The sequence below is a fragment of the Lactuca saligna genome, chromosome 4, assembly GCF_052625555.1.
Source record: "Lactuca saligna cultivar CGN05327 chromosome 4, ASM5262555v1, whole genome shotgun sequence".
NCBI lineage: Eukaryota > Viridiplantae > Streptophyta > Magnoliopsida > Asterales > Asteraceae > Lactuca > Lactuca saligna.
The window spans coordinates 63,529,970-63,602,058 of record NC_136420.1 but is presented as its reverse complement, the minus strand read 5'-3'; the positions used below and the strand labels follow the sequence as shown (position 1 = coordinate 63,602,058).

The 72,089-nt window shown below is 36.2% G+C and overlaps 1 protein-coding gene and 1 long non-coding RNA gene across 2 annotated transcripts; one reads left to right on the top strand and one right to left on the bottom strand.

Annotated features, from left to right (window-relative positions):
- The first annotated feature begins 44,846 nt into the window (after positions 1–44,846).
- LOC145038567 (uncharacterized) lies at positions 44,847–46,477 on the top strand. Its single transcript, XR_013679435.1, has 4 exons — positions 44,847–45,042; positions 45,120–45,274; positions 45,691–45,871; positions 46,304–46,477. It is a non-coding gene; the product is annotated as an uncharacterized LOC145038567 (long non-coding RNA).
- A 4,117-nt stretch (positions 46,478–50,594) lies between these two features.
- On the bottom strand, positions 50,595–53,079 carry LOC145038566 (secoisolariciresinol dehydrogenase-like). The gene is made up of 2 exons (XM_078986886.1): positions 52,993–53,079; positions 50,595–51,475 (listed from the first exon to the last, which is right to left on the bottom strand). Exons 1-2 carry the CDS (start codon positions 53,019–53,021, stop codon positions 50,689–50,691), a joined length of 816 nt encoding a protein of 271 aa, XP_078843012.1. The 5' UTR covers positions 53,022–53,079; the 3' UTR covers positions 50,595–50,688.
- Positions 53,080–72,089: the final 19,010 nt, after the last annotated feature.

The following is a 72,089-nucleotide window of genomic DNA, read 5'->3' as shown; positions in this document are numbered from 1 at the left end:
TTGGTTTAGATTCTCCTACACCACTTTACTAAACAAAATTGATGCTCCTATTTATTCACTTAACCAATTTCAATTTTCTATAAACGAACCATCCCAACCCAAATGAAAAGGAAAGTAAACTGTTAAACTATGGGCAATGGAGGGAGAAGTCGTGTTGGCTCGTTCGTGGATCAACATGTAGGAGGGCACGGAAGCCAATAATTCACAATCGTTACAGCACTTTTGGAGACACATTACATATTGTTTTCAAAACAAAACAGGTCATAACGAGTGTCGTACGAAATACCAATCGACGACCATGTAGCAAGAAATAAAAAAGGTAGTTATGACGTTCAATGGATTGTACAACAACTTAAAAAGTCAATGTAAAAACAATCAAAGCGACAAAAACAATTTTACGGTGATTAGTTATGAAGTTTAATGGATTGTGCAACAACTTAAAAAATCAACGTAAAACAGTCAAAGCGACGAAAACAATTCTACGGTGCTACTCATAACACACAAGAGAAAAATATAAGGAAGTAGTTCAACTTTGTTGAGTTGTGGAAGGTTGTAATAATTCCATGAAATTGAATTTGGTCGAAGAGGTGGAGGGATACGGTGGTGGTTCAAAAAGAACAAAAACATCAAACCAAAAGTATACAACTTCATTGGATGCTCATGTTAGATTAGGCCTCAACCCCCGATGACCTTGAAATTGAACAATAAACATTTAGGTAGGGATAAAACCAAAAAGAAAGCGTCTTCATGTAGTGTATCCAGACCCAACCAAAGTGAACAATTAGAAAAGATAGGAATGAAATCCAAAAGTATAATTTGAATTTTAACATAGGTTATGGAGTTCAAGAAAAATTGGCTAAGAAGGAAAAACATTTGAAGAAAAACCAAAAGCACTTAAAGAAAAACAACCGGTCAAAGACATGATAGTATTGATGAAAAATACACACCATATTTCAAAGAACTAGATATAGAGGAAATAATCGTACTGTCAAGAATGAATTAATTTGTTCATTGATGAATATCTCTTATATAGGCTATTTACAACAGATTATACAACTGGAATGGATCTATTCTGTAGGCACAAATATAGAATCTAATTGACTATACATTTGAATATACAGGTGAGTTATAAACGTGTTGTATCAGCTCCTTGGATCGGATCGTCAGATTGCTCATGGGCTGATGTATTGGGATGCTGTTGATGCTGTTTAATGGGCTGAGACTGGATATCCTTAATACGCCCCCGCAAGATGGAGGATCCATCAGAGACTCCAATCTTGGATCTGTTTCGCAAAAAAGGAGCACGAGAGAGTGGCTTAGTTAACATATCTGCAAGTTGATCTTGAGAGTTGACATGAAAAACCTTGAGAAGACCAGAAGAGATTTGTTCACGAACAAAATGGTAATCCAAAGCAATGTGTTTCATTCTGGAGTGATAAACAGGGTTTGCACACAAATAAGTAGCACCAGTGTTGTCACAAAATAATGTAGGAGTAGTTGTAGGTGTGATGCCCAATTCTTGTAGTAAATTCTTTAACCATATGAGTTCAGCAGTGGCATTAGCAAGAGCTTTGTACTCGGCCTCCGTTGATGAGCGAGATACAAATTTTTGTTTTGTTGACTTCCATGAAACAATGTTAGAACCCAAATAATGTAAGTAAGCAGTTGTTGATCTACCTGCACTGTGAACACCTCCCCAATCAGAATCAGAAAATACCGAGAGAGTGAGAGACGAGTTTCGATTGAGAACAAGACCATGATGAATGGTGCCTTTAAGATAACGTAGAAGACGCTTAAGTGCTTGCCAATGAGTGTGACGAGGATTGTGCATGAACTGGGAAAGTTTATTGATAGCAAAGGAGATGTCAGGACGTGTAAATGCAAGATATTGAAGAGAACCTACAAGTTTACGATACGGGGTAGCATCTACAGTGGGGGACTGATCGGTGATGGATAAAGGTTCAGTAGCACTAAGAGGAGTGGAGACTTCCTTTGCACCTTCCATGTGAAACTAAGTAAGGATGTCTTATATATGTCGGTGTTGAGAGAGAAACAAACCAGTTGGGGTAGGAATAACTTCGACACCAAGGAAGTGATGTAATGCACCAAGATCTTTTAGAGAAAACTTTGCACTTAGAGAAGTGATAAAATGATCGAGAAAGCGAGAATGGTTACCGGTGAGTACTATATCATCTACATAGACCATGAAGTAACAAGTGATTGATTTATGTTGATAGATGAACAGGGACGCATCAGCTAATAATTTTTTGAACCCAAACCGAATTAAGAAAGTAGTAAGTTCGATGTACCAATCCCGTGGGGCTTGTTTTAAGCCGTAGATAGATTTCTTGAGTTTGCAAATATGAGTAGGGTATTTAGGATCAGTGTAGCCAGGTGGTTGTGTCATAAATACTTCTTCATGAAGTGTTCCATGAAGAAACACATTGTTAACATCTAATTGTCTTAATGGCCAATTGTTGGAAAGAGCAATGGATAACACAGTGTGTATAGTAACAGGTTTGGTGACCGGGCTGAAAGTATCAAAATAGTCCTTGCCATATTGTTGTAAGAAACCTTTGGCTATGAGACGGGCTTTGTATTTTGAAATGGAGCCATCTGGATTTCGTTTTATTCGAAAAACCCATTTGCAGCCTATGGGTGTGTGAGTGGAAGCAGGAACTAGTTCCCAAGTATTGTTTTGAATGAGTGCATTAAACTCGGAGTCCATTGCAGATCTCCATTTAGGATCTTTAGAGGCTTGATTGTGGGTAGTAGGTTCAAGGGTTGTAGGTATTGGATGTAGAGTGGTAGTATTTATGAGGTTGTTGTTGAAGTATTTTGAGTTCCGTTTTCGGTTTCGTTGTGGATAAGGTGTGGCAGATACAATAGGCGGATCAATATTTGATGAGGATGTGGTTGGTTGCTGCGTAGGAGACTGAGGTGGTGTGTGTATGGGTGATGATGAGGGTTGTTGGGTTGGAGAAGTGTTTGGAATTATCTGAGGAGATGCAGCTGCTGGTTCAATATCTGGAAGAGTTCTAGTTGCGGATAACGGGAAGAGTGGCGGTGGGATAGCCAAGGCAGGGGTAGAAGTGACTGGGATTGTATGTGAGGGTGAGCAAAGGGAATCAGTTGTGGGTAGAGTTATTTGTGAATCAGCATGATAGGGATAAGTATGCTCAATGAACTCAACATGTCTTGAGTGATATAGTTTGTGAGTTGTAGGATCATAGCATTTGTAGGCCGACTTAGATGTGGAATAACCAAGAAAAATGCATTTTGTTGACCGTGGGTGTAGTTTAGAGGGTGAGTAAGGTCACAGCCATGTATAGCATAGACAGCCAAATGGTTTAAGTTTGGTATAAGCTGGGGATGCATTGTGAATTTTTTCATAGGGTGATTGGTAGTTGAGTACGAGAGTAGGCAAGCGATTGATGAGGTGAGCTGCTGTTTGAAACGCATGACTCCAAAAATGAAGTGGGAGATTGGCATGGTGTAAGAGAGAAAGTCCAGTTTCAACTATATGGCGATGGCGTCGTTCGACAATCCCATTTTGTTCAGGAGTGTGTGGTGGGGTGGTGAAGTGAGAAATACCATGTTGTTGCAGGTAAGAGGAGAGCTTGATAAACTCGCCCCCGTTGTCGGTAAATAAGGAAACAATGGGTGTTTGATAGTATTTTTCAGTTAAGGTTTTGAACTGAGGAAACAGGATGGAAACATCCGACTTCTTTTTCATTGGGTACAACCAAATATAGCGAGAAAAATAGTCAACAAAGGTAACATAATATGCATAGCCATCATTTGAAAGTTGAACAGGTCCCCACACATCTGAATAGATGAATTGAAGAGGTTTTGAATCTTTAAAGGAATTATCACCAAATGGCAATTTATGGCTTTTATTGATAGAACAAGAATGACAATGGAAAGAAACATTAGAAAATTTATTACAGCTGAACCCTAAACGACTAAGAAGATGCTTAAAAACTTTAGTAGATGGATGCCTAAACTTGTGATGCAAGGAGTTTATTGATTGGCTGGAAGTGGTGGTGGAGTTGACTCTTGGAAGACTACGAAGTGACTGGATAACTGTATAATAGACATCATGAATGTTCACTCCCCGCGTGAGTGTGATGCCCGTTTGAAGATCCTTAACAAGGAAGAAGTGTGGAAAGAATTCCACAGAAACATTGTTAGATTTGCACAATTTAGCAACAGAAATAAGATTATTGTGAAGTTTTGGAACGTATAGAACATTATGCAGGTTTAGATATTTAGAAGTAGTAGGGAGAGCAGATTGACCAATGTGAGAAATAGAGAGACTTTTACCATTGCCTAACACAATCTCATCAGGACCTCCGTATTCTAAGAGGGTGTGAAACGATGCAGGTGTAGATGCAACATGATGTGAAGCGCCAGTGTCAAACATCCACGGTGGGTTTGATCCAGCAGTAGTGGTATTCACAGTTGGACTTGCTGAATTGGAGATAATGATGTTGTTTTCCCTGAGAAAACGAGCTAGCTTCTTGCAGTCTTTGGTTTCATGACCTGGAATATTGCAATATTGACAATAGCTGGAATTTCGATTACCTTTTGAATAAGAATTACCACCAATGTATTGATTTGTTGGACGAGAGACACGAGCTCCTGTGGTTTGATTTTGATTATTGTTGAATTGTTGTGGGTAGCGATTATCATTCCTGGATTTGTTAGGATAGCAATTTGTGAACTTCTGTGTATTGTTGACAGTTGCGATAGCAGGAGAAGCAGTAGTGTCTTTTAGGGTACGCTCATGGTCAAGTAATTTTTCAAATAGATCTGGATAGGTAATACCAGTATCACGAAACTTGAGAGCAGCTGTGATATTGTTGTAATCTTCTCCTAATTGGCTTAGTATATGGACCACTAAATCTTCTTCATCGACTGGACTTTGGGCTAGGGCTAAGTCATCTGCTATGTTTTTCATATCATGGAGAACAACTGTGATAGATCTTGTGCCTTTAGGGTTATTAGCTAGCCGAGACTTCAGTGAGATAGTTCTTGAGCGGGAAACACTGGCGTAACTTTCAGTAAGGCGTTTGAAGGCTTGATGGGATGTGTGGGCAGAGGAGACAACTGATTGAATTGTTTCTGAGCAGCTTCCAAGTAAGGCACCAAGGATAATCTGATCTTGACGAAACCAGATTCTGTACTCTGGATTTGCTTTTGTTGCATCGGATTGACTTTCTTTTGTTGCATCAGTTGGTAGAACTTTTGATGGAGGTTCGATTGTGCCTGTGACATTGCCTTCCAAGCCTAACCCAGTTAGGGTAGCTATTACTTGTTTCCTCCAAACCGGAAAGTTATTTGGTGAGCTTGATTGGAAAGTGTGTATGAGTGTTGACTTCAATGATCGTCATGGAAGAATCGTTGGAATAGGATCGGAAAGAAAACTCAGAGGAGCTATTGGGGCTCTGATACCATATAGAGGAAATAATCGTACTGTCAAGAATGAATTAATTTGTTCATTGATGAATATCTCTTATATAGGCTATTTACAACAGATTATACAGCTGGAATGGAGCTATTCTGTAGGCACAAATATAGAATCTAATTGACTATACATTTGAATATACAGGTGAGTTATAAACGTGTTGTATCAGCTCCTTGGATCGGATCGTCAGATTGCTCATGGGCTGATGTATTCGGCTGCTGTTGATGTTGTTTAAGGGGCTGAGACTGGATATCCTTAATACTAGACACGTTCTAAAGATAAAAGCAAAAACAAAAAATTATATAGAATGTAGACTTGTTTTAATTATTGTTATGTTCGGTTTGTTTAATTATTATTATATAATTTTTCTTATTTTAGTTTGATTTAATGAATTTTTTTTGGCTTTTGTTAATTTTAAACTTATTTATAAATAAAATATATTTCTTATATATTCATTAGAAAAATCTAAAAAATTATAGGTAGTTAGCGAGGCTATTTCGTATATGAAATGAAAAATAAGGGAGTGTGACTTAAAATAATGTGACCCTAAGTTGGTAAAGAAAAATAAAAGATGTGGTGAAACCCCTTATTCTATGAAGTTTATTATGAAATATTTGTATGCTAGAAATTTAATATGAAGATATATGCATTTTGGAAGTTTATTTTAAAATATAATTGTAGTACACTTTTAATTAGTAATCCCCTCCCCTAATCTAATAAATAAAACCTTATTTGCCAATTGACAATTGCTAAGCCCCTCCCAGGTTAATTTTCCCGCTCAAAGTTTCCAAGTGAAATTTTGACAATGCCCTTTGTGCCTCTTACTGCCCCATTTGCCTTCATTTTCGCTCTTGCACTGGAAACAATTAGGAGTATCCAAATTTTGTGCAATAAATCAGCTCCTAAATCCCGTAGATTGTTGAAGATAATTGTTTCCAAAATTATTTATCAATCTCTTTATTTATACGAGAGCAGTTTTATACCCATTCATTTTAAACCTAATTTTGTGTTAGAAATTGAGCAGAGCCGCGAATCAATATCTTAATTGATAACAAGCTAGGGATCTCATTCAATTCGCAATCGCATTGCTGCCGTCGCTCCTATACCCTGCGAGATTTAAAGTAACAGGTGCAAATTTTTTTTATTTGCAGTGGGGGTTGTGGTTCAAGGCATATCATCTACATCTTTACTATAAAGATTCCATTCACATAGATGTAGTGTGTATCTCTTTGTTGGAAATTAAAAAAAGAAAAACGTTTGATTCGGCCTAAATAGATGTGATACTGTGTAAACTTAGGTCATGATGGTACCAATGGTTTTCCAGTGATCCAACTTCTGCAAAGGGGATGTAGATTTGTATGGATTTGGGCTTCAAAAATACTTGCACTAGGTCAAATGTGGTGCTTCATAGCAGTATGTTGAATTTTTTTCTTCAACTATATATAAATTATAACCAATGATTTGTGTTATTCTACATATAATCACACTTTCTTTTATTTTTCAGCCGGGGCTATTGTAAAATGTGAAAGTTTATAAACGGAGAAAGTCTTCATTATTCCCTATAGATTTAGATTTGAGGTTTGAATTCTAATTGTCTAAGTGGGTAGATAGATCGATGGGGGAGTATGAGGTGATGTGCACAAAATATACCTATCAACTTTTAAATTCATAACCTAACAAACTTATACTAACTATGCACCTATAGGCAGCGTACCTAGTTAGATTATAGTATAGCTTGGGTAAGTCGGGTGTCGATCACAGGGAACGGTATTTAATTAATAAACTAACTACTAAAAGCTAAACTAAGAAAAATAACTAAAATGGGGGGTTTTATTTGATATCTACAAGTTCAAAAAACCTTAAACACTCAAATAAAAACGATTGTAATCAATATACTAAAACACTTTCGTTTCGTTTCGAATCCACATTTTTCCTATGGTTAGTTCTTATTTATGGATTAAGAAAGTTGGTTGTCAAGTTATTGTAATTAGCAATTCAAGTCCAAATTTACTAATATTTTCACCAATTCATGAACTACCTTGTATGGTCATACACAATCAAAACACAAAATTAGTTATTCATTATAGATGAGCTATGTAAGGTTTATCTAAACAAACACTATTATGGTCACAATTATGTTCTCCAACACAGCTAAATTTTTTACTTTTATTACTTATCTAAGATTTGGTCGATCCTAGCTCTAGTCATTTAATGGTCACTAGTTCATGTAATTTAATGGCCACTAAACTACACTACACTTGAAATTAAGCAACAAAGTTACAAACTTTAACATGCTAGGTAATGATAATCAAACATATGCATAAACCAAATTCATATAATCCATAAAGTAAGCAACTAACTCATAGCTTTAGGTTTCATCTAACTAAACAAAAGCAAGGGTTTTTAGCTTATAATCACAGCTAGAAAACACATAAACATAAGGGAAGCTAGACTAATCATGATTAAACTAAGAAAATCGAATGTGTAAATGCAAATCCTTGCTCCAATCTCTTTATCCTTTGATCTCTAGTTGAAACTTGCCCTCAAAGGGGTCTTGGAAGGGTATTTTTTTCGTTGATAGTCGCAACCTTCAACCCTCTCTCCCATGGAATCGACCTAATGACCGAGATATATATAGTTACCAAAAATCTCGATACCATGATGTGGTCCTCAAGTTTATCCCATATTCTCTAAGCCAGTGGTAAGAATCGTGAAGATTCCATTCACCATGTCATGGTGGAATCACCACGTCGTGGTGATTGGAAATCTGACTTTTCTCAAAACACGGAAGTCGTCCGAAATTGTGTTTAATTTTTAGATCATTTTAAATCACCTTAATCGGAGTTACGTGCCAGGAGATATGGTCAAAATACTGACAAGAGGTCAAGCTGTCCAACAACATCCTTTATGTATCTTCTTCTTGCTTAAGTTCACATTTTCCTACTTACATCTTCCATATTGCTTTCGAGCATGTCTTTTACTCTACATAATAGATATTAAACATAATAAGTACCTTTTGTTCTATAATAAGCATAATTATAACTAAAAGTATTAAGATATGATGTAAAATATATATGTAGATATGCACATATCATGAGGAAATGCACTTTATATGTGGTAACCATTATATTATGCTCCCTGTTTTTACTAATTTTTAACGGAGTATGAAAGGAGATCTGATGTTCTTATGCTTTTGTGTATGTATCTAATTTTGGATGAAGCTCCCTTTTTTTCTTCAATTATGATCCACCAATAAGCTAAATCGAATGCTACCATGAAGAAAACTAGTAGGTGTCATATATTTGCTAGAGGTTTCACATGGTTAGATGTCTTGGACTTTTCTCCCGTAATTATGTTTTTGTGTTCTTGGTTTCACATAAATAGCCTTTGTTTAAAATTTAGTTTTTTTCATTATTATTTCAATGTCAAAATGAAACCGTATATTTGATCTGTTCATATATTTATATCATATTTGCAAAATTCTTGTGACTAAATGTGTATATACAATGTAATTTGCTTGGATTATCTGATAGAATTAAGTTGTAATTGTAAGGAGGAAATGGGTTCATAAGGTTGAGAGATAATAATTATTGATTTTGTTTGTATCAGATATAGCTATGTGCCTATTGTCACCCCCTTACACTCTGAATGCTCTATCTGACTTACTATTTCAATGTTTTAAGAATCTACCAGTTGCATCATTCTACACCAAAGACTCCATTACCTAAGGTGCATCTTATTTCTTTTATCTTCCTTCTTTGACTCGACCATGAATATCTACTTGCCACTGCCAAAGAAGAAACACAAATGATTGCATCCTAAATGTTGGTCTAATTACTAAACTGAGTTATCAACTCGATACCTAAATCACAGTTTAGGTCATTTGCTACAAACCCCCTCATTTTGGTCATTTGACGAATTTTATCTTTATTAAACAATGAAAAAAAGAGCATAATAGTTTAACCGCTAAAAGACATAACAAACTGACTAAATCAATCAAATGGAGAAAATATTTTGTGCTTTCTCTATATTTTTCCCTTTTTAGAACCTGAAAAAGTTGTTTTCTTAAACCATAAAAAAAGAGTATAATGGTTTAATTAGTTGACACTTTTAATAATAAGACATCCAAAATATTAAAACATAGAAAATATATTCCGCTTTCTCTATATAATATAACCTCTTATTATATACAAAGGTATATCATATGTACTAGGTTTTAATATTTTGGATGTCCTGTTTTTCTTTTGTGTTTAGTTTGAATTTGTCAATTGTAGTTCTTTATAATTTAATCTTGAGGTCATAGAGTGAAGAAAAACATACGAAAGAAAAAAAAGAAAGCAACAGGGAAAGAAGGTAATTTGATAATTTTTGGGCTAAGAACCTCGAAGTGTATTTTCTTTTGTTTAGCTAATAGTTTACGAGAAAATCTTCAAAATATAATGTTCGAATAAGATAGAACTGAAAGTATAGTACTAAAACAGAAAAATTAAAATAGTTTATAAATCACAACCATAAAGAAAAGCTAACACAAAACCACAAACTCCACTTGAACCTTCTTCTAACTGCTTTTGATAGGTTAAAGCAGTTAGAAGAAGGTTTAAGTGGAGTATGTGGTTTTGTGTTAGCTTTTCTTTATGGTTGTGATTTATAAACTATTTTAATTTTTCTGTATTAGTGTTGTACTTTAACTTCTATGTTATTCGAACATTATATTTTGAATATTCCTCTTAATTATAGTTTTGAACATTTGCTTTGTATTTTGATGACACTTATATTATTTTTTAGTAAAGTTGTATTAGTAAGAAGAATTGAAAGAACTGAAATTACGCTACTACTTATTGTATTTAACCTAAAAAAAATTGTAGTGCATTTTTTGTAACATCTGAATCATGAGGTATTAAATGTTAGCTTTTACACTTGGGAGAGGCTCACAACGTGGGCCATAGTGGTCACCTCATGGGTAGGGCAATGGACTCTTTGACATGCGTCCTCGAACCTCACGACGAGAGGCATTATTTCTCACGACGTAAGCCATGCCTGATGCTCCCAAACCCTAAAAATTGGGTATAATAACGCAAACCCTAAAAATTGGGTATAATAACATAATGAGGAGGCTAGGGTCGCCCATCCTCAACCTTTTTCACTCTCAAGTCATTGGAAACCCTAAATTTGATCCTTTTGAGCCCTTGAGCCTTTGTTAGGGGTGTTGGTGTTAAATGTGTTTTGTTTTCTTTGAAGGGGAAGAAGGAGAAGCTCTTGTGGTGACTCATTTTGGCAGTACCGACTCATCTTTGTGGACTAGCTGAACTTGTGCGCTCCATTAAGGTATAAAGATCCTACCTTTTTCACTTAAGGTGCTAGATCTAGGTTTTTGGCTACCTTCCTTGCATGAGATCATGGATTACCAAGCATGAGGTTCATAAAGTTAGCAACTTTATGAACCATTGAGTCATTTGCTGTATTAGAACCCCTGGATCTGGACTTTGGTGCAAGTTATGACCCCAAGCTTGAATCTTTATGATTATATCAACTTTCAACGTATCTAGTGATTAAGTCATGCATTGGCTATGCATGGCTGAAAAGATATGATATTTATGGTCTTTTAGACTAAATAAGGTATTCTAGAAAGTCTCAATGCCCATCTTAAAAGATTAAGAGCTTAATGCTCACAGAACAGTTCTCACGACGTGAGGGGTATAGCCTCACAACGTGAGCACGATGATTTCCCCAGTCTGAGACACTGAGACGAGTGAACTGGGTTGAATCGTTGTGTCGACCCAAGACAAGTTGACTCTGACAACGTGAGAGTTTGAAGCTCACGACGTGAGGACAGAAGGATAAGGAAGGTTGGGCCATTTCCATGGACTATTGTAACGCCCGTTGATCCGGGCTAGTCAATTTAGAGATAATAGGGATCGAAAAGGAATTTTTGACAAAATATTATTTAGAATAAATAATCTTAACCAAGTTTTTGAATACGTCTCAGGGGTTTCGTACATATAAAAAATGTTGAATCCGAGTTATAACGAAGAAGTTATAGTCCGTCGAAGTTTTACGGCAAAACCGACACGACACCGGAAGACGTAAATAGTGAATTTACAATGGAGGAATTTTTAGCCTTATAAATCTAAACAAAAGTTGTAGTATACGTATGAGGAAGTTATGAATTTTCTAAGATTTGGCTTAGCAGTGCACAACCCGAAACTCGAATTTTAGATCGAGCGGTTTTTGGCCTACGCGACCTAAATGAGAATTGAAGATCTCATTAATAGGAACTCAACGGTAAAATGACAGACGAAAACAAAGTCTGTATGTAGAAGTTATGAATTTTACGCGGATATTTAACAGTATAATCTCCTTGTACTATTAAATTTAAGATCGGTCGAGAATTAGCTGACGGAGTCAAAATGATAGTTGTAGATCTTATTTTTACCTACACGTGGATATAAAGAACATAAAAAATGGAGGTCGTATGTGAAAGTTACATATTTTAGAAGTCGGAAGTGTGCTGTGCGAAAATGGGTGATGTGGCACAATCTTTGCCATTGCTTTCTCCCCAAGTCTTGCCACTAGATGGTGACATGTGGCAGCAAGTTCAGCCATTTTTCACCCTATAAATAGAACCTCTCCCACCCTCATATTCTACACAAATTTCCCATTCTTTCTTCTCTTTACTCTCTCTAGAATCTCTCTCTAGCCCCGACCCCCCCCCCCCCCGACGAAAAGCCTAGGGAACCTCCCTAGCATGAGGCGGAAGCCCCAGAGTGCTCGACGGCTCCGAGAAGAAGATATTTTTGGCTCGGGAATGCTGCTCCAAGCAAAGCCCTATTTTCTATAAAAACCCGCTGTTTCGTCAAAGGAAATTATTTTTTTAAGAAGCGAAGCGCTGTCTGAGTTCGGAATCACCACCTTACCAAGTGAGTGCATAGTTACTTTCAGCTTACACATAGATATGAAATATTTTATATAAATTACGTGCTGCGTGTGCATATTATCTGTTTACTTGCTATCTATACTGGATGAACAATTTTATACATGTTTTAAATGATTTAAATTGTATATGTATTTTATATCTACAAAATGTGTTGCGTAAAACATGGGTAGATGTAATAGTTGCCATGTGAAAAAATAAAATAATGAGAGGCCTCGTTATAGATGTTATTGATGATCCAGTCATCTAGCGGAGTATAGATGACGACCACAAACTATTCTAGACAGTCTAGTGGAATGCTAGTAGGCTGGCAACCTGTAGGTGTTTATTTGAATTGTGTGTTTATTTGAACTGTGTGCTCACCAATAGTATTCCATCCCCCACATGGTTGCCTTATTTGACATGAAATGCTAAGGAACCCCCGAAGCATGTGTTGTCACGCCGATGAAAGTCCCTTAGACTAGGTCCCTTGTGTTAGATGTTTTAGGGACGTAAAGTGAGGATAACGGGAACGGGTAATCAAGTTTGTTTGGTTTGATAAAGTTAATAAACATATTTATTGTGGGTTGAAAACCCTATGTACTCACCAGGTTTCCCAACCTGACACACTCAGTTTATTTATATCACAAGTGTTGATATGAAGTCACATTACACTGAGAGATTAAAAAGATATAAATCACTAGTGATAATGAATGTAAGTTCTGTTTATGCTTATGTTTATGTATTGACGATGACATACCAAATGTTTTAAAATGAATAAAAATACTTTTCTTCGTAAATGCTTTGATAATGTATTTATCATGTTTTATTGGGAACAAATTCTGCAAATTTTTTATTAAAAGAGGTACTATGATTTTTATAAAGCATAAACAAAATCGGTCTTTTCTGGCCGTGAAAATGGGGATGTCACAACTATGCTACTATGGGCCTACTGGATTACTCTTTTGAGGATGGTATTGGACTAAATCACTTGTTGGGCTTGAAGAAGGGTCCATTCTAGGAATTGGGCCCAGTTTAGAAAATTAATCCATAAAAAGGTCGTTAGTGGGTTTGAGCCAAGCCATAAAGAATTGGGCTTCATGTTATGGACTTGGGCCTAGCTCATGGACCAAACTAGATTAGGGGCGAAATGGCCATTTTAGCCTAAGAAGGATTATTTGATTTTGACTAAGTATTAATTGTGATACTGATATCCGAGGAGTCGTGGAAGCAGCCATTAGAGGTTCCTTACCGAGAGTCAGTTTTTATCCTTGTTAGGTGAGTTACCTTCCAGTAGAAGTGGGTCTAAGGCACCAAGGCCGACCCACTAGTAGGAGATTAAAGTTAAGATGATTGTCATTGTGATAGTTGTCTGGTATGCCACTATATGTTATGTTTTATGTTCTAGTATGTTATGTGATTATGAATAGTGGTAGGTAGGGGATTAGTCCATGGGTTTGGTTAAGATAAACCGACAGGGTAGGTCATGTACCCCAGAATTTCCTGAAGATATGTTATGCTATGATATTATATGGTAGTGGTAGGGGTGAAATAGTCCTCGTAGCCGGTTGAGACAAACCAGAAGGTAGGTTGGGCACCCCAGAATTGCCTGGCAGGGTAGGTCGGGCACCCCATAATTGCCCGGAGTATGTTGCTATATGTTATGTGGTATGATGGGGGAACTCAGTAAGTTTTTTGCTTATGATTTACAGTTTTTGTTTCAGGTCTATCTTCTACGAAGGGAAAGGAGCCGACACAGTAGCAGCGCATCACACCACTATTTTCCGCACTATGATACTCTTGGGAATGTACTTTGACATTGTTACTATATTATGACATGCTTTTGAGACATATGATCTTTGGCTTTAATGAAATGAAATAACTTGATGATGCTTTCTTTAAATTGTTTTTACGAGTTGTTATATCAAAAATGAAAATTTTGGTCATGATTTTTGGGATGTTACATTTTTTGGTCAAAAATGAAATAACTCGAATGTTGATTGATTTATGCTTTTAGGAGTTCTAGTTATCTTTAACTAACTAGTAAAAGAATGCGTTAAGTTACATGTTGCGAGGACTAAATAATTTCAGAAGGCTAGGTCTAGCCCTATTTCGCAACTCTTGTTTGAGTCCAACCGTTGTAGGGTAGGACCTCTCATTCGAAGAATTATTCGGTCTGAGTGATTTGTAATGGTATTCGCGAGCTTGTTAGGTATAGGTAACAAAATTTTCTTATGCAACTGATGGCGGAGAGTTACCCTAGGGTAAGCCTAGGATGGGAGTAGAGCAGTGAGCAGTAGTAGTAGAAGGGACTTGGTGAAGTCAAGGCAATCCTTGAGGAAAGTACGGATAGATGTGGAAGGTAGTATGGGCCCGTACTACTGAAAGCAGATGATACGTACTCGAGTCAAGGAGGGATGAGATAGAACCAGGGAACTTGTAGAGAGTGTCAGATCTCTCGAGATTATATATGACCTTGATGATTATATGTTTTGTTTCAATGATGGTGACACGTTACAGAGAAGGAGGTTCAGGGTCTGGTTCACGATCAGGTTTAGGTTTGGGTGCAGGTTCCGAGCCCGTCGATGACGGACTACGCGAGTTCATTGCATCTGGCATCACGCGAGGCATCCTTGAGGTGACCCCGGTTATTTTTGGGTCGATCAAGGAAGGGATCATCGAGCTGATAGAGGATCGCCTCAGGTCATTCAGGAGCAACATGGTAGCTGGCCAGTTAAGGACACACACGATCTCCTTCAAGTATTTTAGGGGATGTAGTGCGCCAGACATCCACGGGGTGAATGACCCCATTATGGCCAGGAGGTGGATTGCAGACATCGAGTCTACTTAGTTGACGAGCTTCTGCCCTGAGGGGTCAAAGGTCCGGTACGCTGCAGGTTGTTTGAGAGATCGAGCTTGAGATTGGTGGGAGGCAGTCAGTGATTCTTTGGGAGCCCTATCCATTGAGGCTATGACTTGGTCGGACTTTGTGACCAGGTTTGGGGTGGAGTTCATTCCAGCTATGGAGCAACAATAACTGGCCAGGGAGTTTCTAGATATGAGGCAGAATATTGAGTCGGTGGTGGAGATTACCACCAAGTTTCGAGAGAGGACCTTACTGGTGCTTTAGTATACAGGGGATGAGGAGATGAGGAAGACTTGGTATCACGACATGTTAAGGGCCGACATCTGAAAACATGTCAGCTACCCGACATGCCCGACTCTGGGGGACATGATAGCCTGGGTGAGGGAGAGGGAGATTGACATAAAGAACCTCAGGAAGGGGAAGGTAGAGAATGGGCTGGTGTCGGGGATTTCGAGGAAGAAACCCAGGGCAGTCGAATCGAAGTCGAAGGGCCAGCTGGACTGGAGCCGCTGCGGGAAATGCGGCAGACCACATGAGGGAGTTTGTAGAGCCGGGGGCCCGGGCTGCTTCAAGTGCGGCAAGACCCACTTTAGCAAGGATTGTATTGCCCCTACTCCCACCTTTCAGACACCAGACCTGATTTGCTTCCATTGCAATCAGAAGGGCCATAAAAAGGCCGACTGTCTAAGACTAGTATCAGCAGCGCCAGTGGCAGCGCCAACTCCAGCTACCCTGCGGATCACGGATGGTTGACAGGGCAAGATAAATGCTCCAGTGGTGAGGAGCTGAGCCTTCCAGCTTACCACTGAGGAGGCGTGTGCCGCATCGGATGTGGTGACTGGTATGTTTTCTTCTCCCTAACTCTTATTACATTTTGGTTGTGTTATTTATGTTATATGTGTTATGTTTTTGGTAGGATCGTTCCATGTGAACGACATTCCTGTATGTACTGAAATGTTCTGCCTGTGCTAGCTGTAATGTATGTTCTCTCTATCTAGCATGTATAGTAATGTACTGTGTGTACTAGCTGTAATGTATGTTCTCTCTATCTAGCATGTATAGTAATGTACTGTGTGTACTAGCTGTAATGTATGCTCTCTCTCTATCTAGCATGTATAATAATGTATTGTGTGTACTAGCTGTAATGTATGTTCTCTCTCTCTATCTAGAAATTATTGACTCATGAATGAACTGACTCATTGTATGATATCGTGTACTAGTAATAGTTCTAGTATTTTCCTAAACTACCCCTATGGTAGCTTACTAGTAATGTAACTGGTACGTATGAACATGGATGTATACCCTTGCTACCCAAGGGTATTGAATTCAATGGAAGAACCTTTATGACTATATATGTACACATGATATATAACTAATATTTAAACGACCTTCGGATGGGTACCCGATATCCCACCAGACCACATCTCAAGCACGAAAAGGAAATAGGGTGGATAGCCTTCCTAAGTCTTTTAAACATTTCTTATATAACTATACATATATATATGCATGCAATTTATATTATAAAAGCATAAAATAAGTTTTGTAAAACCTTTTGAACAGGATTACTATCTAAGAAAAGATCGACTTGATGTCAATCTATAAAATGGGTTGGAGGTATTTATCTAATAAAATAGTTTGAAATACAAAGAAACATTTGTTTGAAACACAATTGAAATTGAGTTTGAATTGAAACATACAATGTATAATGAACAATTAAATCAGGAGTTTTAAACATATAAAACGTATATGAAAATCCTTTGAATAACAACTGTTTGGTAAAACAGCTAATGTGTAGTAAATCATTTGAATGCTGCTTATTAATCACATGTGATTTGATATAATAACTAGCATGATTCTACTTGTATCCCCCACATAAAACATTTAAAAACATTTAAAACATTGATTAAGGAATATGAACTGACCTGCTGCGAGTGGATCGGAAGGAAGTGTCGGATAAGTGCTTAGTATCAAGTGAAGACTTAGACACGCACAAAGATCCTAATTACATATGAGGAGATATGTATATAAAAAATTAGTCTTTAAACAACTAATCAACAAGTCAAGACACTCTAGGACATGACAAACACTTTGTATAAGTGTTATAAGTGCTAAGGAGTGCATCTAAGTCTCGTAGGGAAAGGCTAGTGTGTTTGGGGTTCAAGGAACACTCCTAAAATGAGTTTACTCCCTAAAGATTAACACCCCTTGAGTTTACGGTCGTAAACTCTTGAGTTTATGGTCGTAAACTCCTAACCTTTTGACCATTTGTTGATTTGAAGTCTTCTAAGCTATTCCAAGCATTCGTACTTCATGATTTAGCCTTAGGAAGTGTTGTGTGGCATCAAAACACTCCTAAATGTAGTTTACGGTCTAAGGACCATTTTTCATGAGTTTAATACCTTAAACTCATGAGTTTACTACCTTAAACTCCTAAGTTTATGGTATTTGGGGTTTTCAAGTCCTTAGCTCAATCATGGCACTAGTCTAGGTTAGATTTAGGCTTAAGGAACAACTATGGGACATTTATAGGACATTTACACACCTTTTGGGGTGTTTACGGTTTTGGGACATCCCCAAACCGTAAACACATAAAAATGGAAGGTTTTGGTGCTTTTTGTGTGATAAACTCTTCAAGGATGAACCTAGACAAGTCTCTAAGGCATTGTGAAGCATCTAGGCACCTTAACACACCATTTTGGCCCTATACTTGGTGTTTACGGTTTTGGGACCTCCCAAAACCGTGAACACCTTTATCTTGGTGTTCTTAGGTCTTTTCTTTGGTATAAACATGAATAGCAAGCTTAAAATGACTCTAGGATAGAAGTACTTACATTGTGGAAGCTTGAAATGAACTTTAAGTCCAAGAACATTAGTGTGTGTTCTTGGTGTGTTGGAAAAACTAATCAAAACACAAAAATGGATGGATTAAAGGATGTACAATCACTAGATTAAGTGATATACTAACTTGAAAGGGCTAGAAACACTTACTAGATTGAAGATTTTGAATAAAAACGTGGATGATACTTGAGAGGATATTTTGGAGTTTAGTCTTTTGGTAAATGGGGAGTAAACACAAAATGACTAGTTTTTGGGGAGTAAACTCATGCTTAAGGCATGAGTTTACGTTTTTGGATGATTTTTCGACCCAAACCTAAAAGTTTGGTCGTGAACTTCTAAGACACAAGGTGTTTGCGGTTTTTAAATTTCAAAACCCGAGACGACACTTTCTTTCACTCGTTTGCTTAAAAATAATATTAAAATAATGCAACAAACTTTAAACTTCTTAAAAATAAGAAATAATGACATTAACTTATGACAAGAGGTGGTTGATGTTTAGGGTTTGACCGAATAAAAATTTCGAGTTGTCACACGAAAAGCGATAAAATGTATAATAACGAGAACAACACATACAAAGATAAACCAATGTAACTGAAAAACAACATTGCTCACAAGAAGTGGGCATTTGCATCATTATCTTATTAGGGATATGATGTACATCCATAATGTAACATCTGTATTTTAGGGCTGGATTTTTTTTTTTTTTTTTTTTTTGTGAAAATAAAATTTGAATTTTAGTAAATAATATATATATATATATATATATATATATATATATATAAAGAGTATAACTATCACATAATTATTTAATTAAAAACATAAAAAAGATTAATAAAAAACCTGAATATTATTTAGACTTAAATAATAAATTTGAGAGTAGGGTTAGAAACACTAAAATTGCGAAACTTTCCATTTCAAGCCTTAAACTAGTCAATAGACTACAATTTAATGAATATTTATATTATGTGAATTTAGTCATAATTTTGAAAGTTAAAACAAAAGGTTAATCAAGTTAGTGGTTTAAATGAGAGATTGAGAGTTTATGAACCATCCCAAAAAATTTTGTTTGAAAACTTTACTAAACCATAATATCACTCATCAAAAGATAAAAACCATGACTCATGTATCTCAAAATGTCATAATAAGTTTATCAAATCGAAACTAGTGTCAAAATCATACCAGAATATCAGAGTTTATCTCCCAGGCTAAGTTGTGGTGTGTGCCATGCCATCATCCCGAACCCTTCCTTTTGCTAGCTGTAGTACCTAAAATCAAAAACTGAAACTGTATGCACGAAGCTTAGTGAGCCCCCCCCCCCCCCCAAACTACCACACACCATATAATAACACATAAAGCAACTACTGGGCCTTGCCCACTGCATCAGACCAAAGTCCGGAAACTGCATCAGACCGAAGTCCGAAACTAACCAGGGCCTTGCCCTCTGCATCGAACCGATGTCCGGAAACTGCATCAGACCGAAATTCGGAACTATCCAGGGCCTTGCCCTCTGCATCAGACCGTAGTCCAGAAACTACATCAGACCAAAGCCCGAAACTAACTAGGGCCTTGCCCTCTACATCAGACCGAAGTCCGGAACTGAATGAACATAGCATCACATAATCATAACTACTAGCATAAACACATATACTGCATACTGCATCAGACCGAAGTCTGGAACGCATAACACAAGGACATGCTTGAATCACAAAGACATCAAGCACACTGAGCTACTGCTAACTAAACGGGTTGGCATTGTGGCCGTAGACCCGTTCCTACTGGAAGAAAAACTCACCTCGTAACGCTGGCTGCTGAGATGCTAAGTCTGAAACTGCCTGACTGCTGCTCCGGAACTCCCAACTACAATTCCCACAAATACTAAATTAAATACCGATAACTAACATCGAGTCTACCTTCATCCGACTCGCTGAGTTGTATGAACAACTAGTCGAGTTCTCCTTCATCATATGAACTGGTCCAGTCTGTGACTCACCGAGTTGTATGAACAACTCGTCGAGTCTGTTCTTGAGGCAAGAAGATTGCCTTGGACTCACTGAGTCTTAAGGACGACTCTTCAAGTCTCATGCATGCCATTACTATACAGTCGATTCTAGTCGATTCCAGTGCATCCAATCCATAGATCTGGGCTTCTAGGGCTGGTTTTACATGTAAGGTTTCCAACTTTACGTGCATGCACAAGAGAATGGGGCTAAAACACCAAAATCATCCAACAATAAGCACTCAGGGTTTGGAACAAGGCTATATTTGCATAAAGGTAGCTACATTGAGCTCCTAGAGTTCAATAACATCTAGATCTATGGTTTCCATCCTAAGGAGAGTTCAATTATGAAGTTTGAATCATATAATGTTCCAAGAGAAACATAAACAAGCATAAATGAGGGTTAAATGGAAGAATGGGCATGCTGATAACTTTATTACCATACTACGTAGCAAATAGAAGCTAGATTCTAGATCTCCTTTCTCTTCTATTGGTCTTCTTTCCTTCCTTATCTTCTACAACTTCCAAGCTAACACAAAACACTCAAGCTCAACAATGGGGACTAAGGTTTATAGAGAAATGTTCTAGAGGTGCTGGAGGCTGGAACGGGAGGCTATAATGAAGTTTAAATAAAGTACAAACCCTGATATTTATGGTTTCTTCCAGATAGGTGGACTCCTGAGTCCGGAATATGGACTCGTCAAGTTGCCCACTAAAAAACGCGTGCAATTCCCGCCTCTACTCGACAAGTTGGGCTACTGACTCATCTAGTTCCTCTTAAGAAAGGAAAATACTTTATTTAAATTGCATACCAGAAATGGGGCGTTACAGTTTAGAGGGTTCATTTTGTCAAGTTGCTCAAAGTATTAGAATAACTCGCTAGTTTCTCCCCCCTTTTGGTTTCAGATCGTGCTTTTGTCTTTTGAGATAGAGAAGAAGTAAATGGCGATTTTGAAGAGAATTTAGTGACCAGTGAGAGTTTTAGAAGGAGATTGAAGAATTGGAGTTTGGGATTCGTCAATTAGATGTGTGCCCTTTTTAGCAAAATCGTCCAAGATATGGAAGTCGACTTCGACATGACTGTCAAACAGAAAGCAGTCTTTGAGTGTCCGCGGGCACCCCATGCTCAGGATTTTCTGCTAACTATCCCTATTGATGGTCTTGGCCAGCATATGTCTCCTGTGGAGTACCAAACTATCCTTCGCTACCGCCTCATGATTCTCCTATTCCCAATTGATGAGATATGCCCAGTTTGCCGCAAGGCATGTTTGGATACCTTTGGGGAACACACGGTTCATTGTAAAGAGCTCCCTGGTTTCAATTACAGACATGATATGGTTCGGGATGTTCTCTTTGATGCTTATCGGCGTGCTGGTATTTCTGTGAAGAAAGAAGCGCCAATGAACTTTTTGACGGACCCGCATGATGGAAGGTCCACACTTAGACCGACTGACATTTTGGTCTTTGGATGGATAGGAGGGAAGTATGCGTGCATGGATCTTACTGGGGTTTCTCCTCTCATTGGTTTTGGGGAGCGGGGGTTTCACAGTAGGGTATGCCACTTTGAAAGCCGCTGCGTGAAAAGTGGTAAATCACGAGAATGCATGTATAGAAAATCAACATGTATTTGTACCTTTTGTATTTGATACATTTGGTTTTCTCGCACCAGAGGCGGTGGAGCTCCTCAATAGCGTGCAATGGGTCATGCATTCTAATGTCATATCTCCTAGATCCACAAATTTTGTTTTCAAAAGAATTGGTTTTATCATCCAAAAAGGGCTAGCGGCGAAACTTGTTACCCATTTGCCTTCAATCGATATGTATTAAACTATCTTATTTAAAATCGTAAAAAGATTAGGCCTTAAGATGTATAATTCTATTCAATCTATCTGTATAGATTAATCTAGGGTTTAGTTATTCAATCCAAATCCTAAAATATTTAGATTAATGATGTTAAAATAGAATTCCTATCTTGATTTATCTGTTAGTTCTTTAATCTAAACTTCAATCTCCATTATAATGGCTAATTTAAAGTGAAGAACTCGATGAAGTCATAAAGCCGGGTTTTATGATGGAAATCAAGTTTTATGATTTGATTTATACTTTAGGTGTGTCTTTAAGCTAGAAAATTGTAACAAAACATTAATGTATTAACACTTAACCATTGAAGTGTTTGATTCCATTTCTAGTAATAAAATTAAGGAATTTGAACCTTGATTGATGATGATGTGTACTCTAGAAATGATAACTTGTACTTAAGCTTTAATACTTGTTAATATTAAAATATTGGTTTTAGGGTTAGAGTATGCTATTCTTTTATGGTGATTTCATTTAATTATTTGGTGTTATGAGCTTTAGTAATGATTTCAATGGTTAATCACCATTGGAATGAAAAGAAATGCTTTCCAAGTAAAAATGTGCTTATCTAATCAAATGGAAGTAATGGAAATGGATTTATAATTATTATGAAGTTTTTGAGCTCATATACATTAATGATGAATCTATGTTTGTCAATTACATTTTTGAGATTGGAATAACATAAGAAGGAATGGAATCATGAGTTGAGGTCTAAATTTGGAATATAATACATGTATGATTTATGATTGGGAAGGATCTATGATGGTCATTAAGTTATAATGAAGCAAATATGATTGTTGGAGATTATCCAAGAATTGTGATAAGGCATAACACACTACAATTTCATGAAGTAATTTCATCAACTCGATTTGTACAACTATATACACCGTTTTGTATGTGTGTTTTCTTGTTGTGAATTTTGATAAAAAATATACTGTGTGACTTACAGATATGTGCAAAATAGGTGTACTCATGTAACATTGGGGCGTACAACTATGCACAATATTGTGAAGTTGTGTATTGTTTTTAGGGTATTTTGTTTAAAATGGTACAATTATGCGCAATAAGTGTACACTTTTACACCTAGAGTGTACAAATCTATAATTGTAATGTACGACTGTACGACTCGTGTTAATATTAAAAGCTTAGGAATGCTTTGAGAAGAGATTTTATAAGTCTTATATTTTATTATTATGACTTGTAGATTAACTAGTTGTTATGGGTAGAATTTTCACCTTACTAATTTTATCTTGAACTTATACTAACATCCCGAGCAATCCCAAGATCTTGGATTTAATCAATATCTTCGACTGCCATCGTGTTTCTTATAATATGTTATGCAAGAACTATAAACTTGAATAGAAAGAAACATACCGGGTCAAAAGAACGTGGTCAAAGTCTTGTGAACGTTGAAGACTATCGACAAAATTGGGGCTAAGCATGAATCAAGGAAGATCCCTAGAATGTCAGAATATTTGTTATATCACTATGTATAAAAGTCTAGTTGATCATCATTCACACACACGTTCTTACTTGCACTCTCCTTCTAATTTTCTCGACACCTGAGCACATTTACATCTACTAAAAGATCAACTAGGTTTTTTAATTTTATTTCGATTAATATAAGTTTGAAAGCAGATTATTTCATCTCCTCCCGAGGTTTTATGCCGGAGATCCAAAATGATTAAGGGATTTCCTCGTACATCGTTTTGTTATTGAACTAATTACTTTCATTTATTTATTGTTGTTTGATTGATAACAACATATACTCTAGTTCACTTGATTGTTAATCGGTTTTCATTATCAAAACTACTAAGATATTTTGTGGTATCTTGGTATCTTTTTTAGTATATTGAGATTTATTATACAACTTCATTTTTTAACTTACTTTAACACTATTTTTGTCCCGAACACTTCAATTATGCTTATTTACATAACCAAAATAATACACTTTGAATCAACAGTTTCCTGAATATCATTATTTTCTTCCCATGATCTTGGACACATCCAAGATCATTAGCACATTTGATGATCTTAAGCACTTCGATTTTATACATCTTATTTCAAACATCACACCACACTTACTAATTTGCTTATGAAATTAGTTTATTAATTTTTTATCAAAACATTAGTGATGTCGAAATGTATTAAAATATCACTTAAGTAAGATCTTTGAGGTGAGTTTATCGAAATTACAAGTCCTTATACTTATTTTGATGTTGATTTATTTTTTTAATTTCATATTTTGTTTGAAATCACTTAATATGATCTTCCTTCCTATTTATGTACCAATGGTATTTATCTACATTCATGAAATATGTTATGAGATATCTAATGTTTTGATCACATTTATGCATAGTTTTGAAAGTTATTGAGGAATCCTATTTGTGCATGCATCTAGTATTAGGTTGACTTGAGTGGCCACAAAACTTTATGATCCCTTGTTTTATTGAATAACCACGACGTGGGTTGTGAGTAGGATTCTAGAAATCCTCACGTGCACAAGCGAGGTTCGCTACCAATTATGTGGCTTTTTATGATGGTCCCCATTATATAGTTTGATATAATAGATAATAGATGAGAGGTGTGCTAACTGGTCACCATTCATGACTTTGTTTTTACAACAACAAATATAATAGAAACAACCACATTCCCCATGGATCCCATTGAAATGGGGTAAGGTGGTGGATGTCAAAAATATTATAACATCCCAAATTTCAAACAAAAATTTTAAATTTCTAGAATATAATATATTGTCAAACTGTATTTCCAAAAGTAATATAAAAATTAATTTTTGTAGTCATTGTAAACGTATTTTCCGAAATTGAGTAGTATCAGAAAATCAACAAAAATCTAAATCATAAGTCAACAGTGATATCCGTGTGGTACAGTCAAGCTAAGGCCTTCATTATAAAAGCATATTTACCTAGAAAAACATTTAATCAACAATTGTAAGTGTAAGGTCACACCTTATGATCATATGAGTCAAACACTACACGCTGGCCACCAGCACCAATGCCAACTCCAGAATGATCAGCGTCAACGTGAACTATATGATCTTGGTGATCATATGTATATTGGGTAGTTTGGGTTGTATATATAGGATAGATGTCTGATCTGTAATATTAGTCATTAGGATCAAACCTTTACATAGATTAGTATACATCCCCTAAATAGTGGGATCTTCATTATTGTAATCATATATAATGTACTATTATGGCCTAACCCTAATAGAGCTTTTGTACCATCTTTGTAACCTCTTTTTCTTTGTGAGAACCCTCTTTCTTAGTGAAAGTATCTTTGTGATCATACGTGCTCTTCCGTTTTCCATTTAATATTTGCTTTGTTTGTTTGTTCTTTGTTATTTATACTTTAGTGTATCCGATCAATACAATCCTTAAATTGGTATCAGAGCGAGTGTACGATACACTAAAGTTATCATGTCAAGCTCCTATAATCCCAAATCATATGCTGTTGGCAAGATCCCTCATTTCGATGATTTTAACTTTTCTGCATGGAAATCAAAGGCTATGGATGTTTTCGAGATCATGGATTATGACATGCCTGATGTCATTAACAAGGGTCCTATCGTCTCTATGCATCGATTCTCATCTCTATGCATCGATTCTCCAATGACAATGCATCCAATAATGGACTAAGGCAAAAGTATGTGTCGGGATACGCATCCGGTAGTTGACTAAGGCAGGAGTATGTGTCGGGATACAATAAGGAAGAGAATAGGGTTCTAAACCTCAATGTGAAGGCGATGATTGATATTGGAAACTCTATTCCATATCATGTCTATCATTTGGTTCAAAACTGCTCAACTTCACTAGAGATGATGAACACCTTATCAGCCACTTTTGACCGAGAAGGACTTTCTAATGATGAAGTTACAAAAGGTAAGTGTCTCATGGCTCAAATCATCAAGTTTCATGCTGAATTACCAAGGGACAACATCAACACTTTTGACGCTGACCTTTCTTAAGTCGCTACAGACTCTAAGTCTCAGGACTGGGACTTAGCCTTAATGTATTAGGTAAAGAATTTCATTAAGTCCTCATCTATTGAAAAACTAATATGCTTGATCATTTACGTTTTGATTTTTCTATCTGCAATAAAGAAAAATCTTATCTAAATATTGAGTTAAAAAATCTTAAAGAAAAACTCTCTTTTTATGAGAACTCCCTTTCTCTCTAATAAAAAATCTAGAATCTCACTCACCAATTGTTTTCTTCATGCTGAAAAAGAAAAAGTTGTCGACCGTGCAAGAAGCATTCAACTTACTTTAAATAATCGGGCTTCTTCTCACTGTAATGTCACAAGAATTATCAATGATCAAATTTGTAATCAACATGAGAAAATCCTTGGTGGTGATGTTGTAGATGATGTTTCCTTAATCAAAAAGGTTGAGCCTAAACAAACTTTTTATAACACTGATAGTCTCTACAAAGATTTTAAAACTAGATTTGTCATTACCTATTACATAAATTAGACTTTGATTAATACACATTGTACTACTCACTCTAATGGCAATACCAAATGTGTATCTCATTTATCTGCTTTTGATGCTTCTCATCAACCTCCTCACACGAGTATGTTTTTTTCCCTTTACTAAGATCTTGCTGAAATTTCCCATTTCTAGTGGAGAAGTTCATTCCATAAATGAAATTCTCAGCATGTTTCCTCATTGATCTATTAGCACTACTAGAAAAACAGCCTTTTACGACGCTCATTGCACGTCGTAAAAGGCTCAGACGACGCGCAAATGCGCGTCAAGGAAGGCCCTGTCATAAAGAGAGACGACGTGCTTTTGCACGTCGTCTATAGACGATGCGCATTTACGACGCGCAATTACGACGCACGTTTACGACACGCAATGCGTATCAAGGAAGACCCTGTCATAAAGAAAGACGACACGCATTCGCGTGTCGTAACCTTACGACGTGCGTGTTAATGACACGCAATGTGTATCAAGAAAGCCCCTGTCAAGAAACGCAATGTCATAAATGAAGATGACACACATTTTTGCGTATCATAATTTTAAATGTTAAAAAAAAATATTATTTATAGATTTACTTATTTTCAAATTAAATTTGTATTTAATGTTTCATAATAGAAAATAAAATATCATATACAAAAAATAGAATCACTTGCATAAATTTAATGTCATACAAATAATCGTTCCATGGAAACATAAAACAAATCAATAGAAGTTGTAACAAAAATTTACAAACAAATTAGATACAAAAAATACAATCATTGCCCCTTTGCTTATTCAAGATCAACCTACAAGTAGCTAACTAATGTGTACAAATTCACCCTTGTTTCTAATCATTATCTGAAATACTTTACAAACGTAATTCATCCATAGTACCTGAACTATAGTTAGTTGCAGCCTTGTTTCTTCTTCTTCTGAACTCATCTCTTGCAACCATCGCTCTAAGCCTACTCTGAATAGATACAACAACTCCTTGTCAAAACATGTACAACCGGTTTCAATCAAGACACTTAATCAATCAAAAACTTCAACAATTAATTTCTTTCCTTATTAAAGTTAGTTCTTTTACAACTATATGTTTGAAGATGTAAAGAAAAAAATGTTAAAGGAGAATAAGGAAATACTGAATGGTAGAACCTCATTACTGTTATGCACACAATTATTCAACCAAGACTGCCAAATTCTAACAACTTCTCCAACTGTTATGTTTTCAATCCTGTCAAGCACAATTTTTTCACAAGTAAGGCAGAAGCATGGAAATAAATATAAGTGGGCTTCTTGAATTATCCTTCATTTTGATAAATATACAAAGTTATATGATGTGTGTGTACCTAATGGGGCCATATCTTTGTCCACGACGAAGTACAACAATGAAACGTGATCCCTCTTCATAACCTCGAATTCCAGTCCTTCAAATTTCCGGAGTGTCATCTTCCTCCTTCAAAACAAGAAATATGGTGTCTTCCTTCTTAATTTGAACAGGAAATGACCATTTTGTGCCTTCATCATGGATCTATTAGATAAACAATATGTAAGGAAAATATCACTATAATAAATAGATAAAAATTGTATACTGAAAGAAATACACACACACACACGAAGGACCCCTAATCACCTGTAGCTTGCTAGGTTGGTCAGTCTCACGGTAAACAAAGAAGACTCATACATCAGATGCTCGCAACATTCTCGGTTCATCTTCGCTGCCTAGCTTCAAATATATATCTTGACCAAGTCTATTGGTGAATGTCATAAATGGACGCACACTGATTACCTAAAGTTGACAATGAAAAAGTTTAAGTTCTAGACAAAAATATAAACACATAGGAGACAAATGAAGATCATAAGTTCTGATTACCTAAATTGTTTTACAGTCTTGAAATCTTCTTAGAAAACACAATAAATTGTTTGTCCAAAAACATCTTAAGAATAAAGAATAGAGGAAACAAACAGCAGGGGTATTTTCATCCAACAATAGTGTAAAAATCTACTTAGAAAACACAAAATGAAGCAAAACCCGAAACTTTTTACACTTGGACAGGTAAATTCATGAAATAATCACAATATCACATAGATACAATAGGAAAATTCGTATGATCACATTCCATGGCTGTTGAGTTACTTTAATAATAAAAAGCAGTAATAGTTATTTCACCTCCAGGATAGCCAGATCCAAACTCCCTATGAATGTTTCCAGCAGTTTCATCAAAGACCCAATTTCTCAATGCTCGTTCCCTTATCACCTGTATCATCAAATGGGTGATAATGTAATAACAGTGAGATCTAATTTGAAACACAACAAGTCGTCATTGAGTAATTGGAAATAAAATTCATATACCTTCGTGGCTTATGGGTACAACAACAACCAAGTTCTAGAAATTTTTGCAATCTAAGTGGGAGACGTGATACCCAAATAAGGAATTGTCTCAAAGCCATGCACATGCAATCGCTTTTTCCAATACATTGCAAGCTAATCACATTATGTTTTTTTTGGTAATAATATCTTCAAGTTCCAAAATTTTTTGCCCAGGCCCCTTGTATGGTCATCACTTGGACATAATATTTTGATGTCCTTAATTAACAGCTTAAAATATTTTTAATTGATTTTGTGAAAATTAGAAAAACTCCGTATTGCAAAGATCATAATTAAACACCCTGCTCCATAGATGTTAGTATTGCAAAGTTCACAGTATCAGCAGCTACAAGATTCAGCCCAACACCCCTGCTCTGCTAGAAATCATGAAGACAAATGCAGAGTCGGAATCAGCTTCGGAATTGGAATTTCCAATTCCGGACTTTCGGCTAAAACTCCGTATTGCAGAAAACCGCTCTTCAGCTCTGATGGATCCATCAAGCCGCTCATAAGGGTATTTTCTCAACTCCATATAGTCCTTTATTTCAAAATTTTCCAAAAAAAATTTAACTTTAAATAATAACAGATGGATATACATAAGCACAGCTGACAGCTGGCAGTTTTTTTTATGAAAAGATAAGGAAGTAAACCCGTAAGACATCAAGTGTATGTGTCATCTATGCAAACAGAAGAACACGGTGTACAGACGTATGTAGCTTCTGAAGTAGCTGGTCTAAGACTACCAGTTTGCCACTTGCCTGAAAGAAATCATAAAGATTTCAAATTTATTACTAACATTTTGTATGATTTTATAAATAAATAGAGATGATATATTTTTTATACCTGAACCAAGTGTTCACCCTCTTCATATGGTTCTGGCTCTATACCAGCAAAGAGGTGAGGATGACTACCTGCTTTACGTAGTTGTATTACCTGCATTAACACAAGCAATCATATACTACTACTCAAGTAATTTATATTTTTGGTCCCTATACTATATTGTGTTCTTTGAATACGGTCCAAAAGGAATCTTTTTTTTCATTTTAAGTCCCTAATGCAATGATTTATAACACTGTTTGTCCAGTCATCAAATTTATGAAAAATAACTAATTTACCCTTGTTTAATTTTGGTAAAAAAAACTAACAAGCCATGACAAAATGTTTACCTGCTAAATGTTCAGGATAGTAAGCATAGAAGGAGAGATGTTGGCTTACAATATTCTCCAAGGATTGATGACTACAAGTTCCAGAAGACATTGCTAGAAGCTTAGGAAGCCCTCTTCTTAGCATTGACATATACACCTTCTTCTGCAAGGTCACCAATGGAGCCATCCTGATAAAACAAAATGGAATTTGTTAACAAATTTTTTATCTAAAGTAATAATAAGGGTATTTCGGTCTTTCAATAAAAAGGAGGAATGGAATTGACAACGAAACAAACACGCACCATAACCGAATTAAAATGTATATGAGAAAAGGTCGAACAATCCCATGCTGATGGTGGGCTGAACCTTTTTGCAGGTGCACCAAGTTTCCGATCAAATTCAGGCATGCCAGGGACAACAGTGTTCGGAAAATTTAGATTAGGGGTGTTATGGTCATTTACCGGTTTTCCATGTTCAACAACTAAGTCAGCTTCTTCATGGAGATTTCTATCCACCCCTGCAGCAGGCTTCTTTTCATGCCCCTGAACATGATCAAAATACTTTTATCCAATCAGTAGTTATCCATACAATCTTGACAAACCTACCTTAAATTTTTTTCCCAGATATACACTTTGGGTTTTTAACTCGGTTCATTACAAAGCAATGTTTTTTGTTCAATCAATAGAGAATTATATGTCCATTAATATAATCATGTAGAATGGATAAACTAATTACCCAAAGACGGTATTCCTTATCTACAGATGACAAACAAATCATCCAAAGATGGTATTTTTCCAGATTAATTATTCAATTTTCCGATAAATTCATAATCCGAGTATGGAACATAGCAAATTCCATCATAGTTGTTGCATAATTGAAGGAAAATTAGGATGAATACAAATCTGAACAAACAACCATATGAAATCTAACCTATTTACTCATCAAAATTGAATCAGTTATGAAACCGACCACATACCTTGGGCCACTACTTGCTTTAACAATCACTGTGATAAGAGAAACATAAAACCTGAGAAAGTAACAGCATGACAGATGTAACTTAGCATAATACAAAAATTTCATACCTTGGATAAGATAAACATACAAAAAATTCATCAGACCATAACATATTCTCGAATTTATGCTCAAAATATTAAATGTGAGTATATATGTGAGGTGCTATGTGTGACTGCTAACAATGTATCAGAATGGGATCAAGAATCAGAAAAGTAGGGGGAAGGATATCACACCTAAGAAATCAAACAAGAAAAATTAAAATAAGGGAGAAGGAACAAAGCATACCTGAGACACTTAGAGAGTAGAAGTGAGGATCGTGGAATGAGGAGGAAATCGCCATTGAAACCTGCATAGTTTTTCAATTAGGGTTTAACACAGGAGAAGATGAGAAGATCCAAAATCGAAATCAAAGCTATGAATAGAGGAGAAATTAAAGAAATAGAAGAACGAAAACATTAGGAAGAGAAAATAACCAAACCATATCTTAGTCGGCCTAGGGTGTGGAAATTTGAGCAGTCTCCGACGAGGTCACATGAGCCCGAGGTCGCCGGAGGAAAATAGCCCTAAGGTCGTTGGAGGAGAAGTGAGCAAAGCTATTGCGGGCGAGGTGAGGCGAGATGTCGATCGATTGTTGTAGAGGCCAGAGAGCACCAAGTGTTTCCGATCTTGAAAAAAAAGCCCTAGTCCCTGCGATTTTGTGGAATTTAGTAGTACTATCCTTGCTTGTCTTCTTCTTTGCTTCTTAAATCGTAATAACAATCTCTATGAAATCACAGGTTAGGTTTTAGGTTAGAGGGAGAGAGAGAGAGGAAGATGAAGACCCTAGGCTTCTTTCTTGCTAATTGGAAGAGGAGCAGGTTTTAATTTTTCACATGGAATAGGCGGGGTTTTAATTTTTGGGGATTTCATTTCCCACTTTCAAGAACACACATTTTTAGTAAAACATAAAGCGACATTCACAGAGGACGCACAATTTTAGATAAAGTGCCCTCCGTGTTTTTATTTTTTTATATGATACACTAATCTAAGGGCACGCAATAATGTGTGACATAAATCCTTAATTTTTTTGAAGAGACGACACTTTTTTAATATCACTCTCTTTTGCGTAACATAAATCAATGAGTGTCGTGGTTTGCGCGTCGTAAAAGGGTCTTTTTCTTGTAGTGTAGGAACATTGAATTTGGAGGTCAATTAAAGCTCATTATTTAAGATGATTCTTCCATTTCATCTATGTCCCATGAAAAAACATCATTTGAGCACACCATCGATGACACTCCTCGATCCAAAACTAAAGCAAGAGTTTTCAAATCTAATGACATCTATGTTCTGGACATGTTTTCTGCTAACAACTCTCTTTGATGTTGGTTCTTCCCTCATTCTCAATCTCATCTAAATTGGATGTGGCACAAGAGACTATCTCACTTGAACTTCAAGAACATATCAAATATTTCTGGGAATCAGCTTATGCAAGGAATTCCTAAGATGCAGTTTGTTAAAGATAAATTATGTTCAACGTGTGAAAAAGGAAAGAAAACCAAGTCATCATTCAAGCCAAAGTCCTGTTCCTCCATCACCAAATCCTTTCATTTCCACCATATGGACCGTTTTAGACTGATCCCAATTAAGTTAGAATTTAGGAAGAAGTTCACCCTTGTCATCATTGATGAATATTCAAGATTTACATGGGTGATCTTTTTGAGAAAGAAAAGTCATGTTGCCGATGAAATCATATCACTCACTAAGAAATGGGAAGTTCTTTATGATCATAAAGTTAGGAAATTACGTGGCGATCATTACACTGAATTCATAAAATCCTCCTTAGAGATTTTTTCTCAAATTCAAGAATCTCTCAAAACTTCTCTAATGTTAGCACCTCCCAACAAAACGACATTGCTGAAAGATGAAATTGAACTCTCTTTGAAGCTGAGCCAACTATGGTTGTTGAAGTTAGCCTTCCTTTATCCTTTTGAGATGAAGCTGTCAACACAACTTGTTACTCTAAAAATCGTTCCATTATTGTAAAGCGTCATTGGAAAGCTGCCTATGAGCTGCCTAAGGGGAGAAAACTTGACATTTCTTACTTTCATGTGTTTGGATATGTCTACTACATTTTGAATTAAAGTGATCAACTCTCAAAGATCAAAGCTAAATATGATGAAGGAGTGTTTCTGGGATACTCTAGTGTATCCAAGACTTTTAGGGTATTCAATCTTGTAAGGTAAACTATTGAGGAAATTGCTCATGTCACGTTCGATGAAGACTCATTCATCCATGATCAGATTGATCATCCATATTCCATTTTGAGTGAGCTTACCTTCAGTCCATCAAAATCTATTTCCGAGCTATTTCCAAATGTTATTGGGCCTTTTGTTCTTAATATTGATCAAATTGTCAATTCTCACTCTAACTTTGAAGATCAAGTTGTTATCTATGAATAAGCTGAGCCATCCAACTCCTCAATTAATCAGGAAGATTCAGTCCCAAATAATTTGAATGAAATTACTAATCTTAGAATTCTTCGAGATCATTCTGGATCTCAAATCATTGGAGATGTCAATTCTGGGATACTCACTCATAGCAAAGGCAGTAGAAACTGCTACATGTTTATGAATTTTGTCTCGATTATCGAATCAAATAATGTTGTTGATACCCTCGAGGAAGTTTACTGGATCAAAGCTATGCAAGATGAGCTGAATGAGGGTGCACTCTAGTTCCCAAGCCTCAAGGAAAAACCATTATTGGTACTCGCTGGGTGTTTAGGAACAAGATGGATGAAGATGGAATTGTTTTTAGAAACAAGTCAAGACTTGTGGCTCAAGGATTTTGTCAATTGGAAAAGGTTTAAATTATGAAGAAACCTTCACCCATGTTGCTAGACTTGAAGCAATCCGTTTGTTCCTTGCTTTTGCTTCATTCAAGAACTTCAAAGTCGACAACACTTTGATCATTAAGCATTCAGGATTATCGTTTTTCAAGTGTAAGTTGATGATATCATTTTTAGATCCACTGATGAGAAGTTGAGTTATGGGTTCGCTGAGGTTATGGCCAAGAAATTTGAAATAGGCATGATGGGTGAACTAACTTTCTTTCTAGGTTTGTATGTTAAACAACTAACTGATGGAATATTTTTCTACCAAGATAAATACATTGCATACATATTGAAGAAGTTTGACTTTTCTAAAAACAAACCAACGAAGACTCCAATGTCTTCATATATGTCTATCTTCGTTGATCTAATTGGTGCTGATGTGAATGCAACCATGTATCGAGGAATGATAGGACCGCTGCTCTATCTTACTACCAGTCACGCTGACATTATGTTCTCCACCATATTGTGTGCTCGATATCAAGTCTATCCCAAGGAATCTCATCTTTTCGCTGTAAAAAGGATATTTCATTACTTGAAACATACACCCAATCTTGGGTTATGGCAACCTCATGATTCTAAAATTAAGTTGGTGGGATACACTGACTCAGATCATGGTGGATGTGTTATTGATTGAAAAAGTACTTCAGGAGAGTCTCAAATGCTAGGAAATAGATTGGTGAGTTGGTCTAGCAAGAAGCATACATCAATGGCTTATTCTACAACTGAAGTTGAATATGTAGGTGCTGGAAGATGTTGTGCTCAGATTATTTGGATTCAGAATCAATGCTTAGACTATGATTTCAACTTCTCAAAGACTCCCATTTGTTGTGACAACACTAGTTCCATTCATATGATACAAAATCCGGTGCAACATTCTAAGACCAAGCACATTGACATTCGTCCTCACTTTATCAGGGACATAGTTAAAAAGGGAAAAATTGAAATGTTCTACATTCCATCCACTGATCAACTGGCTGGTATTTTGTCTAAGGCATTGGATGAGAAGACCCTGAATAAATTTATTGTTGATCTTAACATGCTTTCAGTGACTTAATTTTCTTCTAGCTTGCTTTGAAAAACTTTGCTTTTATTTGCTTTCTTAAAACACAAACACACAAACACAAGTGCTTTATTTATCCCGTTCTTATCCAAGAAGTTTACATAGTTTGATTAAGTTTTATATATAATGTTTACAAGTGCTTTCCTTTCTCTCTATTCTCTCTTTCAAGTTTATCAATCTTTTATCTATAGTTGATCTGTATATCTTCCCTATGGAGTTAGAAAGAGTTGGGGCCATGAAGAATGTTTTGAATGCTCCGATTGTTGAGGAGAATGTTCTCATCATCTCTTCTTCTTGTTAACAATACCTTCTTTCTCCTCCACTCACAATTATGGATGCAAAAAGTCACCATCAATACAATGAGTCTTACTTTCATCTACTGACTCATAATATGATAAAACCTAGAGTGCGCTCATGTTGATCCTTTCAAATCGATGGTTACATAGATTAAAGCCCATTAACTCGTTGGTTACAAAGATTGGTTCTTTTTCTTCTCTTATTCTTGGTGAACATGAAGCTTGGAATCTATCTGCAACACTTTAACGATTAAAGGTGTCTTCTCTCTTGGTTTGTTGTGAATTGTGTTTTATATTGATGTGTTTGTTCTTGCTTGTATACTCTTTTATAGACAGTATTGAGGGGGGGGGGGGGATATCTCGAAGAAAGGAAACAAATTCATGAGCTTTTAAATCAAAAGATTTTCTAGCATCCGTTTTATGATTCTCCTGAAAAAGGCTACGTACAGGTTCTCTAAAAAAGATGTAAATTCCTTTTTAAACTATTCATCCGTTGACCATATCTTATGCTATTATCTTCTTACCATTTTTTTCATGTACCATACTAAATGAATTGATGATGAATTATAAATCTAGAATGAAACTTAACTTAATAATATAGAAGATAAACCACTTCTCATTGATAAGTTTACACTGCTTATGATTCACGCTGATTCCGCCTCAACATGATTGAAACATTCCATTCTCTCCTTTAATGAATTATTCATAAAACTTAATGATTCACTATGATATACCACACACTGATAAAAGTTTCTATGTCGATGGTTAGTCTATGTACCATAGATTATCACACACACACATACACTAATCCTTTTTTTCCCTTAAATTATTCTTAAAAGCTTTATGATTCAACGTAAGAGACCATACGATGATGAGAGCTTGAAAAATCTATGCCAATGGTTAGGTTATGTACCATAGCTTATCACACGCACCAATCCATTCTCGCCATACATTCTTCTTTAGAATTCTATGATTCAGCATATGAAACCAGATGCTGATGAGAATTCAAAAACTCCATGCTGATGGGTATATCACGTCTCGTGATGTATTACACCCACCTACCCATTCACTCCTAACAAATCTTCTATTAAAGAAGTTAATGATTCATTGTATTTTCCATACACTGACAAAACTTTGACACTCTTTTCCGATAGGTACATTTCATACCGAAATGTATTACACGCATCATTCCATTCTTGCCTTTCATTAATCTAATAAAAGAAGTTGATGATTTAATGTATAAAACCATACGCTGGTGAAACCTCGCAATATTATGTTAGTGAATGATAGTTCAAACCGATGCTATCAAGAGACCTCACAATCTACTTGATTATCAGTTGCATCCTTGATCCGCTGATAGAGTAACTCTGATACGTTGATCGCTTCTGCTAGTACTACAATGTTGTTATGTCAAAAAGGGGGGAATATACTTTCATGACATATTCATATTCTCATAGGGAGGGAGATACCGATACCCTTCATTTTCTCAGGGGGGGAGATATTTTCTAGGAAAATATATCTAAGTGAAGAATAGACTTTGTCATCAAATACAACAAAGGAAGTTCTCATCTTCAAGGGGAGAAAATGCTAAAGAACTTGTTGAAGATTAATTTTGGTATTATAAAATAGGAGTGAGTGTAAGGTCACACCTTATGATCTGATGAGTCAAACACTACATGCTGACCACCAGCGCCAGTGCCAGCTCTAGAATGATCTACGCCAATGTGAACTACATGATCTTGGTGATCATATGTATATTAGGCAGTTATATATTGTATATATAGGATAGATGTCTGATCCATAATCTTAGTGATTAGGATCAAACCTTTACGTAGATTAGTATACATCCCCTAAGTAGTGGGATCTTTGTTATTGTAATTGTATATAATGTACTATTAGGGTTAAACCCTAATAGATCTTTTGTGTCGTCTTTGTGACCTCGTTCTCTTTGTGAGAACCCTCAATTTCTTAGTGAAATTACCTTTGTGATCATATGTGTTCTTCCATTTTTTGTTTAATCTTTGCTTTGTTTGTTTTTTCTTTCTTATTCATACTTGAGTGTATCTGATCTATACAAACCTTCAGTAAGCATAAATCTTAGTGAGTTCCCTAATACACTACATATCACATCACATATATAATGCATACATATGCATGCTCATAGTCAAAAGTGGGCCTATAGGCTTATAGCCATCATCTCAAAGGCCTGAAGAACTTTTAATCGTAATCGGTTCATAGTCAACACCTTAGAAGGACTATAGGCACAAGACCATCATCCAAAAGACCTGTTGAACTTTCAACCGTGATTTAGCTTATAATCAACAACTCAGAGGGGCTATAGGTATAAGTACATAATGCCAAAGACCTGTTGAACTTCTAGCTACCACTCTAGTGGACTTGTAGGCATGTACCCATCATCCCTTACAATCAATACATTCCAAGCAAATGGAATAACCAAACTAAACACAAAACTATACTCTAATAGTACTCAACCAACTTACCACATTATATATACATACAATGCCACAAATAACATAATGAGAGAACTTACTTGAATCAATTAGTAGAATCTCAAAAGTAACCTCTGGAATGAAATAGACGGCATGAAACACCTAATACCAATCCTAGACCAATCCTTAGTCAATTAATAAAATCCATCAAAGTTTGACCAAACGTCAAACTTGTTAAAAAGTTAATGGTCAAGTCAAAGTCAACGGTGAAACAGGTCGACGCATCGCCACCAACTCTTGGTCGTGCCACTACCACAAGGAGACAAAATAGTCATGAATCCTTCCATATGCATCTCACGACCATCCAAAAGGCCACTCTGTGATTCTCGGATGATCGAACTTAGTCGTTAAATCCTTAATCCCTTCAGCTAAGATCAATAATTCTTATATCTTAAACATATGAAGGTCTTAATGGATAAAGTTTACAACTTTATCCATGCCATTGCCTAAATCAAAACAAATATTAAACCCTAACTCAAAATGAGTTCCAAAAAGACTTTCTTTTTTACATGTCTCCAAAGCAACCCGAAACATCCACTCAAAAAGTCTTAGAAATGTCCAGAAGCCCAAAAATGAAAATTCTAATGCTATGGAGTTCTTCAAAACTCCAAAGCTTCTAGCATAAGGGACCTAAGAGACCAAAAGACACATCTACATCCTAAACCTTAACATGAACACAAATATAGAAATGATTCTGATTATTTACTAGATCTTGGATATTTGAGTCTTTAGTACTATACACTTTGGTTTATTAAAACCTATGGTATTTTGTTGGTTTTATATTGATTTTGGAAGTTTATTTCGAGTGTAATGATTGTCATCACTATATACATAAAATGAGTCAACCTCGTGTATTTCACTATGCATTCAATTGCCTAACTTATTTTGATTTGTGCCCAGATTAAAAACTTAGTGTTGCTTAGAAGGTAGCAAGGATATTCCGAAGGCCATGGTTACATTTGAACTATGTGATGCTATTAAATTGATTACTTACTTGCTCTTTTAAACAAATTACATAGTTTTGGGACTTTAGGGCCTAATTTCGCAACAATTTTTATTAAAGTATTTTGAACTACATTGGGATTGTATTTTCCACATATTTTGGTTTCTAAAACTTTTTAAAATAAAGCCACATGTTTTTATAATTATTTTTTAAAACTACCTTAACATTGGGTGTTACAATTGATCTCAGAGCATGTGCTTAAGTGAACTAGATAGTAGGAATTGTTCTTATACTTAAACTATAGTTGTCTATATGGATTTACAAGTTTGAGGTAATTGTTTGTTAAAAATTCCAAAGTGAGATTTTATGGTTGCGTTTAGTTACGGAAAAACAATTTTCATTTTCCATTTTCTGTTTTCCCTTTTCGATTTTCGTTTTCCGTTTTCATTTTTCATTGAAAATTTTAGAAAACACGTTTAGTAAAACTTATTCATTTTTCATTTTCAGTTTTAGAAAATTAGAAAATGTGTTTAGATGTGTATTTTTCTATCGGTTTTCAATATTAAAAAACGGTAGCGGTGGTAGGGTGTGGGTGGGGGCGGTGACGGTAGTGGGTCGGCGGTAATTGTGTCAGTGGTGATGGTGGCGGCAACGATGGTGGTGGTGCTAGTGACGGGTTAGTGGTGGTGGTGGTGATGATGGTAGGTCGGTGATTGTCGTGGTGGTGTTGGGTGGGTGGGGGTGCGAGTGTGTGTTTGTGGGGGTAGGTGTAGGTTTGTGTATGTGTGGGTGTGTGTGAGGTGAGGGTGGGGTAGGTGTGGGTTTGTGTGTGGGTGTTTGTGTGTGTGGGTAGGTATGTATGTGTGCGTGGGTTGGTGTGTGTGTGTGTGTGTGGGTATGTATGTGTGTGTGTTTGTGGGTTGGTGTTTGTGTGTGTGGGTGGGTGGGTGTGTGTGGGGGTGGGTATGTATGTGTGTGTGTGGGTGGGTGGGGGTAGGTAGAGGTGGATGGGGTGGAGTGGGTGTGTGTTTATAGAAAATTTTTTGAATTAGAAAAATATGGAAAAAAATTATTATCAGTTTTCCAAAATTTTCCAACTTTTTTGAAATTTTAGAAAACTGAAAATTTTCATTTTCTGTGAAAAATTTAGAAAAATAGACGAACTAAACGCGATTTCAAAGTTCTCATTTTTCTTGGAAAATTTTTCCGGAAAACGGCCCATATTTCCGCAACTAAACGCAGCCTATGTGTCTAGAATTCTAATTTTTTTAATTATCATATAAGAAATAACATATAGATATTTTAGAATGGTTAGAACTAAAAGTCAAGCTTCAATTGTAGAGGAGAACGAAGTTGAAGAGGCTGTGAAAGTACAATCTGAACCAACTATGTTGGATAAGATTCATGTTTTATTGATTAAAAACAAGAAGAAAATATGTTAGGAAAACTACAAGGTATAATTGTTTGTGAAGGAAAGGAGATGTAAGAAATATTTAAATAAATGCTAAATATGTAAGAAATAAAGATCGACGAAGAAATGGAGAGGATAATTAAGGAAAATTTAACTTTGAAGATGAATGAGACAAGTGAAAAGAATTTCGGGTTATCCTCTGAAAATACAAAGAATGAATAGCTACCCAAAGGATATTTCTAAAAAATTATGTGTCCATAAAGATTTCAACCATTGTCATGCACCGGCGTGTGATGAGGCCATTGATCCAATCGAAATACACAGATGGATTAGGGAAATGGAGATGCATTTTTGCGCATGTCATGGTAAGGATGACGAAAAAGTAAAGTTCGCAGTAACTAAACTTGAATATTCCAAGCATCAAAATGGTGGAGTGAACTAAAAAAAACCACAAATACCTACATCGCAGATAGCGTTAACATGAAACAACTTTTTGGAAAATTTGAAGGAAAAGTTTAGAGAGAGAAAATTTCAGATTAGAGGAAGATCTTCTCATACAAAAGGAAAAGGGATGGCGATTGTGGAATATAACCCAAAGTTACTCAAACTCACAAGTCTTGCGAAAAGACTAATTCCAAATGAAAAACAAAAGTAGATAAATTTATTGATGAGTTAGTTAGGGGTTTCCAATTAGCAAATGATGAATTGACTACTTCAACCAGAGCTAATGGAAAATTTAGGAGATATAAGAAGACCTTGGAAAATAAAGACAAAGATGAGCAAAGTAACCAATGCAACAAGAGAAATGATGGAAGTGACTTATGATAAAACAAAGACATGATTTGTTTCAAGTGTGGAGGGAAGGGATGTGACTTCAACTTGTGTACTAATGAGACAAAATGTTTATTTGTGAAGATTATGGTTATGTGGCTATATGTTGTCCCATAGAGAAGAGCTCCAAGGCATGAGAAATAACCGGAAGGTGCAAGCAAATACAACAAAAAGACTGCATGACAAAGTAGCAAGTGCAAGAAAGTGAATACGAGGGAAAAATAAGTATCATCATAAAAGGGAAGAGTACAAGAGAAAAGTAAACAGTCCGAAGAGGTCACTTGTCACAAATGTTTAGAAATAATGCACTATGGCAACATATGCGAAAGGGGATGAGGATGTTTCATATGTAAAATATATAGTCATAGTAAATTATATTGTCCATCATCAAAGGCCGAGAAGAGTGGAATAAGTATGAAGCAAGGTGTACAAAATACGAAGGAGTCACACATTTCAAACACTACTAGAAAACATGGGGTTTCCTACGGAAAATTTCCGTAGCTAATTAGCTACAAAATTGCTACGGATTAGCTACAGAATGGGATGCCCTAATTTAGTAACGGAATAGCTACGGAATAGCTATAGATGCTAATCCGTAGCTAATTAGCTACGGAATGGCTACGGGATACCTACAGATACTATTTACCTACGGATTAGCTACGGAGTATGCTTTCCGTTAGAATTCCGTAGCTAATTCGTAGCTAAGTAGTTACGATTAGCTACGGATTTTTCTTATTTTTTATTTTTCGGGCACCAAACGTCGTTTTTTTCGCTTCGTTTTTTCACATCTCTACTATAGATGATTATCTATATTTTCACCAACCTAGAGCGATTAATATCGTTCATAAAGTCGTGTGCTCTTTCGGGATCAAGTACTCGTTTCACAGTTTAACATTGTAATACCTATACTTTTTACCAACTTCTGATGGATTATGTTTGTATTTATATATTTATATACATGAATGAGTTGTGGTATATGTGTATGTGTATATGTGTATGTATACGTGTTTGTGAGATGTATATGAATGTATTCATAAGCATTATAGTGTTAAACCACTAAACGAACATTGATTCCCGTATGTGCACACGACTTTATAAATGATATTAATATCTATAAATTGGTGAAAATATAGATAATCATGTATAATAGAGGTGTGAAAAAAATGGAGCGAAAAAAACGACGTTTGGTGCCCGAAAAATCAAAAATTAGCTACGGAATATGCTTTCCGTTAGAATTCTTCCGTAGCTAATTAGCTACGGATTTTTCTTATTTTTGATTTTTCGGGCACCAAACGTCGTTTTTTTCGCTCCATTTTTTTCACACCTCTATTATACATGATTATCTATATTTTCACCAATTTATAGCTATTAATATCATTTATAAAGGCGTGTATACATACGACATCCATTGCTCGTTTAGTGGTTTAACACTATAATGCTTATGAATACGTTCACATACATCTCACAAACTCATATACATCGTCATAATCAACAACATCAACATCATCATCATTATCATCATCATCATCACCATCATCATCATCACCATCATCACCACCACCACCATCATCATCATCATCATCATCACCATCACCACCACAACCACCACCACCATCATCACCGTCATCACCATCACTATCACCATCACCATCATCACCATCACCACCACCATCATCACCATCACCATCACCATCACCATCATCATCATCACCACCACCACCACCACCATCACCTCTACCATCACCATCACCACCACCATCACCATCACCATTACCATCAACATCAATATAAACATCAACATCAACATCACCATCACCATCACCATCACTATCACCATCACCATCACCACCACCACCACCACCATCACCACCAACACCACCGCCACTACCATCACCACCACCACCATCACCTCTACCATCACCATCACCATCACCATCACCATCATCATCATCATCATCACCACCACCACCACCATCATCATCATAATCATCATCACCACCATCATCATCATCATCACCATCACCATCATCATCATCATCACCACCACCATTATAATCATCATCACCATCACACCACCATCATCAGCACCACCACCATCATCACACCACCATCACCATCACTACCACCACCATCACCACCACCACCATCATCATCTCCATCACCATCACCATCATCACCATCACCATCAATATCACCATCACCATCAATATCACCATCACCATCACCATCACCATCACCACCACCATCATCACACCACCATCACCATCACCACCATCACCATCACAATCACCACCATCATCACTATCACCATCACCACCACCACCATCACCATCACCATCACCACCACCACCATCATCACTATCACTGTCACCACACCACCGTCACCATCACCACCATCACCATCACCATCACTATCACCATCACCACCATCATCACTATTACCATCACCACCACCATCATCATCATCATCAACACCATCACCATCACCACCACCACCATCACCATCACCATCACTACCATCACCACCATCACCATCACCACCATCACCACCACCACCATCACCATCACCACCATCATCACCATCACCATCACCATCATCTGCATCATCATCACAATCACCAGCATCACCATCATCATTATCACCACCACCCATCATTATCATCATCACCAAACCATCATCATTATCATCATCATCATCATCATCACCATCACACTACCATTATCATCACCACCATCACCATCACCACCATCATCACCATCACACTACCATTATCATCACCACCATCACCATCACCACCATCATCATTATCATCACCATCAACACCACCACCATCACCATCACCATCACCACCATCACCATCACCACCATCACTATCACCATCACCATCACCATCACCATCACCACCACCACCACCACCATCACCATCACCATCACCATCACCATCACCATCACCATCACCATCATCACCATCACCATCACCATCACCATCACCACCACCACTACCACTACCATCACCATCACACTATCAATAGTGATCGTCATCATCATCATCATCATTTATGCATCAATTTGTTGTTGCTTATGTTTTGTTTTAAGTTTAATCAGGATTACACTTAAATTGAGGAGGTTTGTTGGTGATTTTATGTCATAAATATTATTTAAGTGTAATATGATTAAATTGTTGACCAATAATGATCTTGTTTAATATTGAACAAGTTATGATGGTGTAGAAGTGTACACATGTTCAAGTTTATCAATATTCAAAGTACATTGTTAATTAGGGGAGAAGCCCCTAAATGAACGGGGGTCCGGGAGCAGCGCCCCTAGGAGCGGGGTCCTAGGGGCGGCAGCCCCTGGCGGTGTCCAAGGAGCAGAGCCCTTGGCTGGGAAAAATGGTTTATTTGTTAGATGATATTTGGATTATGTTGCTATATTAAAAAATGCATCAAAAATCCAGTTTTAGAAAGTTGACACTTTTTAGAAAGTTAACTGTTCGTGTCTAAAATATGTAAGAAAATTTATCTAAAAAAAAATTAAGACTCGAATAATAATAATAATAATAATAATAATAATAATAATAATAATAATAATAATAATAATAATAATTAGCTGAATAATAATAATAATAATAATAATAATAATAATAATAATTAGCTGAATAATAATAATAATAATAATAATAATAATAATAATAATAATAATAATAATTAGCTGAATAATAATAATAATAATAATAATAATAATAATAATAATAATAATAATAATAATAATAATAATAATAATAACAACGGTAATGGAAGTGGTTAAAAGGTTTACCGGTCAAGATTAGTATGGATGTGGCATTTGCAGCCAAGTGGTGTTCTCGTTCGTGTTGTATGCAATTTACCCGAGTTCGAGTCCTGCACCCCTTTTTTTCATTTTTTTTGGGCTTCTTCAGTTTAGGGTTTCTTATTTTTTTATTGTCTGCCTCCACCTCCATGTATCGACTCCTACGCTTTCCTTCATATCGACTCCTCGCTTCTGTCTTCCCACCTTTTGTCTTCTGTGAACGCCAACCCCCTCACTTCTCGTCCCTTCTCCGACGCATTTACCCATTTTCCGACGTTCCTTCCCTCTCCGGCAGCATAGCTCATCCGTCATTACCCCTCTTTGCTCGATTTCTTCTCCCAAAAAGGTAAAACCTAGTTTTTTTTTTTTTTTTTTTTTTTTTTAATTTGAAGAATGTAATGGCGCATTCACTCCACATCGCAGCACACCCTCTGACCTCCCATCTTCGGCGTGCTCGTTCGTCATCATCTATGGCTATCGTTGGTGATGGCTGCGATTTCGGTGTTGTGGAGGCTGGAAAAACACGAAGAAACAGCCCAATCGTTATGATTTTCAGCTTGTGAACACAAGATGTGAAGGTAATTTCTATAAACCTAAGGTAACGTCGGTTTCGTTTGGAATTGTTGATTTCATGTTGAAATTGGTTGATAAATCCTAAAATTGCTTATGGATGGAAGCTTTTGAGGACATTAGAAACCTCAATACATGAATCAATTCTAGTTTCTTGAGGTTGAAGATGATGAACGATAGTAACATTGACTTTTCTGTTTTGGTCAAACCTGGATTTAGAGTAAAATAGCATCTAATGGTAATCATGAGCATGATTAGAAGCTTGAAATTTATGTAAAAACACAAATATGTTGCTATTATCTTCATGAACTTTATAACTTGTTATTTTTAGAAACTTTGTTGAAAGTAAATTGTCAAATTTTGTATAAGGTGACTAATTTCAAAGGTGTTTGACAACCTAAGCATTGGTTCTTCCTAAAAACAGGTTGGCATGAAAGATTCATGAAATTTCACTCTAGAACTTAAAGAAAACACATGCAGGCAAGTAGGATGCCCGAATGAGAAAAATATCAAAAGGGATCACATGTATTGCTTTTGGGGGAACCTTAATTTTGACAGAAGAGGAGCTACAATGGCTCTTGGTTTAGATAATAGCACATTACCAGGTCCGTTAATTTCTTTATGTGTATTCAAGTCTTTATTAATTCTAGTTTTTATAAAGTTAATATTTATGAATCAGAATGTTTCTTTATTAGGCATAGATGATTAGATGGATTGAAATGGTGTTTTTTTTTTTTATCATTTAACATTAGTAAAAATGGTTTGTAGATGCTATTTTTCACTATTATGAACACTAGGAAAAATGGTTTGTTTGTTAGATGATATTTTGTATCTGTTAGCATTCATGTGTTAAAATTAGTTTGAATGGTATGAATATTAGTTACCATGATAAATAATTCCCACATTATTATTAACATCGCTTGCATAATATGATTTCTTTTATATGCTAAAAGAAAATTATAACTAACTTATTGTAACTAAATAACAGTTGCACATTCTTTCAATTAGTAATTGATACTTGTTTTTACATTTTTCAGGCAAGCTTGTACATTGTTAGTTTGATACTTCCTTTGCGAAGTAATCCATCAAAAAAATTTCAATTTTATTTTGTAAGCACCTATTTAAACATTTGTAGTTGACACTTATTATGTTTATCATGTTTATCATTAGACAATGTTAATTAGTAACATGTATTTGTATTTGATACTTTTTTAGGTTTATTAGTTTTATTATAATGATATTTGTTTTGTAGTTGAATTTCAATATTATTTTAAGTTTAATGTAATGGGTTTTTTTTAATATTTTGGACAGAAAAAACTGGATTTCTTTATAATTTTTATTGTTTTTTTTAAATAAAAAGTAATTAGCTACGGATTACCTACAAAAAATCCGTAACTATTTACTTCCATAGCTATTCCGTAGCTATCCATTTCCGTAGCTATTCCGTAGCTATCAACTTTCGTAGCTATTCTGTAGCTATTCAATTTCGTAGCTATTGAGTAGGAAATCCGTAGCTATTTATTTCCGTAGCTACTCCGTAGCTATTCCGTAACTAATCTGTAGTTATAATTTTCCTACGGGCCATTATGCTACAGGCATTTTTCCGTAGCTATCCGCTTATAGCTACGGATGTGCTGTAGCTATTGCACCAGTTTTCTAATAGTGAAACTGTAGGCGGAACTTGTGACGAAGAGTATAGTTTTAGGTACTTGATTCTCAATAAATTCCATCTTCCGTATTACTCCTCTCGACTAGAAGCTATTTATTTTGAATAACAAGGATATCATTGCTTAATTAAGATTGAAATTTTCGTTTTTATGGTAAAAAATATTATTTTGAATGGGTATCAAATAACGAATAAAAAGAAAATAACTATCTTTAAATAAAGTATTAATATATTGAACATATGACACCAAGTGTTACAAAATACAAATTAAAAGCAATTTTGGTTAAAAAAACCCCTAAATACTTAGACATTGAACAGCTACACCAAATAAACGGAAGGCATGCACATAATTAATTTCCATAGAGAACATACTATACAAATATGTTCCATTTATTTAGAGCACCAGGTTAAAACCCATGTACTACACGGGTGATAAATTAACATAACTTAGATTTTAGAAATAAAAATTAAAGAATTAGCAACATAATTTCATTTGTCTAATGTTGAATGCATGATTTAATGAAAACTAAAAATCAAATAGAAATGTAGTGCATTGTTATTTCTGACTATATAAGAAACCTCATCATACCTATTACTTTGAAAAATTTACCCAACTTTAGCATTGAGCTTCTATTTTTTTTTCTTAAATAGGCATCACATTTTATCTCTCCAATTAATGTTTAACTGTTTATGCATACATTTAACTTGTTTATCAATTACATTTCATCATACACACAGTCAAACAAATGGTGATACAGTCATGCATTTATAACTGCAAATAAAAAAAATAAAATGACAGTTTGACGTTATAGAAAACAAACCAAGTAAAGTAAATTTTTAATCCTTGCATTAAACCATTTTCATCTAAATAAAAAAAAAATAATAATAATGAATCTATGTGGTATAGAATATTGATGCCATTGATTTATCCAAAAATTAGCTTATCTTAGTTATTTTACAAATAATCAAACTATATGTTAAAACGAAGTAACCAAAGTTTATGGTACATAACGATATTTATTATTATACTTTTTAATATTGATGTAAATTTTATGAGGTTGAAAATTGGTGCCATTGATATTTGAGAAAAATAATATATAAAGTTTAATGTATCTTGAAGAAAATGTTATAAATCTGTTATATAACCTGAGATTTTAAGGAAGCTGTTTGGGCCTCGGATCCCTATGCATTGCATTGCCTTGCTAGCTTTCAAATTCAAAAAAAATAAATAAATAAATAAAATAAAAAAATAAAAAATAAAAATAAAAATACTGTCTAAGGACCATAAGACAAAAAAACCAAGCGTTTTCAAAGATCGGTTATTGATCTAGTCAACTGATATGTTTTAAACAACTTCAGGCATAGCATATGTTTGACACATGTTGAATTCTTTTACATTGTTCAATACCAACATTCTTCTCATTGTCAACTGTGAAAAAAGAGATCTCACTTGTAACCAATGTGTGGTTAAACTTTGTTTAATGTGCATTGTAGATAGGAAAAAAGCTACAATCTTTTGTCAGTTACCACATTATCATATTTTTTGTAAAATACTAATGAAAATGTCCATATAAGTAAGAAAAATAAGGACGAACTAACCTCAGAGGAATTATCATGAGAACCTGCATACTTCATTGAAGCCTACAATAATCAAGAAAGAAATAAAAAATTTATTAAAAAAGAAAAAGTAAAAAAGAATCAAGAACAATAATAATTAACAAAAACCAAACTCCCCTTTTCTTGAAAGAAGCTCCACAAGGCTTGTATGAACAACAACAAATGGGTTTTTACCATTAATAGCTAAAGTATATGCATTAGGCACTGGACTTCGCCTCACATAAAAATCAAGAGCTTCAATTTCTAGTGCTTCTACTACTACCTGTACCATTAATCATTAATTGATGAAGTTTTAAAAGCTAAAAAAACATAAACAATTTTGACCTATTAATAATATTATTTCTAATTTCTTCTATAGTTTCATGCATCTGCAAGACAAGTCCTTTTAATTTATATATTATCCAAAAAAGTGGCAGTTTATAAGATATAGAGAGATCCTTACGAAGAACTATCCCTCTTTAGAAGTTACCAAACATTTAAAACACCTAATATAACCCAATACAAAAGAGGCTCTTATAATTTTTTTTAGAAAAATGTAACTAAAACATGACCAAGAACCAACTAAATTAAAAATATTACCTTCTCTTGGGCATTTCGACAAACACTTTATGTGCGCTTTCTTTGAGCATGTTAAGAGCTTCTAGAATCAAATTTTTAGAGTCCTTCCCATGAAATCCTCCCCTAGCAACCTCTATAACTCGATCGAAATACACCCATGTTGAAAAATAATTGATATAACATAAAATCATTTAAGAAGAAGAAATTTAGTAAATATTAAGCTTGAAAAGCTCCAACAACCAAATCAAATCAAACCAGTTAGAAAACAATGAGCAAACGTGTGTGTTGAAGGACATAGAGATAAAGATCGTTGATCTTGGGGGATGATTTTTAGAGATAAGGGAAGCCATACCGTGAGAATGTGGGAATCCGCAAAATGAAATGAAGAGATTGTGCAAGAACAAACAATTGCATAACTGATGTTGGTCACAATGTTGGTGTATGATGGTACTCTGCCTGCAAAAACTGAATCCAAAGAGAACAGTGGAAGAAGATGAGAATCGAGCTATATGTAAATACCCCCAAATCAATTACGTGTAATGTCGAATCTCAAAGAAGCAAAATCGTGAAGGGTAAATTGGTTTGCATATATTTATAGGAAAAAAGACATGAACATCATCACAGTGAAAGGAAAATTGAACAAACTACATGGGTGGGTGTCGTCCTTCTGTTTGGTCGATTCCTAGTCATCGTTGATCACAGAGATTACAATCAACCATTCATTTCCCATTGAATCTCTAAGGATGATCATCCTATAAATAGCTTCACATGGGTGCAGAGCTCCGATTCAATCAAATTACAATCAAATTAACGATTCAATCTACTATCATAGTTTCGAAACTATAATTCAAATGTAAAAATAAAAAAAAATAAAAAAAATAAAAAAATAAAAAAAAAACCTTAGAAATTTGTGAAAACATGAATTAAAACATACCTTGGATAGATTTCCTTTGAACGGAAAACGTTTTTAATTTATCTGTGGTCCATATTATCCTAGGCTTAAGCAATTGAAGCAAATGTTGAAACGACTTAAGCAATTAGAATGAAATCGAACTCTTATATAGAGAACCACCGGCAAGGGAAGTTACATAACTGTGGAAGAGAACCGTGCTTTGTGGAAGAAGAAAGAGGAACATGGGTAGAAGGAACTTAAAATGATTGAACCTCCGATTAACCGAAATTCTTGAGTTATTACGACTGAGATTGAAAGAAGAGGGAGTTTTAACGGCCGGGACGAAGGAGATGGTTTTTCCGCTCACCGATCATCAATATAATTTGATACCTTGATTATTGGGATTGTTGTTCAAATTCAAACTAAAAAAAAAGATAATCTTAAATCGGACCAAGAAGACAAAATGCATGAGGTATATAATAGATAAGGGTAACTTCGGAAATTCACTTTGATACGTAGAGTGCACGTAGGATAAATTATACTCTTTTATTAGGATAGACGATTTCCATAGGTAATTATTGTATTTTATATAGGAGGAATGCGCTACAGTAAAACAGGAGAAGCCTTACAAGTACAAACATGACGTCTTTAAACCAAATCAAAATAGAACAATTCTACAGATATCAAAATTACTCGATAGGGGAAGCTCGAGCAAATAGACCAAAAGCTGGATTAATAACAGTAAAACCTCCATCAAGTACTAGATTATGCCCGCTCATGTACCGGGCCTCATCGCTTGCTAGAAAAAGAGCAGCTTCTGCCACATCTTCTATACGCAGCAAGATCCCTTTGAGGTTTGTATAAACTTTGGAGTATTTATCAGGGTGATCTTGTACATAATTTGTAGCCATAGGTGAAGGGATAAAATGAGGTGATAAGCAATTAACACGAATCCCATATTGGCCAAGCTCGGCAGCTGTATTCTTAGTGAGACCCACAAGCGCATGTTTTGAACTCGAATAAGCATGAGAAATGATTCCTCCAATGCTCCCAGACACACTTCCCAACATAATAATGCTACCTCTACGAGCTGGGATCATGGCTCGAGCTGCTTGCTTGGTGCCTAGGAACACACCAGTAACGTTTACTCTCATAACCCTTTCAAAATCTAACATATCATTATCAAGAATACTGAGTTTTCCATCATCTACAATGGCTGCATTGTTGACCATTATGTCCAACCTACCATATTTGGCAAGTGTGATGTTAATGACATTTTCAACATCTGATTCAACAGTCACGTCACAATGGACAAACATAGCGCTGTCAAGACCAATATCTTTACAAACTGCTTGCCCTAAGTCGTCTTGGATATCAGCAATCACGACTTTGGCTCCATGTTTTATGAATAGTCTTGTCGTTGCCTCACCGATTCCTTGAGCTCCACCAGTGACAACTGCTACTTTCATTGACAACCTAAAGAAAAATTAAATAGCGTTACAAGAATGAATTGTTCATGGATTACTCAGAATCTTAGTTTAATTTCTTTAAATTGTGAAAAGAAAAATATAAATGAAGCATCCAGATATATGAGTACAACATAGTTTTGATGATCCTACATCGAAATTCTATCTAATGAAAAGCATAGTTTTTATCATCCTTGCGTCGACCATTATATCTTGAGAACCATCTAAACAACCGTTAGATCTAAGTTTATATGAGTGTTGATAATAAAATCGTTCTCATAGTGAATTGCTTACCATGAAAGTTGAATGATTCTACTCGTATTCTTATTTTACTTTTAAACTTAAAAAAGATTTAGAAAACCGATCGAACTTTATTCTACATTATTTTTATTGTGAAATGTAAAGATCTTGAAGTTCTATCTTTTATAAATTTTATAAATTTTGGGTTACTATATTTGTTTTTGGAATTTACTATATTTGTTTATTGTTTAATTATGATTAATTGCTTTGCGAAGAATCTCACTAATAAGTTTGTAATTTGTGATGAATATACATTTTATTGGTGGTCTTATCAGAATTCGAAAAATAACTAGAAATAATCACCTGTGACTTGCGAGCATTATTTAAACATTCCATGAATAAAACCGATCAAAATCATATGAGCTTAAAATTTTGGAACCGTTTTAAATTAAAATTTCGCAAACAAGATTTTATATTTATTTAAGAACAGTTTTTAATATAAAAACTTGCCGTAGAGGGACTGTATGTATCATCTTTCCAAATATTATTGAATGTCATACAACATCTAAGTAATTTTTGCAGAAATATCAATTACTAACTGTTTAGGGGGTACTAAATTTTGCACGCATTACTCATATTTATTTATGTATGTCTATTTATTATTTATATGAATGTGTACGTATTATGTATAAAACCAAATTAGTAGTAACTATTAATAATAATAATTGTTATTATTATTATAATAATTATAATAATGATGTATTGAGCTATATATATATATATATATATATATATATATATATATATATATATATATATATATATATGGAAAAGTGAATATACCTTTAAGGGTATATAAGATTAGGTACCCAAACCCACTATAATTAATTGGTTTATTTGTATAAAACTTCAACCCTAACTTGATTTACTTTAAGAATTTTGAAATTTCACTATTGTTTTCTTTTTATATCATTTTCTTTTACCGAACACCTACTAGGTTATATATATCGGAGTTGAAAATGAAAATTATGTAGGAGGAAGATAAATATGGAATTTATAAAAATTTTAGAAATAAATCAAGTTAGAAGTTGAATTGTAATAACATTAGACAATTACAATGTATACATATGATACCTTTAAGGGTATATACACTTCCCATATATATATATATATATATATATATATATATATATATATATATATATATATATATATATATATATATATATATATATATATATATATATATATATATCATGTTTTTATTATAAAAAACATAAGATTTACCTGGAGACAAATTCTGAAACGTTTGCCATGGTTTTTGATGGCCGGATAAGCAAAAAGTTCTTGCTAATTGCTATAGATTTGATGGGAAAGAAATGAGCGGTGGATGAGTATGCCGAGCAGATGCCTTTAAATATAAAATTTTCCCTTTGTTAGTTTATTCTTGAACACTATTTAATTGGTCTACCGGCCCTTGCATGAAGTTTCTTTCATAAAGAAAAAAAAACACATGTATGTACTATTAATATAATATATTCTAACTACTGTATTTTTTTTATTAAAAACAATATGTTTTAAAATTCTCTATTGGTATGTTGAAAAACATGGCAAAATTTTATTTTATGGAAATATATCGAAGGACACAACATAAAGAATATGGGGAATGAAATCTATTTTCTTTTTACACAACAAGAAATATAATCTTTAGGGACAACACCATTAGGGATGACACGAAGTTTTAGGGACGACACTCGACAATAAGCGTTCTTGTTGTCGCTAAAGCCTCGCGTCGTCGCTAATAAGGTTTGATTGGCGATCCACGTGAATGTTTCCTGATCAAATTTTGTCCCTACAATTGCATCCTGATCCAACGGATGGGGTTAGTTACTGTTCACACCAATAGTTGCGACACCATTTGTGACGACGCTGTCGCCACTAAAGGTGGCGAAAATATGAACGCGTGAATTTCCCTCCGATTTGTCGTCTCTAATGATTCATAGTCGTCCCTAAAGGTGTCGCCCCTACAGGGTTCCACCTTTTGTTCCCCATCAGGTCGCAGAACCTGATTAATTTCCAGTTTCCATTTCTCTCTCATTTTTTCCGGCGATAATTAGGAAGCATTTTCTGGCGAATTTCAGTGCATCCCACTTCTTCCGCCGGAGGGATTTGCAGCTTCTCACCGGGTTTCAGTTGCTCCACCGGCGACTATCACCACCTCAGCTCGCCACAGTCTCCGACGAACTTCTCCACCGGTGAAGGTGCGTTTCCCTTTCTCATTTCCACCGTCTTTTCTCTTTCTCTTTCTCTTTCTCTTTCTTTCTTCTCTAATTTTGTTGATTTTGGTGGTTTTAAGGAGATTTCTCTAATCTCTGACTTTTAGAACCACCACATCAATGCCACTGTTGCCGCCTATCTCCGTCGATGTCAACTGTCTCCGACGACATCCACCGTCTCCGACGAACTTCTCCACTGGCTCCACTGTTTTCAGCTCTACAACCACAGCTGCGTTCAATTTTTGTGTATATGTGTATGTATGAATTTGATATATGTTTGCAAGTTTATTTTGTATAAGGAATTTGATATATGTTTTTGTCTATTTGAAAATGTATTTCAAGAAAAATTGTTTGATATATGCGTGTCTATATGTGTATATGTATATGTATGTTTGGAATATGTATGTCTATTTGGTATGTTTGGAATGTGTATATGTCTATTTGGTATTTTGTATATGTGTATTTGTATATGTATAATTGGTATTTTGTATTTGGTATTGAATTGGTATGTGTATATGTCTATTTTGTAAGTGTATACGTATGTATGTATGTGCATTTGAAAATTTGTTTTGAGCAAAGTTTGATTGTATATTAATTTAGTGTATATATGATGTTATAATTGCAAGTATGTATATAGAAAAAAAGATAACATCAGTGCAACATTTTTAAATAACAACTTTTTGTTCACAAATAATATGTATGAATAATAGAAAAAAAGAACTGCATAAAACTTTTGTAGGGTGACTATTAAGTAAGAATATTTTGTTTTTATAGTATGATATATTTTAACTTATATTCTTACTTTGTAGGATGTGGATGTTAATGTTTTTCTACAAAACCCGACGTTTGTGACGGTAATTGAAGATATTATGCGCTCATTTAGCAAGCAAGTCGACAATGCGACCAACAACAACGATGAAAACGATGATGGGAAAGACGATTAATATATATTTTTTATGTTATGGATGATGTTATTATAGATTTAGATGATGTTAATGTGATATACTTTGTTTATGTTATTTGATGTTTTATGTAATTCAGATTTTTAAATTATATGTTTTATAATTTTATAAATTCTGTATTTTTATATTATAAACTAATATAAAATATAAATTTTATCTAAATAAACAATCATAAGTGGCGACACCGTTAGGGATGATCATAAGCATTAGCGACGACACATCCAGCCGGAATATTTGGCCGGAATAATACTGGTCGGTGGCCGGAATATTATTAGCGACGATAAGTATTAGAGACGACGCTTTTAGGGACAACTTTGGAGTATTAGCTACGAGGTATTTGAGGTGACCCAATTGAGACGACAAGTCGTCCCTAATACCTTTAGGGGCGACTTTCTTGACTATTAGCGACGCTTTTTGTTGTCCCTAAAGGTGCCTTTTTTTTGTTGTGTTAGTTGTATATTTGTCGAAGGAAATTTAAAAAGTAATTATATAATATGATCAAAATACATTATTATTGATTTTTGTTTATTTATTACTATTTTTACTAAAAAAACATTTCATATACTTCAAATTTTTACTTACTGCTTACGAGCTCAAACTTTGTGTTTTTTTCTTGAATTTGCCATAATATGAAAAGTGTATATATATATATATATTGTTGGGCTGAAAATTATTTTGAAGATTGCGTCTTTTGAGCTCGACAGATTATGTTACTTTGTATTCCGGTTTGGGCCTGTCCAACCGTGAACCTTTTATGTTTTGTATATAAGTTTACGTTTGCATGCATATTAGGTTAAGGTTTTAGAGATCTGAAAACAGCGATACATCTAGACGATAACAGGTTTCTTTGATCATTCCTGTAACCTTCCAATCCTCTACAGTTGATGTTCTTAATCGAGCTCTTCTGAGGATTTTGTTTAATCATTCGACACGTTTGATTCCATCTTGAATTATTCTTTTTATTACGTTCATTTTGTTTTTTTTATATACTTGTTCAATATCTAATCGATCTTTATAGATTAAAGGTTAGTTTAATCTCAACAATTGGTATCAGAGCAGGAGGCTGTGTAATCGATACACATCTTTTCTGTGAAAAAGATTTCAATTAGGATTTTTCCGCAATCATCAATATTTATTGAGCCGTCATCTCTTTATTGACGTATCTTGACATTTATTGTTTTGCCCTAATCTGCTTTATTACAAGTCTGATCTTTGAACAGGTTTTTTCGATCATAATGGATGCGACGCAATCAAACCTTATTAATATTTCCAACAGCATCGGTTCGACGACAAAGATTCCAATCTTATACACCCATGACTATGAAGTATGGGCGCATCACTTTGAAGACTACGTGATTGGATCGGAGGATAATGGGTATCTCATATGGGAAGCCATCACCAATGGACCGTTTTCTCATTCTGCATCGTCAAGAATCATCAAGACACAAAAGGAGTACAATGATCTGCTAAAGGACGTGAAGGACATTGCACAAGATGAAAAGGATAAATTCCAGTGCAATATCAAGGCATTAAGGTTGATCAGATTCGCCCTTCAGTCCAACACATTTAGGTTGGTTAGCTCATGCACGACGGCAAAGGAAGTTTGGGATAGACTTCGTGAACTGTATTCTACAGACGAGGATCTTGAACATTCTATTCAAACTTTGCTTTTATCTGAGTTTGGAGAATTCAGGCAAGGAGCCGAAGAAACGGTGACCCAGACGTTTGATCGCTTCAATCATCTTCTCAGCAAGATGATTAAACATGATATTGAAAGGAAGCTTATCGAACAGAAGGTTACTTTCTTGAACGGATTGAGGTCTGAATGGAGAGCAGTAGTTTCCACAGTCAAAGCCCATGAGCAGTTTAAATCATACTCTTTGGCGAAACTGGTGGGTATTCTTAAGTCCCAAGAGAAGATTGTGGTGCAAGAAAAGAATGTCGTTACTAGTCTTGGTTCGTTGGCCCTCCTATCTAAAAGTAAAGCTGTGATGGAGGATGAAGACCTCAACCTGGAGGAATATGATCTCACGTCTGAGGATTATGCCATGATGGTGTCCAATCCCAAGAGGTTCATAAAGAAGAGATTCCCCAGCAACAAAAACCGAAACTGGCAGGGGAGTTACAGCTCTGAAAAGGTGAACAATGAACCGAAGGCTGAGGAGCACAAGAAGGAACCGAAGGTGGATGGCGATTCCGGAGTAAGCTGTTTCTACTGTGGTGGGAAAAACCATTATGCCAAGGACTGTGTCCTTAAGAAGATGGCTGAAAAAGATGATGGAAATGATGAGGAAGCTGTGTTGCAGAAAAGATTGGACGAGTTGAGAAAGAAGAAGTCTACCGCTAACCCTTCTGTTAATGCTCTTATTGTGCAGGGTTCGGTTAAAGGTGACGAGTTCGGTAGCACGGAAGTTTGGTCTACCGACTCAGAAGACGATAAAGTGAGGAAGCCTACCCATGGAAAGGCTTATGTGGCTAAGGAGGAAAGCAGTGGAGGAAGATGCTTCATGGTGACTGACGTATCTCAAATGAGGGGATACAACACCAATGGAGGAAGCGATGGACCGAAGGTACAGGAGGATATGTGTTTTGCGGCCAAGCCACTTAGCCAACAGTTCAGTGAGCTCGATGAACTGATAAAGAAGGTACAATCTGTTTTTGTTTCATCCAAAGTACCATCAACCTCATATGAGAAAGAACTAAAAATGTTAATACAAGAATTTCTCATCTAGATAGTAGCTTAACTCAAACTCGAGTCACCAATTCTAACCTAACTGATCAATTGAGCAGGGTGGCATCGAAAAGTGAGGAGCGGAGAATGTGGATCGAGTTAAAGGAGTCGGAACTAGTTAAAGTTAGAGACGAAAACATTTATTTGCAAAGAGACAATTTAAAATTGTTAAAACAGCGGAATGTTTTTTGTTTAATTGCTAAACGTTTGTACTCTAATATTACTCAGCTTCACTTGGATTGTGAAATAGGCCAAAAGATCCATCGCATGATTTTGCCCTTCCTAGAGTTTAAGGAGGATGAAATCGATGCCGAAGCCTACAATTGTGAGAGTGTGATATCGTCTGATGATGTCAATCCGACCTACATGTATGGACTGGACAAAATTGAGTCCTTCATTAAATCCAAGGACCACAAGGACATGCTTAAAAACCTTTTGGATGAAAATGACAGACTTAAACTGAGAACCGAAACCATGCAAAAATTTGACTCTTTAAACGTCAACGTAAGCTCCGAAAACAAAATTGATGTTGAAAATGCATCTGAGCTTAACGAGGACGAAAACATGAGTGAAATTTCTGTAGAGGACACGGTTGACTGCTCAGAATTTATTAAAACCGAACCTGAAAACCACAAGAATCTTATTTCTGAAAATTCAGTGGAGTTTGCTCGGTTGTCCCATCAAAAGTCCCCACTATTAGTTGAGAAAGCAGTTGTGTATCAAAAGGTCAGGACCACTCCGAATCAAGTATACAAGGTGAAAGGAGTTACCGAACATCAAACAGCTGAACTCACAGCTATTGTAAACGAAGACAATGCTGATGGCTGTGATGAATACTTCTGGGAAGCTCCAATAGATAATGCAAACGAAACCATTGGTTTATCTGAAAGAACCTCCTGGAAGAGCAAAGGAAGATACATACCTGAACCCTTGAATAAGCCGGACAATTTCGATGAGCCAAGTACCAGTGGTACAAAAGATATTCCTCAGAAGGATGATCATTCGGTAAAGGAAGACATTCCCTCTGCTCCTTCGGCTCAAAGTAAAACTCCTGCAGTTCAAAAGGAACCAGCCAAGGAGACACCGAAACCGAAAGCAAATGTTCATCATCAACCTACACAGATGAGGAATAGGAAAAGAGAAAGGAACAATAGATACAGGAAGAACCTTTCTGAAAGGAAACAATTCTGGCATTCCCAGAATGCATATTTCTCACACCAAGACAAGAATCTGAAGTATGAAAACAATCCTGTAGGAAAGCTTGAAAGTCACAAAAACCGAAAGCCAAGGTTCGGTTCACAAGAAGATATCAACCGAAGGCAAAGGTTCGGTTCTGAAAAAGACTTCAACCAAAACCAAAGGTTCGGTTCCAAAGACAGCTCCAACCGAACGCAAAGGTTCGGTTCTGAAGTCAAAAGAGAACAAAACTCTAAGGTCAGTCCCTCCAACGATCAAAAGCAAAAGGGTCACCTAGAGTCTCCAGCCAGGAAATCCTCTCAATCCAAACCCTCTCGTTCTAATTCTTCTCGTTCTTCTAATTCTTCTACTTCCACCGATTTATCTCCATCTTATTCTAAAACTGATTCCTCTTGTTCTCAAAAATCTCATTCGTCAGCTGAACAAAAGGGAAAGCAGAAGGTCAATGAATCCAAACCAGAGTCCAAACCGAACACACCCAATCCTAACAAAATAAAAGTTTTTACCATTAAAAGGAAAGACGAAACAACTCTTATAAAACGAACTTATCTTGTTGACATCTCTCTTACTGTTCCCGTTCCCATGCAAAGCTCACATGGACCCAAGAAACTTTAGGTTCCTAAATCTGCCTAATTTTTGCAGGTTATAAGTGACGAGCAGTTCGACGAAAAATGGTACATCGATAGTGGCTGCTCACGTCACATGACAGGGAGGAAAGAGGAGCTTAGGGAATACAGATCTCTTGCAAATGGTGGCAACGTTAAGTTTGGAAATAATTCTTTCGGCACCATAAAGGGATACGGGATGATAACAAATGGGGACTTTACTATAAGGAAGGTGGCTTATGTGGAGGGACTCCAACACAACCTCATTAGTGTATCTCAGCTTGTTGGAGGTACAGGTCTCAAAGTCTCGTTCGATGATGAAGGTTCTGAAATCATAGAGAAAAAGACAAAGAAAGTGATTCTCAAGTCAGAGCGAAAGGGTGAAATGTTTCCCTTAAACCTTAAACCCATCAAAGGAAACCCAGCTATATGCTTGTTGTCAAAAGCTCAATCCGACGAAAGCTGGTTGTGGCACCGAAGATTATCTCATCTCAATTTTAAAGATATCAACCGACTTGTCACTGGAGGTCATGTTAGGGGTCTTCCATTGCTCAAGTTCGACAGAGATCATTTGTGTGCTGCATGCGAAATGGGGAAGCAGAGTCGTCAAAGTCACCCATCTATAATCAATACAAAAGTTGTTGAACCACTCGAATTACTTCATATCGATTTGTGTGGTCCTTCATCTATAGAAAGCATCGGTGGTAGCAAGTATATTCTTGTTATTGTTGATGACTTTTCACGATTTACATGGGTGTTCTTTCTAAAGCTCAAATCTGAAGCGACTCAAAAGCTGAAAGTGTTTATCAAGCAAATTGAAGTACAGCTCAAGAAGGTTGTTCGCAACATCAGAAGCGACAATGGTCTCGAATTCAAGAACAGGGAGTTTGAAGAGTTTCTTGCAAAAAAGGGAATTAGTCACAATTTCTCAGCTCCCTACACACCGCAACAAAACAGAATAGTCGAAAGACGAAACCGATCTTTGTGTGAAGCTGCCCGAACTATGCTAAGTTTCGCTTCCTTACCTCTTTATTTTTGGGCTGACTCTATTTCGGCTGCTTGTTTTACACAGAACAGGTCCTATCTCAACAAGAAGTTCAAGCTCACTCCATATGAGATACTGAACAACAGAAAGCCCAATGTGAAATTTTTCCATGTGTTCGGCTCAAGGTGTTTCATCTTTAATTCTAAAGAACACCGCAACAAGTTTGATGTCAAAGCCGACGAGGGAATTTTTCTGGGTTACTCACTCACATCCAAGGCGTACAGGGTCCTAAACAAGCATTTGAGAAGGATTGAAGAAACATACTATGTGACCTTTGACGATAGCTATGTCAAGAAGCTACAGGCCAAAGAAGACACCGCAGGGGAAATCTTTCCTCTAACTAACAAGGTCACAGTTTCGGTCGCCAATTTATACGAGACATTTCTGGAGCTCTTTGACGAACCAGAGAACGATTCATTCTCCGAAGCAGGTGCAGTAGACAACAAAGTTGATCATATGAAGCAGATTGTCGAAGATGCTGCAAGAAGAATGCATGAAGGAGAATCGACCACTAATGACTCTCCATCCAACAACGCTTCTGTCCAGGGGGAGCCAAGCTCTCATGTCGAGTGGGAGCCAAGCTCTCATGTCGAGGGGGAGCCAAACACTCATGTCGAGGGGGAGCCAAACACTCATGTCGAGGGGGAGCCAAGCTCACAAGTCCAGGGGGAGCCCAATTCTACAACTTCAACCGAAGGTCCTTCATCAACCGAAGGTGCTTCTCCAACCGAAGGTGCTTCAACACCTGGAAGCTCAGTACCACAAGAAACACCTGGACTTCATGTTTCTCAAAGCTCATCAATTGAGGGGGAACATAATGATATGACGGTCGGTTACGATAGCCAATCTGAGCCAGAAGAAATGATTAATGCTGAACTAGACCCAACCTTTGATCCGAATTACCCTCCTCTTATCAAATGGACCAGAAATCATCCTATTTCTCAAATAGTTGGTGATGTCTCTGAAAAGGTTCTGACCCGATCACAACTGAAGGCAAAACAGACATCCTTATTTTCAAAAGTTGAGTTTTGTATGTTTAACTCATTCGTATCAAAAGTTGAACCGAAGACTGTTAACTCTGCTCTAGATCACTCTGATTGGGTTCAAGCAATGCAAGACGAACTGAACGAATTTGAAAGGAACAAAGTCTGGCGCCTCATTCCAACTCCTCCAGATGCTTCGGTTGTTGGTCTCAAATGGGTTTTTAGGAACAAAATGGACAAGGAAGGTAATGTTATAAGGAACAAGGCTCGTCTGGTGGTAAAGGGATACTGTCAGGAGGAAGGGATAAACTATGAAGAGACTTTCGCTCCAGTAGCTAGGCTAGAATCTGTTAGAATATTTTCGGCTTATGCTGCTCACAAGAACTTTGAGGTTTTCCAAATGGACGTCAAGTGTGCATTTCTCAATGGAGAACTCGAAGAAACTGTGTACGTGGAGCAACCTCCTGGGTTTGTGAACGAAAAGCATCCAAATCATTGCTATATTCTGGATAAAGCTGTGTACGGCCTCAAGCAAGCTTCGAGGGCCTGGTATGAAACGCTTACAAAAATTTTAAAGATGTCTAAATTTAAACAAGGTTCGGTTGACCCAACCTTCTTTCGCAAAAAGGAAGGTAACCACCTTATGATAGTTCAAATTTATGTCGATGACATCATCTTTGGCTCCACGAATCCCAGCTTAACAGCTGAATTCAGAAAGCTGATGGAGACTAAGTTTGAAATGAGCTCAATGGGTCCTATTAACTTTTTCCTTGGTTTAAACATAAGACAGGGACCCGAAGGCATCTTTATTAATCAGGAAGCTTACACGAAGACTCTCCTAGCAAAGTTTGGTATGATGGGAGACACAAAAGTCAAAGTCCCAATGGCATTCGGCACCAAGCTTACCCCATCCCTAGACAAACCGGCTGTCGATATCACGCTCTATCGTCAAATGATTGGCTCACTGATGTATCTAACTGCTATCAGACCTGATATAATGTTTTCTGTGTGTTATTGTGCTCGATTTTAGGCAAACCCACGTGAACCTCACATGCTTGCAGTGAAGAACATCTTACGATATCTCAAGCGAACCACCTCCTTAGGTCTATGGTATCCATCCAACTCAGGCTTCTTTGTTCAAGTCTATTCTGATGCTGACCTTGGAGGATGTGGACTCGACCGTAAAAGCACAACTGGTGGTTGTCAATTTCTTGACAGGAAGTTAGTCAGCTGGCAATCCAAGAAACAAACGTGTGTGTTGTTGTCTACTGCCGAAGCAGAATACATTGCAGCTGCATCCTGCACATCACAAGTGATTTGGATCCAAAGTCAACTTCGAGACTACGGACTCAATATGAAGAAGATCCCACTATATTGTGACTCTGAAAGTGCAATTAGGATCTGTCATAACCCAGTGCAACACTCTAAAACCAAACACATAGCACTGAGGTATCACTTCATCAAAGATCACGTGGAAGATGGAAACGTCGAAGTTCACTTCGTAAGAACCACTGATCAACTGGCTGACGTCTTTACAAAAGCTCTTCCTGAAGCATCATTCAATAAAATATTGCAAGGCTTGGGTATGATGGTTGCAGAGTCGGTCCCAAATCCTCAAATCTCTATTTAAGAATCAAGAACCGAACGAAACATAACGCTCTGTTGCTCTCTGCTCTGGCGATTTAAAGGAACCGACGCAAACAGACCGCTCTGTTGCTCTCTGCTCTGGCGCTTTAACGGAACCGAAGCAACCAGACCGCTCGGTCACTCTCTGCTCTGGTAAAATAAAGGAACCGAAACAACCAGACCGCTCGGTCACTCTCTGCTCTGGTAAAATAAAGGAACCGAAACAACCAGACCGCTCGGTCCCTCTCTGTCCCAGTAATTTAAAGGCACTCAAGCAAACAGCACGCTCGGTCTTTCTCTGCTCTAAAAGATTTACGGAACCGACCAAGATAAACCGCTCAGTTCTTCTCGATTCTGAAACTATCACCGAAATACACAGATCGATCGGTCTATCTCTGCTTCCTTTTTTTTTTGTACAAATTTTATCTTTCTGTTTTTATTTATTTTTCAGAAAAACTCCAAAATTACAAAAACATTTTATCTTTCTGTTTTTATTTATTTTTCAGAAAAATTCCAAAATTACAAAAACATTTTATCTTTCTGTTTTTATTTATTTTTCAGAAAATTCCAAAATTACAAAAACATTTTATCTTTCTAGTCGGTGTACGTTTTGCACAGGTGAATACAAGCATCTCCTTCTATAGTGTTTACCCAGGTATGTTTTTTCTTTATCAGACTAGTTAGACGTCCTTAGAAGCATGCTGCTGTATGTTGTCGCAAGCCTCTATGACCTCGAGCATGCCTTAATGATTCGATCAACACCTATCGTTTCTTCCCAATCAGGCTATTCTCTCACACTCGGTCTAGAGCTACCTTCCTCTACTCATCTGAAACATGAGTTGCTCTGCTTTGTCCCAATTCTGTAGCAGAAGGTACGTTCGGTCTCTTAACTCCCTCCTCATCTTCTTCATTTACCTTCGATTCCCCAAAGTAACCCTTGATGCTTTCGGTCTTTACCACTGAGGCTTATGGTTGCACAACATCTGTGTTTATGATCTTAGATTCGTTTACCACGTTCTAAGTGAAACCCAAAATCCAACACCTGAAATGAATTGACGGTGAGTGATAAACTCAAGCTATTACTTGGAAATCTCTTTTTCTTTTTGTGTGATCTTTTATGAAATTGTCTCCACCTAAGACATTTCTTCCCAAAGAGGTCCAGTTTAATTTTTTCCTTGAGATTTCTGTCTATACCATTCACATCACGAAATACTTCCCACCTACCTGTTCAACAGATCTCATCGGTCTCACAGGTAACTCTACCAACACTCAGTTTTATGTTAAGACTTGATGCTTGGTTTGAGTTCAGCCACCCTTCAGCCATTATCAAAAGATGCCTTTCATTGTTTCTTCAAAGACAACTGATCGTATTTCTCGGGAAACCACACAAGCACTTCAAGTCACTCTTGGCTTTGAAGGAAGCGATTCTTGCCCGTAATCTTCCGCTTTCTGTCTTCTTAATAGACAACACTCACATCCCAAACACCTTTGATTTACTTCTTTATCTTTCACACTCTTATACACGAAAATTAATTTTTCCAACATTCTAAATTGCTGTTTGGTATGCGGTTTTAAGTTTCAGTTGTAACCAAACAAGGGCACAAGGAATTTCAAACGGTACGAAAAGGATTTGGGCGCGTGCAAATGATTCGTTTCACACCCACGTGTGCTGACGTATTCCTGGGATACACCATAACTTCCAATCGCGCTTTTTCAGGCGACGTTTTGGTTTCTTCATCATCACGATTTTCTCTCTCCTGTGAACGGTATAAATAAGGCGTGATCGTGTTCTTTGGCATTTACCTCTCAAGAATTCTCTCTCTGAAAAAGTTACCACTGTTCATCTTCTTCCACAACTCAACAATGGCGACTTCTTCTTCCGCACAAGATCAATCTGCATCCTCTTCTTTGCTCTCAATCAAACCTAATTAGAATTTGATCATAGAGATGACCCCATTCCTTTATGACTCATACATGCTATACGTGGTGGAATGCCTCAAATATTCCCCATTGTTGTTGGCACTAACGCAAGTGGAGGCCGTTCCCATGTCCCTACTCTCCCAAGTCTACACAACGGCCAACTACGACAAACATAAAGACCGCATCTTCTTCACCGTTCACGACAAGAAAACCTCGGTGTCCAAAACACGGTTTTGCTCTCTTCTAGGGCTTGCCGTCGACTCCTCCGTCATCTCACCGGACTTCATCTCCACGGCGCAACTTTTTGTTGGGTTTTGAGCATTCTAACACTCCTAAGTGTACATGCAACCCTAAATACCTTGGATCTATGTTTTCTCTATTATACATGCAAATATGAACATCCAAGGTATTATCCTAATCTAGCATACAAAACTATCAATATAACAAGATAGAATACATACCTCTTTGATGTAGAATGTCTTTATGAAGCTTGAGTGCCTAGTGCCCCAAGTGTGACACCTCAAATGGTTCACACAACACCAAATACACTTGGAATAACTTGAGAGAATTCTACACTTCATAAAATCGGCTAGCCCTCTCTAGAATAATACTAGTAGCCGATTTTCCTCAAGAATAAGATGCTTATATAGTTATACAATTAGGTTAAACCCTAATTGTCATGACTTTCCATTTCCTTGGATCCATGGGTTCAAATACACCATGGAGCATCCATGGAGCATCATATGGGTTTTGGCCCAACTAGATAATCCATGGAGCATTAGCCCACTATACAAGTATGGATGATTTACACAATCAACCCACATATTTAATTAGTCTTCTTTTGATCACTCAATTAATGCTAGATTAATTCTTGATCAATACTAATTAAATAATCTCATTATTCTTATTATTAATATACTAGAACTTATAATATATTAATAATCATAAGTGTCTTATTTCTCTCATTTAGTCTATCCAAGTGCATGATGCCATGCAACCCAAATGGACCATGCCGGGTCGGGTCAAGTCTTACCAATTATAGTTATGGACTTAGACATTAATCCAACAGTCTCCCACTTGGATAAGTCTAAAACTATTATTGCATATGACTTCAGGAACCAACTGGAAATTGTAGCTCTCAAAAGCTTCTGTCGAACTCTGACCTTGTAGATGAACTCTGATCTTGTCAATGACTTGTCCATTAGATAAGGGATCATATATTCCTCCATTCTAGATATCATATGGACTGAGACATGGATTATAATCATTCTCTCTGTCCATTTGTTGTTTCCCGATTTCCGATTTATGACGACTGACTAATTGAACAAATCAAATCAGTCCTGGCCCGGCCGAGCACTTCCATTTGTCATCATCAAATCATCGAGGGGCCCACAGATATCGCTTTTATCCCGAAGGTAAAAGGAATGGATAAACTTCGACTCATATGGATTGTTCTACTACTTGTTGAATCATACACAAAGACACGTTTTATAACATCGAGTTACCAATGCGTTTCGTGTAATCAATGTACTATCAAATCATAGTAACAACTCATATCTCTAGGTTTGAAGAATATAAGATATTATCGTCTCATGATCACTCGTGATAATATCCATGAAGTGATTCCAATGAGCGCGGGTTGAATCCAATACTCAGAACTTATGAGCACTCATGAGTGTTGTAGCCCTTTGTCCAACATCTTAGACCTCTACAGGCCAACCCATGACAGTCTTAATTCATATCTACTTCCAACATATGACCGACTGTGGATGGTTTGAATAACTTAGTCATTCCGGAAGAATAACCTAGTTTATTCGGGAAGTCAAAACATGCAAAGTGAAACACAATAATAATTGAATCCAATATGGTCTCAGAACTTATGAATATAAATAAAACACCTTTTATTTATCACCATATGATTACACATTATTCATTTTATACTGTTTCAGCTATCAACATTATTCTTGAATTTAAAACAATAGTTGTCCCATGCTCCAAGCATGCACACTATGTTTTCTAAACACTAGTCATGCCATACACCAAGTATGCATAATATGTTTGTCTATGATCTTTATTTTGTGAACTAGATCAAATGAACATAACTTCAATGATTCTCTTTTCACACTCCCAAATCCTTACTGCAAATGCAAGAATTCCAAATTCATGTCATTTACTGAAATCTGTTAGATTCTAAACTTATATGCATCGATCCTCTTGTAATGATTATGCACAAAGTCAGAAAGACTTAACAACAATCATTACAGAGCATTCCAAAGGAGATCAAGTCCTTGGAACCATCCTTCTTGCATTAAGTTTCCTTAATCTTACACAGATTGAAAATTCTAACTTTGAAACATTTCCAGATTCCATTTCGACTATCACTTCTGAACAAGAGTTGCCTCCTTACAGATTATGTCAATATGGCCCTTCCAGAATTATCACTATACTTCCAACTGTCCTTGAGCAACCAATCTTTGGTAAACCTTAGATTGTCCTCGACAATTGTTTAATCCTTTTAGTCATATCCAGTTCTAAACCTTTTCCCTTCTTAATGCCCTAGGCATTTGGAAATTTTTAGAAAGGATGAATATAGCACATGTAATCGATCCTATATCCGAAGCATATGGGACACGATTCATGATGTCTCACATAAAGACTAAACCAGTCTTTTGCTATAACATTTCCATTTCTATTTGCCAAGTTCTCATAATTCATATTATGAAAAGGGATGCCGTAATCATAATCGAATTTTAGAACGCAAATAATGGAACCATATACAGAATTTCCTTATGTTGAGCCATTCCAACATGAAATTCATATATATCCTTGACTAAATGATTAAAACCTCACGATCTAAGTGTTGGATAAGGTGTCTAAGTCCATAACTATTTCTGGTATGTACTTGACCCGACCCGGCATGGTCCATTTGGGTTGCATGGCATCATGCAATTGGATAGACTAAATGAGAGAAATAACACTTGGAGATTATTAATATATTATAAGTTCTAATATATTAATAATATTATTTGATTAGTTTGATCAAGAATTAATTTAGAATTAATTAAGTGATCAAAAGATAACTAATTAAATATATGGGTTGATTATGTAAATCATCCATATCTTGTATAGTGGGCTAAAAGGCTCCATGGACCATCAAGTTGGGTTCTACCCATAGGATGCTCCATGGATGCTCCATGGGAGTTACAAACCCATGGGTCATGGAAATGAAGAGTCATGACACATTAGGGTTTAACCCTAGATGTGTCAACACTATATAAGTAACATATTCTCCACCCAAAATCGGCTACACTAAGAAACAAGAGGGCTTGGCCGATTTTGAAGAAGTGAGTATTCTCTCATAAGTTCTTCCAAGAGCATTTGGTGTTGTGTGAAGCATTTGAGGCATCACACTTGGGGTGCTAGGCTCACAAGGTTTCAAGGAACACAAGCAATAACAAGGTAAGTTATTCTATCTATACTTAATGTTAAAATTGTTCCCCATGTATGCTAGATAGGAATATAACCTTGGAATTCAACTTTGCATGACAATTAGACAAACATAGATCCAAGGTTATTAGGGTTGCATGTACACTTAGGAAGTGTTAGAATGCTCAAAACCCATCAGTGGTATCAGAGCCTAGGCTTGTTTGTTCTTATTTGTGCTTAAAAGTTGAAAACAGAATCGGAAATTTTGCTGTCTGCGAATGGACTCGTCGAGTCTATAGGGGGGACTCGTCGAGTCCATGAGTATCTTCAACCAACTCGGCGAGTCAGTTTATGCACTCGGAGAGTAGGATCGACTGAGTGCAGATTTTCGATTCAGTTGCTGGAAAATGAATTAGAAACATTACCCTAAACTGTTTTGGTAATTGAAAACTTGTTTCTTTGTGGTGTAAGGTCTTTGCTAATTCATTTACAACAACTAGTTATCAAAATTACAAAGTTTTATGTAATTTTTGATTGTGTTCATATTCATGTTCTTGTTCTTATGATGTTTTAGATGATCATAGGAATTATTTGTAACCTATTTGGTAGTTTAATTCTTGATCATAATGTGTTTTAATGGAGTCCATAACTTATCCTTAAGTTATGGAAAACCAAGAGTCACACTTGAGTTAAAACCATTAAGAAAACACAAGAGTTAAAAAAAATGAAGAGTCTTCATTTTTATTACTCTATTAAACTCATAAGTTACAAGAAATGAAAAGTTTTGAAAGTTACAAAACTTGCCCTCAAGTTTTGGAACAAGTAAAGTTAAGTTAAAACTTTAAGTTCCAACCCCTAGAATTTTAAAAGTTAAAATTCAACCCTTATACTTATATTATGATGATTTAATAATTATATATATATATATGTATAAGAATAAAGTCGTCTTACCGCTAGTACGCCTCATTCACGAAGCCGGTCTATAAGGTGGGTATAAGGTTGTTGCCTATAAAATGGTGACTTAATGGGTGTATATTCTCACCCACCGCTTGCTTGACTGGTGGAGGGTCGTTAGCCGAACGGGTAAGACAAGGACTTATAAATTCTCATTCAAAGTATGATGAATATAATAAAGTAACTAAATGTTTATTAAATTCCCAATCTTAGTTACTTTAGGAAAAATGTGAATAAGGTGCTAATCCATGAAATTACACTTTACACTTTGTCTAAGTCGTTGGTGGAGCGTGTGTGGTTAACCGGCACACTAACTTGGACTTAACAAGGTAGGTAAAGGGTGACTTAAGGTTTATTATAGTATCGGTGGAGCGTGTGTGGTTTACCGGCACATCGATTGAGTGATAAACTTTAAGGGTACCAAGTGATTTGCATGGTTACTTCACACCTCGTTTTGTGATCCTCGGCATCCCAGTCACAAAACCTGGAGGGCACTCCCGAGATTGAAACATGCCTTTGAAAAGTTCATTGGATCTCAAAGAATCTAGGAATCTCTAAAACCAATAAAAACTAAATATCTAATATTTCGGTTTTCGTGGTGGAAATTGGTGAATCGTCATTCACCTACCTTTCAAATATGGTATAGCTTAGATTACGGCATACCTCTTCTAAGTTATATTATATTGTGATTGGATCCTAGCCTTAATATTACATTTGGGTGTTTTATTAAGGACTCTCTTAAATCTAAACTAAACTTGTTCTTCTTTTTCAGATGTCTTCAAATAATGCTTCTGGCTCGAATCCTAATGGCTCCTTTACTCTTATGAGTCTGTGTGGGAAAGTCACCTTTGATGGATCCAACTTCAATAAATGGATCAGAAACATCAGGATGATTACCCGCTACGAGGACAAAGAATATGTCCTTGACAAGGAGCTTAAGGAAATTGATGAGTCCACTGCAACTCCCCAGGAGATCGCTGACTTTCATACTCATGAAAGAGATGCAACCAAGGTGGCTTGCATCATGTTGGCCACCATGACAGCTGAACTCCAAAAGTCTTATGAAGATTTCTACCCTTATGAAATGCACCAAGATTTGATGGAAAGATACCATCAAAGTGCACGAAAAGAGAGGTACGAAGTCATCTGCTCCATGATAACAACCATGATGAAGGACGGAGAGTCCGTCACGAGCCACATGCAGAAAATGCAAAGGTATGTGGATCGTTTGCTGAAGCTCAATGTGAACTTTCCTGAGGAGCTTGCAATAGATATCATATTTACTCCTTACCATCGTGCTATGATCAATTCCGCATGACATATCACATGAACAAGGAAGAGGTCACCCTCAGCAAACTTCAGGGACTTCTCAAGACCGCAGAAACAGGCCTTAAGGGGAAGTCGGTTGCTATCACTCCTACTCCAGAATCAACTCCGGTCTAGGCAATCGGGCAAAGTCGAGGGAGGAAGAGAAAGAGATCATTAAAGGGTACCAAGGCTCGGACCCTTGATGGCTCTTCTTCAAGTGGAACCAAGAAAGGTTTCATTACTCCTTCTTCTGACCCAAAAGAAGCTGAATGCTTCTATTACCATGAAAAAGCTCATTGGAAGCGGAACTGCCCAAAGTACCAGCAGGATGTGAAGGATGGGAAAGTCAAACCCAACCATGCAGGTATTTACACTATCATTTCTAATAACTCACCCCATTCGAAATCTTGGGTCCTTGATACCGGTTGCGGTATTCATATTTGTTGTGACTTGCAGGGACTAGGAAGAAGTGAGAATGTGGAGCAAGGAAGAATAAACTTAATCATGGGGAATAGGAAAGTTACACCTGTCACCAAGATTGGAGTTTATACTTTATCGCTAAGTAGTGGGTTAAATTTAGATTTGAATAAATGTTGTTATTCGCCAGAAATGGCAAGAAATATTATTTCCTTTCATGCATTGTACAAACAAGGTTTCACCTTTTCGTTTGATAATGAAGTTGGTTCGATTAATGCTTTCTTTAATAATGTACTTTATTTTAAAGCATTACCTTGTGATGGTGTGTATGAAGCAGTATCTATTGTAGATAACTTAGGAAATAATGTTTTGTGTATTGATTCTACTAATAATAATAACATGGATAAAGCATCATTATGGCATTGTCGTCTTGGACATATAAGCAAGAAACGCATAGGCCAACTCCAAAAAGATGAAGTCTTGGAGTCGTTTGACCTAAAGTCAAATGATAGTTGCGAATCATGCTTACTTGGAAAAATGACAAAGTCACCCTTCACAGGCTCGTGTGAAAGGGGTGAAGGTTTGTTGGACCTTATACACACGGATGTGTGTGGACCATTCAAACATGCCACAAGGGATGCTAATCGTTATTATTTGACTTTTACTGATGATTACAGTAGATATGGATATGTCTACTTAATCAAGCATAAGTCAGAGACTTTCGAGAAGTTTAAGGAATTTAAACAGGAAGTCGAGAATCAATTGGGCAGGAACATTAAGATGCTTCGATCCGATCGAGGTGGTGAGTATCTTAGTTCAGAGTTCCTCGACTATCTAAAGGAATGTGGGATTGTCTCACAATTGACACCTCCCAGGACACCACAGTTGAATGGTGTGGCTGAGAGGCATAATCGAACCTTGTTGGACATGGTTC

Coding starts and splice junctions, on each gene's coding strand:
- LOC145038566 (XM_078986886.1), bottom strand. CDS start 53,021: ATGGCAAACGTTTCAGAATTTGTCTCCAG. Junction 51,476..52,992: donor GTTTCAGAATTTGTCTCCAG/GTAAATCTTATG, acceptor ATTTTTCTTTAG/GTTGTCAATGAAAGTAGCAG.